Source organism: Bombus vosnesenskii, unplaced genomic scaffold, assembly GCF_011952255.1.
Source record: "Bombus vosnesenskii isolate JDL3184/JDL3185 unplaced genomic scaffold, Bvos_JDL3184-5_v1.1 scf7180000013352, whole genome shotgun sequence".
Taxonomy (NCBI): Eukaryota; Metazoa; Arthropoda; class Insecta; order Hymenoptera; family Apidae; genus Bombus; species Bombus vosnesenskii.
The window spans coordinates 4,375,867-4,436,814 of NW_022882988.1; the positions used below are offsets into that span (position 1 = coordinate 4,375,867).

At 40.6% G+C, this 60,948-nt stretch overlaps 4 protein-coding genes across 13 annotated transcripts; 2 read left to right on the forward strand and 2 right to left on the reverse strand.

Annotated features, from left to right (window-relative positions):
- Positions 1-4,612: 4,612 nt before the first annotated feature.
- Positions 4,613-42,016, forward strand: LOC117236898. Of its 2 annotated transcripts, XR_004493917.1 has the most exons (15): positions 4,613-4,949; positions 31,883-32,120; positions 32,752-32,860; positions 32,969-32,993; positions 33,088-33,268; positions 33,459-33,805; positions 34,588-34,654; positions 34,779-35,087; positions 35,355-35,463; positions 35,852-36,186; positions 37,062-37,178; positions 38,088-38,174; positions 40,527-41,150; positions 41,419-41,764; positions 41,833-42,016. XR_004493917.1 is itself a non-coding variant. In XM_033500298.1 (14 exons), exons 1-14 carry the CDS (start codon positions 4,912-4,914, stop codon positions 41,584-41,586), a joined length of 2,754 nt encoding a protein of 917 aa, XP_033356189.1. In that variant the 5' UTR covers positions 4,613-4,911; the 3' UTR covers positions 41,587-42,016. The 2 variants fall into 2 exon arrangements, 1 of the variants encoding a protein (XP_033356189.1); XM_033500298.1 differs by having other exon boundaries at positions 41,419-42,016.
- A 98-nt stretch (positions 42,017-42,114) lies between these two features.
- Positions 42,115-46,734, forward strand: LOC117236902. The gene is made up of 5 exons (XM_033500304.1): positions 42,115-42,858; positions 42,996-43,229; positions 43,305-44,261; positions 44,685-45,308; positions 45,400-46,734. Exons 1-5 carry the CDS (start codon positions 42,503-42,505, stop codon positions 46,061-46,063), a joined length of 2,835 nt encoding a protein of 944 aa, XP_033356195.1. The 5' UTR covers positions 42,115-42,502; the 3' UTR covers positions 46,064-46,734.
- Positions 46,735-47,151: 417 nt separating this feature from the next.
- On the reverse strand, positions 47,152-57,674 carry LOC117236897 (probable phospholipid-transporting ATPase IA). Of its 9 annotated transcripts, none has more exons than XM_033500295.1 (23): positions 57,444-57,674; positions 56,980-57,095; positions 55,976-56,139; positions 55,465-55,703; positions 55,283-55,381; positions 55,103-55,213; positions 54,768-55,015; positions 54,413-54,693; positions 54,045-54,339; positions 53,737-53,966; positions 53,283-53,659; positions 53,067-53,204; positions 52,846-52,998; positions 52,574-52,771; positions 52,398-52,497; positions 52,083-52,327; positions 51,858-51,983; positions 51,637-51,777; positions 51,432-51,550; positions 51,225-51,359; positions 51,053-51,157; positions 48,660-48,757; positions 47,955-48,100 (listed from the first exon to the last, which is right to left on the reverse strand). In XM_033500295.1, exons 3-23 carry the CDS (start codon positions 56,055-56,057, stop codon positions 47,955-47,957), a joined length of 3,666 nt encoding a protein of 1,221 aa, XP_033356186.1. In that variant the 5' UTR covers positions 56,058-56,139; positions 56,980-57,095; positions 57,444-57,674. The 9 variants fall into 9 exon arrangements, with proteins under 9 accessions (XP_033356188.1, XP_033356186.1, XP_033356184.1 ...); XM_033500293.1 differs by having other exon boundaries at positions 55,976-56,170; XM_033500290.1 differs by having other exon boundaries at positions 55,976-56,377.
- A 558-nt stretch (positions 57,675-58,232) lies between these two features.
- On the reverse strand, positions 58,233-60,014 carry LOC117236901. The gene is made up of 3 exons (XM_033500303.1): positions 59,995-60,014; positions 58,976-59,330; positions 58,233-58,327 (listed from the first exon to the last, which is right to left on the reverse strand). Exons 1-3 carry the CDS (start codon positions 59,995-59,997, stop codon positions 58,242-58,244), a joined length of 444 nt encoding a protein of 147 aa, XP_033356194.1. The 5' UTR covers positions 59,998-60,014; the 3' UTR covers positions 58,233-58,241.
- Positions 60,015-60,948: the final 934 nt, after the last annotated feature.

Below are 60,948 nucleotides of genomic sequence, written 5' to 3' on the forward strand. Positions count from 1 at the left end.
CGTTTTTTCTCTCTTACTTCCTACCTATCGATCTTTCCAATCTGTTGCACTGATTGGTCAAGAGCAGATCACTGTTTTACGAGAGAGGAGAAACATATCGTAAATCTCGCGAATTCCTCTTATCATCATAGTAGCGAAGCATAACCCATGACTCATCGCCCCAAAATCAAACAGATGAAATACCGAGCGTAACCACAAAGAACCCAGACCCTATCTAGACTCTCATATGTTCCACCCTTTTTCACATATTCAACCGTAGATTGAAACTTTTGCCGCGCGATTACTGCGCGAACAACTCGAGCAATCCGCAGAATCGCTGCGGTTAATCGCGCTGAAAATCCGAAAGAAGTCTCGCCCCGTCAGGTTTTCGGCTCGTTTCCCTTTTTTTTCTTCCGTTCGTTTTTCTAATTCAGGCTCGACTTTCACCGCGATTTTCCGTCCTCGTGTTATTCGCCTCTCGAGATTAGCGTGCTCATCGCGGCTCACATGCACACACGATAAGTTTTCACGCCATTTTGCCATTCTGGATGCACTGAACTCTGCAAGTATAAACGCGTGTCGCAATCCCACGCACGCGTGCGTGCACGATACACGCTGTTAACCATTCCCTGCGCCGAATAAGCCCATACGGCGTGAGCCATTCTCGCGCGTTGCCACAAAGGGTCCTCGGACAATGACGAATGAATCGCAACACACTACCGAGGGATAATACTACTCGTCTCGTGGTCCGATCTCGGTGAACAGCGCACCCACGTATACATAGACCAGGCTACTTCCCTCCATTCTTTTCTGGAGTTTCTTGCGCGCCGTCCCACGCTCTGACAATTGAAAATCGTCCACGACTGGAGGAACGATCGAAATCGAGACAAATGATTCGGCTGTGTCTCCTGACCTACGCTAATGTTGCGTATTTGTTTCGTTGCGAAAATTCCAAGGGCAGTAACTGTCTGGTAGTTGTTCCTGTTCCTCTTCAAGGGGTAAAGTAACGTTTGCGAAGTTCCAAAAACTAAGTACAGTCGTACATGAATTTCTAGATCAACCTTCAGAGATTTTTTTTAAAATGTTACAAGTAGTTGCTTCGACGATATGGTTGATTAGATCTTTATGACTACGGACTCGAAAGGGAATTCTTAGTTGCCAGTGATAACTTCTATACGTCAGTCACCTCAAAGATGCATCGATAAAGTAAAGAAGGAAGGATTTTTTAACGTTTTCCTTGAAATAGAATCGTGAGATTTATAAAAAAAGGAGGTAATCGATTTGATTTCTGAAAAGATCGCATATAAGCACAGATTTTGTTCGATACTTTCAATAAAAATTCGCTAACTAAAGATACGAAATATATTTAATGGAAGTAAACATATTAGCCTTGAAAAGCGTTTAATTAGTCGACGGGGAACACGGGCGAGCTGCGACATTTGCATGTCTGGGTAGCTTAAAAATTGAATTTCCTACGGCGCCTGGTCTTTCGTCGTTTCCGTTCCTTCTTTTTCTCTTTATTGACATACTTTCCGGCCTGCTGACTTGGACCGTCTTGTCGAGAGACGAGGCAACCTACGAGGGAAAAAGAGGGTCTACCCCGGCTGCCGGTGCATAGATACAGCACGAGAGTAGAGACGAGAGATATCTCTACGTATTGATTTCGTCTCGAGCATTAAATCCGAATAGGCCGGAACCGGTGGAGTGGTTCAGGTGAAACCGAGAACTCCGGTGCCACTTCAGCCGGCGAGGTGCTCGGTTGCAAATTAAATTGTAGTCGAACTCGGAAAGGCAACTGCGAGTAGGCCAATGCAATTGGCTTGAGACCGACCGTACTATTATGCAAGCTAATGTCATCGCGCGTTTGCGTCACGTAGCCATTGTAGGCGATACGACATTTTGCTGAACGCACCATACTAATAATAGCGAATCGTCGCGACGAACAATCTCTAGATCCTGTGCTTATTAAGCATCGGACGAAAAATCGAAATTTACGACTCGGCTTATGGTTATAATAGATGCGCGTTCTGACGAATGAAACACCCGAAGACCAAAGTGTATACACTCGCAAGGACTCGTATTAGGACATCGACTCGCCTCATGGAAAAACGTAATACGATCAAACTACATCGAAGAAAGAATTAATCGCTGAAAATGACGAGTTCACGCAAGATAGAAATTCAGAATACGTAGACGAAATTTATGGCAGCTCCCGATGAATCTTGATTTATAATCAATGAAATTTTCATTATAACGTAAACTAATAAAGATGTTTTATATGTTACAAGGTTTCGAACGAAATAAAGATGTCACAGGCTTTAATAAGCTCTCACCGATTTTTCTCACTGAGTTTTTATTTCTTGTAAATCGTTATCGTAAATGATATTTTCGTGGGAACACGGATCCGCTGTAACGAGTCACCGTTAAAACGAAAAATCGGAAATTTTCAATTAGATCGTGCGTAAAGCAAGTGGAAGGAAGGTAAAGCGTTCGGTTATAAAGAGCCAGATAAGAGAATCGTTCGAGCGGGTCGAATTAAACGGAGGAACTTAAATTACGTTAGCGATGATCATGCTTAATTCAGCGTGAGCGTGGACCGTCTCGGACACGCTTTATTTGGCGCGTCAATTAATCAACCGAGCCACGGGGGATGTTTTTGCGCGCACTCTTGGCAAATATTTGTGTTTCACCGTTACTCATCGCAAAAAATACAACGGCGCTAATTTACTCGGTCGAAACTGCGCTCGGTGTGTGCATCCGCGCAGCGCGCCACGCCATACCCGATCCGATGGCAATGCATTCTTGTTTCGAAGGTAGAAATCTCGCGGGTCGGAAAGTGGAGCAGCGGAACGAGGCGGCGCACGCGAGTCCTGATGCTTCCACCTAGGCACCTCCTGGGCTGGGGTCGCACAGGGAGTAACGAAAGAAGCGAAAGAAACCAAGGGGAGAAGAGTGGAATTATGTAAATAGGAAAGGGAAGGGTAGTAGTAATAACGAAAAGAATCCAAGAGAAGATTCTGTATCCGTGTGTTCGTGACCTATTCTTTTCGACTTCTTCGCTACGCGATAGGGGAAATAAAAAGGACGCTGAAAGGGTCGCTTGATGAATGAAACTAGAACGTATACATGTACACTGGATCGTGTGTAGTACGTTACATGCACTAGATCTAGGGTGGTTATACGGAGCAAGTAGAACGGATTCTCGATGGTAGGGAAACGCGATAGGATGTATTTTAATTTCGTCGAGATTTCCATGTGGAGTTTTTGGACCGAGAGCGAGCTTCTTGTGTTTGCGAGCGAGAGACGTCTAGCTGGTATTTTCGTGCAAAGATCGGTCGGACTGGAGTAATGTCGATGTTTGTTTCAGAAAGATAATGGCGAAGACGAATAAAAAAAAGGTGATGTACAGGAGAACCGATTCTTTAAGAAGCTGCATTTAAGCTTTACAGTTTCTCGTCGTTGTCTACGAAACGTTGTCCGGAGAAACGTTGTCCGCTTCGACGCATAAAGCTTTCCACGGCTATGGAACGCTATTATTTCTATCCGAACTGTACGCTCTGCCAGAGGATTTACGCTGTTCCGACGAGGAAAAAGTAGTCTTTTTTTTTTTAATTTGAGAGGGGTGGAACGAAGAGTCCGGCTACCGCGTGATTTATTATATCTTGGATAAACACGACGAATAAAGATCCATGTAAATACCTGGCGAGATCCATTTATCGATTCGACGACCGCGTGTACACGGCTGGCGAATCGCTCGCTCATGCACGAGGCGAGGTTTGTTCGTCGGATAAAAAGGCAAAGGAAAAGGGCGGATTGCTTTATAAGTGATTACACGATAGGCAATAGATAGGAAGGATGGCCGGTTGGAAAACGTATTTGCGTGGTTTCGCTATCCCGATGCTGTAACCACGGCAAGCGCCCACAAGAAAGTTATTAAAGTTCAACGCACGTGTTGAGTGTTCGAAAAAGGGAACACCGCGAATAATCGTTCGCTTCGATAAAACGACTTGCCCCCGTAACTTCTTCGCCGCGAACGGCCAAGATTCTCTATTATTGCATCACGGCGAACGATCTAGACGTTAAAGAGATCGAACCAACGATTCGAAGACTAACTAAATCATATTCGATATTTTTATAACGATCCTAGAACCTGCTACGAACCTTTTCAATTTGAAATTTAGAATTAAACGTTCGAACGTACAAGGTTGGAAATTTGAATTCGAATATTCGAAATGTGCCGATATAAGGTCCGACAATTATATATACAATTTGAAGTAGTAACGTTCGAACGAGACTGCGTATAAAACGAAACCGCAGCAGAGTCAGGTGTGTCCCGCGTGTTCGATGGGCGAAAACAATTGGACCAGAGGCTATCATGTGAACAGAACCTTAGGTTCCATGGCAGCACCTGGTTGTGAACGCGCCAGACCAGCCAGAGCCGGCCAGACGGTTTGTTCTGTCAATCCCCACCATCGTCGGTGCTACCGGGCTCCTCCACTGCACCACCGCCACCACCACCACCACCACCATCACCACCACCACCATCACCACCACCATCACCGCCGCCGACGCCTCCTGCACCGTCGCCAACCACCACCACCAGCATTGTCGGCCACTACCATGGAAACCGACGAATGCGCATTCTGACTTCAGTTCAGCCGACGGTTTCAACCTGCCAAGTCGTGCAGGTGTTGGCAAACGGTTGTTGCCATCCACGACCGATTTCATCCGCCGGTAATTCCCCCGGGGAAACGAGTTCGGCAGTACGTACAGAGTATTCGTTAAGAGCGCGATAATCGTCCCGGGGATCGTCCTGCAACGTGCCTTTTCTCCACGGAAATCACGCTATCAAACGGTTGCCACGGCGGGAAAACGGGCGTGTGTTAAAAAGCCGTGTTGCCGTAGAAGGGCTGCGATTTATGGAACCACCCCATGGATAGTAACATGTCGACTGCCGCCTTCATGCACCGGTATGGGAAACATTTAGATCGATAGCTAGTCGCGTCCCATGAGGAGGCTCGAAGCCTCTCGTGTGGCTCTCGTTCTCGCTTTCGTCGACACCGCCAATCGCCCCACTAGCCGACGTACACGGACCGAGAAATTTTTCCGTGAAAATGTTCGCGGTTCGATCGATCGGTTTGTTGCTATGCAGCGGGGGGACTGGCGGCGATACACGCGGACTTCGTCAAAGTGTCCTCGAGGTACGGAGGCAAGAAAGTCGGCGCGATCCGAGAGCCGGCATCTCGTCCGATCCACTCGTTCTCGAAGCTTATGATTTTACCCCGTTTTTGTTCGATGTTTGTTCACGGAACGTTACGGCGAATCGAAGAAACGCGCCCACTTCCTGTGCCTCCGCGAATCGATTTCACAGTATTCGAAAACTCTCTCGACGTGGAATCGAGCTTGTACCACGGTTGTACCATGGAAGAATCTGAGATCTCGGGTTCCACGTTTGCGAGATACGCGTATAATCTACGTTCGAGGGTGTAGCATAGAGGCGAGGAAAGAAAAAAAAGAAGAAACGCGATGGCATTTTCATCGAGCGATCGCTGTTTGCATAGGGCGTTGTGCCCGCCACTTCGCTCGTAATCGAATCTTTCAATTTCTACGCGACGAGAAAATTGCTAGTTTGTTTCGCGTATGTGATCGATAAGCTTCTACGAACCTCGGTTAGGTTCGCTTATTAGTGGTTTTATAAAAGCACTCGCAACCGTGAGATTTGTTGCCATAATGATGCGAATAACACCGAAACAATTATCGTATTATAATTACCTTTTAATATGATTCTCTGTTTCCTGTATATGATTTCTATTTCAACGACCACGTACGATTCTTCGACGCTTTTCGAATTGATTTATCGCAGAATCTATCACGCGACAATTTTTCCTTTCTAATAATAGCAATATCCTCAAATTCTTCCATTTTGCTATTTTATAATATTTTTCCCTGTCGATATTCCATGTACATCGATGTTTTACGATATCCATTTTAAAACGTTTCCAAGCGTGGCTGTTGGTATTCTATTAACCTGTATTTTCATGAGCGCGTCACCTGTTCGGTTTCCCCATGAACGACATGATGTCGAATCGGACCAGCCCGCTTTCCTTGAACCTGCGGATACCGCAGCCATTGACCGAGGCTTATTCCTCTGCTCCGTAACGAAAGGACCTAAGTGCGGTCATTCTCTATTCCTCTTCTTTCTCTCTCTTCCTAACCCCCCTCTGTTCTCCTCTTCTCGCTCCCTCTCCCCTTTTCTCTGTCTTTGTCCTTCGCTTTCGCGTGCTCGTCGTTAGCTATCTTCACCACTGGTGTCCCAGGTTCATTTGAATATCAGAATGACGCACCCGATTTACCGAAGGCCACAAAAACTGATCACAAATAGCAACGAAACGCGTATTTCGAGTTTATCGGCTACCCGCACTGCATATCGACACCTTTACCAACAACGAGATCGTATTTTACTTCGTTGTTTAGCGAGAATTTTAGTTTGGAATGTTAGTTTACTTTGGAGCGAACATTTGTGATATCGACGTTATGTATTGGTATTATTGGATTATCGTAATGCGATTGGAATTATATCGGAAATTTTGTTTCATTCGATGTATCTTTTAATTTGTTAACCGAGATAAGCGAACTCGTGCAATTCTTATCGATTCTTACCAATTATCAATTTCTTCGATATAATAATGACTTTACTCGAAGAATCTTCTTACGTGTTAGTTTTGTTAGAAATTAATTATAGTATCGTACTTACATCGGTAAGGATTACACAGCCGATTTAATTCCAATCGATTCGTCTCTATTAAACTTTAATCCCGTAATTACAGACGATGTTATCAAAATTCAAAAATCTTATCCGAATCTTATTCGTAAGAATGTCATCGTAACACGATCGTACTGTAAATTCTTTTTGACTCCAAGTGACTTTTAAAAATCCTGTGTTCTACGTAAACACGCGATACCACAGGCATCACGGGCGGAAGCAGACGATTCTGAGCTCGGAAATGAATATTCACCTCGAAGATATCATCTTTCCCGTATAATAAACAACAAATCCATAGAAGAACGCCCGTAGCAAAGCAACGTAACGATCCAACGTAATACGTAACACGGAATAGCGAGGCTACAGTGGTAACACACGATCTATGGATTAAACTTCCGAGCAGCAAGGGAACACGCCCTCTCGAGCCTTACACCGCGACTGCATACCTTGGTTGCCCTATGGCAAGGCGCCGAAACACGAGGAAGGCAACGTGAAAGAGCGCGGGATTACATAACGAGCGTAAGAGACATCGAAAATGCAGAGGATACGTAGTACGACGATATACCAGTACCAACGAGGAAGAACATTTTATCAATAGAGCATACGCGCATGAAACGCTCGTTTCTCGGTTCCGGCCTCTAAGCAGTCGCTTAGTCATTCCGCATTAATTCCAGCCGCGTTACCCTCCTGTCTTCGATCCCTCCACGGCTTATCCAAAGTGCATCCCCGCGTTGAAAAGGGACCTACGCTGTTCCGTCTTGTTTCGTGTCCTTGCCACACGGAAAAGCGAAACGTGGAATCGATACATCAACCAGAAGCTACGGCAAGCAGTATTTGCTCGTATCGATCCGATCACGACGATACTGATTCGCGATTTAAAAACAAAAAGAAAAACAAAAATCACCATCTTCCTAGATCACGTCGATCGCGTTACGATGATAATTCACGATACGCGTGAACAATGATATTTCTACCGACCAACAGTGTTTTTCTTTTATATCAAACACACATGTAGCGTACGTGCGTATTCTTTGTTTTGTATCTTCTTGTACCTGGCCTTTTTCTTCTTCCTTATCCTTCTTGGTTTTTGCGACGACGACACGTAACAGAGGCACTCTGCTTTAGGCGCGATCGAGAAGCACGATACGAGTCGGAGCGAGCGTTGGTATTTCAGTGGAAAAAGTAGATGCTCGATATGAGTGGCGCGAAGCACATATAGAAAACGGGATTACGAAGAATTTATCGACTTTCGTTCGCGCCTACCACGGATATCTCCGGTTGGCGATCGTGTGTCGCTACGAATTCTACGGTCGTAGACAGCTACCGCGAACGAGACGGCGTGCCACGTATTACTTGTACACCGAGGAAAGCGTACGATTGCTGTTAGGCATCCGTGGAAACAGTTATTTTTTGATTACAATAGACTTTAAAGTGAACGCTCGCACCGTTCCGTAGTTACGCGGAGGATTCGTAGCAACGAATCGCGCGTGAACTGCGCGCAACTAGCAGCGGTACGAAACTTTCGTAGCGTTCTATCCTATTGCCTATAATCGCGAAGCTGTTAAAAACTCATCAGAAACACGTTAAAATTTTACTCGTATAAAATGCCAAGGGTTATTGCCACACTTCGGACGAGAAGCGTTCGAAGTTAATAAAAAGAGAGCATAACGAAGTCAAAGATTCTAAGTAGTATTCATTCAAAGAAGAGAAGAAAACATTGTGTAACTGGAGCAACCGATGGAAAAAAAAGGGGAACAAGAATACAACTCGGTAACCGGTCGTCCTCTCTATTTTTCCAAGATAAGCGTGACACTCTTGACGAAAGAATAAGGCCATAGTCGTGCTCGTATTAGACCGGTGCGTTGCTCGCGTTGTTAGAAGTGCATTCACACGCGGCCATGCGACTCTAGCTCGCGCTCTCGCTCGGCGACGCGCTCGATAGCTGCGTACGGATAGCAAAAGGCGAAGCGTTGGCCGACCAGGCAGCTCAAACTCGTTGCAACCCGCGTTACGTTCCCCTACGTACCACGGTGACAAGGAGCCACGGACGAGTCCGGTAACGGCGAGCCGTGCAAAGTGAAACTCGCTAAAGGTTTCCTATAGGGTTACACGGCCATCCATGAGAGAGTGCCTCTGCCCTGCTTGCCTGCCCCTCTTATGCCGTACCGAAACGAGTTTTACTCGTTGGGCGATATCGGTTACCGGCAAGTCGAGCATTTATTACTTACATGGAACCCGGAAGACCGATCGATCGGAAGTGGCCCACACGAACTTGAACCGTGTCGCGTAACGCGGTTCCATGGAAAAATCTTGCCTCAAGATTTTCTAGTAGAACCGCATTTATTCGAACTGGTTGAGTCATAAGTGGTTCACGTAATTGGAGCTCATTGACTTTTCAAATTAGTTAGGATTTCTCGTTCGAATAATAGGAATTTACGGTTTACGGTAAATCGATTGGGTATTAAATAAAACTTAAATAAATGCAGTTCTATAGCGCGTGGGTAATTGAATATTTCGAATGTTTTAACACCAGTATTGCCAGATCTGCAGAAATAAAAGCAGATTTTTTATTCTGATTAATTTTACAAACGTGCAAGTGCTTTTAGTGAAATTGTTATCGACTTTTACGATTGATACCAATTTACAACATTTATAGTGTATTTCTACGTCAATGTGTATAGCATATCGCGTAGTATATTAAACGATTTTTCTTCTTAGAAACGAATATACGTATGCTTCGAGTACCACACGCTTTGTATCAAATATAGGGCATTGGACAATAAAATGGCATATTATTATATCGGAATATTCGTAAATAGAAAGGGAAGATTACGAATTCAGCTTTTAAGCAATAACGTGGACAAGATTTTCGTTCGTTCGTTTTAGGTATTTTCACGATTAGCTTAGGAAGGATCGACCCGTTTCATAAATGAGCGCGCGGTAAATATGAATGAAAAGATACTTCCATCTTTTTCAATAATGTTTACGCATTTATCCAGCAGAAAGATCGCTGAGTGATCACTCGGTTTAACGTCGTACCGAATCGAAACTCGTTCTACTAGTCGGTCGTTACGGAATACCGGTGAATCGGGCTGCTCGTTACTTACGTGGAACCCGGAAGATCGACTGGACGGAAGTGATGCATGTAACGTCGATTCTGTTTCTCATAAAACGGGTGACAGTAATTAATTGCGTGCTGCCCGATGTACCGATGTTTATACCGTCTATAGACTAGGTTTCCAATTTCATTGCAAATGACTTCGAGATTCAAAACTATCAATTTGATTGCTTAATCTCCGGTTAACACGCGCGGTTACATCGAAGAAATATCGTCATGAGCCATTTTATAGGGAAAATGATGTTCTCTCGAGACACTGGTCGTAAACTCACCAAGACTTAAGGAAATGTCGGAAACGAAGATAGTTAGAGTTTAAGTATTTAAAGATTTAAATATTTTCAGGTAAAAAAGAACGTTATAAAGAATTTGAAAATTCATTAATCAATCTTATAATTTTAGCCATCTATCGATCTTATCAAAACTGTCTTTTTATTTCGTTGTCGGATTAAATATGCATCTTTGCATCCCACTTAACATACTAAAATTGATTTTCTACTTGATTTATCTCTGGAATCTACCAGTTTCTTTTTCTATCTATCTTAGATACCAAGTGGCAAGGAAACCAGGAGATTAGCAAAAATGAACTCGTCACGTTTTTCTCGCGTGTTCTTCATTTTCTATCGCGAATGCTTTCGTTGCTTTCCATCGGGAGAAAAAGTCTGCATAATACGGTTAACATTCGCTCGATCGCAAAACATAAAACTCTCCATGGTCGAGCTCGACAGACCCGGAAGATCCACTGCGCTACAAAAACGTTCGGAGGCAGAGGATTTATTTTGTTTTACGGCTGTTCCGCAATATTGGCGGAAATATTTTAAAATAATATCTGAAATCCATTTGGTCCATGATTTGTATACTCACGAACGTACCAGGGGTCGACAAAATCGTAGCAATTTCTCCACGAAGAAATTCCACGATTTATGTAAACCGTGTAGCCGCGCTAACTTGGATACTTGGAGAGCACGTGGTCCCTATCCTTCGTCCCCTCTCTGTCGTTCTCTGTATGCTCTCATACGAGAGAGCATTCAGAGCACAATAGAGAGTCGGAGCTCGGGGAAACGATATCGGTTACGAGCATTTACCGTACGAACCCGGAAGATCGATCGAGAGGAAGTCATTCGCGAGCATAAAGCCCACTTACCCTCCTTTTACACAAGCGTTTTTACCACCACTTCTAGTTCCTCGGCCTCTGTGTATCCTATGGTCTATAGAAGTCACGGTGTTCGTTTTTAAGGAATTGATCAATCACGAGCCCGAACTGCGAGAGGTTTCAGCAGACGCAGCAGAAAATCGTTGTTCCTTCCCACAGAGTGGATATATAGTGGACGGTTGTTCCTATAAACGCGGTCGTGTTCGGTCTTATTAATTTAAAGTACATTGATAAGAAGCGTATCGATTATGAAAACATGCTGTATAATGAACAACGTGGAACATCTATAGACACAGGAGGATATAACAGCGCGATAAAATTTTATGAGCGTGCGCATGTCGATCGAACGGCGGATTATCGTTGTTACGAAGAATATTCGTTTCTTGCTTATCGCGAGATTGGCATTTATCGATGCTTTATAGAAATTTATTTCTTCATCCTCTTAGGAGACTGATTCCCCCTTTTCCGTGCGCACATAGATATTCTACTAGTTTCTACTAACTTTTCCAGCTTTCGAATATCTCTCTTCTTTTCACTTTTATTTTATGTCCTTAATCTTAACCTTATCTGATAGTAGTACTCCGACGATGTACGTAAGAAAATTATACTTGTGAGAATTTTTATGCTCTTTTCCAACAAAGCAAAAAATTATTCTACCATCCTTAAGACTCGCTGTCCACGAAACGTCGCTTCGTAAAAGCATAAGGGTGGCCCATTAGGTGTGACGACAGGTGTGAACGTTTACACCGATGTTCAGTCTACGAAGCGTACGGTAAGATATATTTTGTCTCATTATTAAAACGTCGAACGACGAGGAAGACGCTTTCATCTTATATCAGTACATTCGTGTGTGGCTGCAACGTACGCGTAAATGACGAAAATGTGTAGCGAGGAAAAAGGTTCGTTGCTGCCTCTTAAACAGATGCGTACTTACAGTTAGTATTCAATAACATAAAGTGATAAGAGAGATTACAAATGAAATGTTGCAATGAATTATACAAAGGTACGTCCTATTTGCTTGCACTTATCACTCATTAGCTCAGAGGAAAAGAAGATATCTTCCATAGGCGTCACAATTCCTATTTACATTGTTCATTCTTACCCCTTTCGACGAACAAACCGTGCTTTCCGCGATTAAACCGATCCTCGATGCAATTACTCGCAGCAGCATCCACGGCTACGGAAACGTCTACGGATGACGATGTGTTCGCGATATCAAGCCGCGAAATACCCGAACGCTTCCGCGGTAAGTGCTCTTTGACACGGATTAACATTCATCGATTCAAGTGCCTCGGTGTGTTTCGAGGCGTACGACGACAAAGGGAGGAGTACAGGATTATGCGGCGGGTTACAGTCATTATGCCAGGGCCGTGTATACGATACACGGCAATAACAGTGCATCAAGCATAGCGTCATGCATTGGGGAAGACGATAATGAGAGAGGCGCGTTACACTCGGGACTTCATGTTTCTCTTTGCTTCAACGATCCTACCAACTTTTTGTGTTCATCGAACGTCTTTGAAAATTTAAGATCGTCTTATATTTCTCATCTTCTCTCGATCGAAGAATTTTTTAATTACTATGGGAATTATTCCGGAGTGCTTCGAACGTTATAGATATTCTTATAATTTTCGTCTCAAATAACACGCGTAGTTAATACGGAGAAGGGACGGCTACGAAAATCGTTGTTAGAATGACTAGGTGCAAATTATAGCGCATGTTGAGCGTTGCAAAATCCTAATAGGGTTTTTCAGTACGAGCCTCCGTTTTTAAGATATTTGCGATTAAAGTTTTGCAAGTGTTCAGTAGTTCAATTACATAAAACATATCGCTAAGGGGGAATTGCGTAAGTGTTTCAGTAATATTCAACTGAAAAGGAGAGTGTAAGGTTGCCTCCTCGTGTCTTTGATTTAGTTGAAACTTTTACATTGGCTTCGTTATGCTGTTTACGAGAAATACGCGATTATAGAGTTACATATTCAGTATTTTTCGAAGTAGTCGTAATTAAAGCATTGCTACGTTAAAATTGTAAATTGGGTTTTATAATTGTAACTTATACGTTCGAAGCTTCATCTTTTATTAGGATATCTCATTCGATAAAATGTAAGAAGAAACGTGCTCCTATTATTGATAAGAAATTAATCTTACCTCAAAAAAATTCGATCTTGAAAGCATCAATAGTTAAACACAATGTTAACCTTTGACCCGATACGTTTCCTGCTACACTGTCCGCGTAGTAATTTCCATTCAAGCCACGTGTGTACGCTTCGAATAGTGGCACACTGTACACTCTAGATACGTATATTTTACACGACTTACGCTCATTTATATTCTCAAGATATTCGTTCATATTAGATCATTCGAAGAACCTGGAAAGAAATTTAATTAAAAAGAAAATAAAATACATATCGATTCTTTCAACTAACAGCACAATTTAAACTTAACAGAGAGAGAAAAGAGTATTGTTTATTTGGCAAAATATTGGTAATAAAATAATCTTCCGATTCTAGCAAAATATCACAGAATATTTCAATTGTAAAAATCTTTATTTTCCAATATTTTTGACTCATTTATTTGCAATATCAGCTTTCTTACTTGTTACTCTAATTGCACCAGTGATGGTAGACGAGATGCGAAACGTGTAAAAGGAATACGAGGCGCGATTCAACGTGAGCAGGTGAAGAGAGTATCGTGATTTCTACGAGATACGCGTACATTCTCAGGAATATATATTCCTTCTACGAAAAGGAGAGGAAAAAGATAGACAGATCCGCTGTATTTAACGCGCCGAACATCGCCGAGCAAATTCAGGCCAGAGAAAAGAATAAAGGAAGAATAACGTCCTACTTGCATCGTTTTCGGAGAAAAACTTGAGCGTGTGATAGTCCCGGCACATCAGATGCAACAACGATGTTGAGCCACGAAGTTGTACGGATCGACAGAAAAAGAATGAGCTCTTTAATAACTCCCTTCTCTGTAATGATTCTCGGTATTAATGCTCGATATTACAAGCTTCAAATTGCTGGATAGCTACTCGAGTACACTTACCTGACGTACGTAATCGTCGTTTAAAAGCTCGATTTGCCATTCATCCGTGATATTTGTTACTAACGGTCGTGTTAATGCTCGTTTGCGCGAATCTAACAGAATTTCACGAGCAACTGGTTATCCACGATAACCACGTATTTACATATCGCGCTAATTAAATGTAAACATATCTGTATGATGTATAATGGATAGGTAGCTGGGAAAAGCACATGGTTAATGCGTGTCTAATAATTCGCTGGATAAATCAACATCATAGCGGTAAAAGACGTATGAAAGCTATAGAACGGGCTAAAGCTACAGAATCCAGCGACTCGTAGTAGCTCGATGATTCAGCCACGATGGAATTCCTTTTCCTTACCAACGAAAACGAAAACGTTCAACCAGTAGAATCAACAATCGAGCAACATTCGTGACGCGGGAGAAAATTTCCTCCCCCTATCTTGTGGTAGCTTAAAAAATATCTTTCTGCTGGTATTGCGGCGTGCATAAGGAACCAGAGAAAGAGAGAGAGAAAGAGACAGAACGATCGGTAGATTAGCGCGATGCAATTTAATGCAACATCGTGGCTGGCCTCGGTGCAACCACGTATCGGTGGCACTAAACAAACGAACAAGAAGGCCTGGTTGCAGTTCGTAAGTCATTATTAACCCACGTATAATTATACAGTGCCGAGGCGAGCTTCCAACCAGGCCTAGGAAAAGAAGCCACTATACCGCGGAAAGGTATTTAAATTGGCTTAGTATAGAGATACGTCGTCCTTTAAGAACTCGCCGCGCGATTATCTCGGGTTGTACTCTTGATGCGGCTGTACCATGGATACGCGACCGTTGGTACCGGTATGCGCGTCCCAAGACATCGGCCTGTCCGATCGAGCATTCCTTTCGACATTCGGAACCTCGGATGCTGGACAAGGTCTATCTGTATATCCAGATACGAGCAAAATTTTCATCGAGTGCTCTTCGACGAACAAGAGATGACACTGCTCGGTTATTTCATTATTTGCGACCAGAGAGAAATCGTTAGGTTAAATCTACACACTCCCGACCAAATATCTTTGGAGCTTTAACTTTACTGAAATTTTGATATTCGGTGATTGATGTACATTAAGAATTTTAGATTACATGATTTTTTAAACGAAGTCGATAACAAATATATTACGCTTTGAAGATAACAGAGTAATTGCGTTAAGATTTTTTGGGGGGCATGGGGTTCGTACATATATATTCTCGTTCATAAATATTAGGATACTTATCAACAAATAGATTAAATTTATGATTATTGTATCAATTTTGCCAATTATTCAAATTTTAATAATTTCTAATTAGTTATTTTTCCATAACTCGTGCAATAACAGTCTTCACCAGCTTTTATTGCATAGTGTTGTTTCTGTTCCTTTTCCTGATAATTGATCGATGTATTTCGCACGAAATCAGCAGGAACTCGAAGCTATGAAAAATAAAAATTACGACGTGTAATTCGTTTCAAGTTGTATATCATTAGATTCTATCAAAATTATAAATCGTCAACGATTTCGTTTTCTCTTAACGGTCCACGCCAACGCAGCGTACTAATTAATGATTTTCGACTGAATCTGAAATCTCTGAGGCGAAAGGTCTATCCGAATAAGATCAGTGTTAAAATTTATGATAACTCCGATGGCAAACCTCTCGCGTGTTTCAATTTCCGCGTTTTTTTTTAATTAACCACGGCGATAACATAACAGTTAAGCCGATCGTTCATTAACTTCGCCGGATTACTACAGAATTCTAAACCTAACTGCGTTCAGACGTTTTTCCTTGCTAAAGGCATAAGGTAAACGCGTAAATACTCGAAAGGTACAGCAACGTAAATTTTATCGTCAGCAATTACGACACAGCTCTCGCTTTTGCCCGCGTACGGATGACAATAATGGCTCGCGTATATTTCAACGTGGACGAGGGACGCCGCTCTTTCGACAGAACCGACGAAAGTCCTAGTGAAAGTTATAGTTTACAGTCGCAAATTACAAAGGCCACGCGAACCAACGGTACAATTTCACTTTTATTTACCGGCGCCACGGTGACCGGATCCATGGAAAAACCGAGCCAATTTTCCAACGGCGATTCTCGAAAGTGGTTAACAGTAGATGCGTTTCAAGGAAACGTTGAAGAAGGAGACTGACTCTGAAAGTCTAACGCAGGCAAACAGCGCAATATCGTTGCAATTTCGCAGCGGTACTGCGCTGCGTAATTCGATAGTTTTACCTTGTCAATAACAGAATTCTACGACAGTGTTCATCGCGTTATTGATAGAAATATAAATCTTTCCAAATCACAGGGATCTTAAATTCAATGCAAGTGATGTAGTTTTAGTGCGAAAAATATGAAAGTGTCGAATTGTATAGCATCGCCACTACGAAATCGCAACCAGGACGCGACGTTATGTCTACACCAAGCCTAAGTCGGATTACGACCATCGATATCTCAAGCGAAGTTGGATTCGTAGAATCCTGTGATTTTATACAGATTCCTTCGAATAAGTTGATCCCGGCTTATCATAAGTGAATACTGTTCCAAGGACGAATTTCCTGTCTAACCACTGTAGGGTTGAATGTTAGGATTGGTTTTATGATCAGACGCTTTTCCTTTGGAAATTATACGAGTTTGATTTATACAGATTCCTCATTATAGAAGCGTCCTTTCTGTAACCAAAGAATTTGTTACATCGACGATGAAGTCAGATTTATGATTCGCTTGCGTTATACGATTGTAGGTGAAATAGAGGGAAATCATCAATTTTTCTAGAGGAACTTACGATCTGCATAGTTCGCGGAAATAGATCCACATCTGTTGATAACGCGTTTTTGTGTAGAGAAATCGCTGGAGTGGATTTTGCAAGTGGCTTTCTCCTGTTAATTGCCAACTTCGTCGTTTAGAATTTCTATGTAATTCCATAGATATAATATTAAATTCCATAGATATAATTTAAATATTTCTCTATATACATATGTAATCAAATAAAACACATTATTGACCAGTTGACTAATTAATCGTTCGATTTAGAAAAAAATCACTTAAACATCGCGAAAATATAATTTGCAGATCATTTTCATAACAACTAAATGATTGATTACGAAGATTAATTATTATGTAAAAGAAATAATATTTGAATTCTTTATACTTGAAGGGAGATTGAACTACAAGCATACGTTTGAAATTGATATTTCCTATTCGTAATTAGATATTCGACAACACTCGTGCTCTGCTTTCGCAGCAAAACGCACGTGTCAACACAATTCTGGGATTTTCTCGTTGTCAATCCCGTAACCTACACTTTTCTGCCGCGAGATTTTTCCGACAGCCGTGTCGCGACTTACGAAACCGAGCATTGTGTCAGCCTTTTAACGTTAACGCGAACGAAACGGTAATAGGAGCACGAAACATGCATGATAAACGTTGAATGTGATTAATCGCGGATCAGTCGTCCGCCAGACGATTACACGTCGTGTCTAGCGCGTGTCGCGTCGTCTGAATCGCACAGTTCAATGCTTCCCAATATCAAGAATTCCGAGAGCGACTCTCAAGGCTCAGACATCGAGGTCGATCACCCCATTTGTTTACAATTACCCGGCTTACCTACTCAAGGCTGAACCACTTAGGCGAGGGAAGTGGCACGACAAAAAACTACAACGAACGAACGCTGTTCTCTTTGCTTTTTAACCTGTGTATGCGTTTAAATGGAGTTTCTCGTGCGTAAACGTCAAACGATATAAAAAAGAAGTCTTCGTTCTGTTTGAGAAACGTCTAATAAAGAATCTATAAATCATCGTTCGTTGCGAGAGAGAATTTGTGCAATTTGTTTTGCGTGAATAGAACGCTCGATAGAGGACCATTAAGCCAAGCGATAAATATTGCGAATATTTTCACGTTGCAAAACAAGTGCCAGGAGCCACGTGTAACGTAACATCCATTCGCGTGAAAAGTTTACGCGTGACTTTCCCAGGATAATATACGCAATTTTTGCTATATAACATGTTCCTTGAATTATAAGTATTATAGGAATATACGTTCTGCCTTGTTACCTGGCCACCGCTATCCCCATCGTTTCCTTGAAATGCCTAGGGCGAAACGGCGTTGTAGTAATAGTAAAGTAATAGAACGTATGCATGTATATTCATTGACAGCCAAAGTTCATGTAATTTGAGTTCACTCACCCTCCGCACTACCTATGATTTTTCGCTTATATAATAGAGAAGTTCAGATAAATTGATTCATCTTTAATAGCGAGTCATTTAATCGAGCACTAGCTAAACTTTCATTTCGATAAATGGAAATTGGGTAGATGGAATTTCGTTATATGTATACGTACAGTGCGAAAGCATCTACACACCACTGCATTATAGCGTTTACATGCTAATTAATTAGGTTCAACTACATTAAGTTTATAGTAATAGTACTTTCGTATGACTACAAAAAACATTTGATACTATGAAAATTTAATATAGAACCTGATAAAAAACGCTTCATTGGAAAATAATATACAGATATAGTATTTACAAATACTTTTTCTAGCCATTGTATTAGCCATTCATAGTATTCTAGCCATTCAACTGTTTCTACAATATATTATATAATATATATAACCTAGCGACTTTGAAATCTCGATATCTCGAATTGCACATTGGCTAGCATCGTGTAAGTCAATCCTTCTATACAATTCTATATTAACGTCAAATTTTTAATGTAAATCCTCCCTGACTAACTCGTTACATGTGTATCCAGTCGCCAGTTATCAAGACAGTACAGTACATTTGATATCCAACTCATCTTTTAATGCTACTTTTACACCGATTTTCTGGCTGATACCGTAAATAGTAATCTGTCACGTTTCGAAACTTTATCACCTAACCGTGGAACATTTCGTGCCACTTTAGCACGTCTGTTGTTACTTGAATCACATCTTTTTTCATGCACTGCATTTCAACGAAATGTGCACGATTTGCCCGGTTCGTGTCAGCGATACGGTCACAAGCACACATAACCTGTACGCGGCGAACGTAACGAAACACCGCGTAACACGATCGAAGAAACACGAACGCGTGTGCAAGGAAATTCCAAAGATCGCGTCGTCCTTGTACGCGTTTCAATGTCAATCGGGACATGGAAACTCGAGACACGTTCGCGATCGTTATCGCTTCGTTGCCACACAAGCTGGGATTCTCACGTAATCGAATGTTTGGAAATTGTTCCCGCAACCACCGAATCGGAGGACCGCGAAAGTCAATTGACTATTGCGTTTGGATATGTCTTACGGTACGAGTTGCATCACCGCGCGTGCGCGGGAAGAATGATACAAATTTTGAAATACGCGTACACGACACGTTTGATCCTCGTTTCTTCTGTGTTTTATTATTAAACTAAGGGTGTCTATCTGTCACTGTAAGTTACAGTGTTTAGTAGGCGAAACAAATCTCCGTTCAATTGTAGCACCCTCGATTGTATATGTATAATATTTCTAATGATCTTAAGACGAGTAGTTAATGAGAGTAGAAAAAACTTCGAAGGAAAACACAAAGAGTAAAAAGTAAGGAAACATTCTTGTAACGAGAATTCAAGACATTCTCGCGTTGGTCCACTTTCCCGCGGAAATACAAAGGGGATAAAGAAGCGCCACGCAATCGGAAACGAACTGAATAAGAAGAAAAGGCAGCATGTCCTTCGTGACTAGATTGCAGCTGTAGTAACACTGGGCGTTAAATAGCGCGCAAAACGTTGGAAATGCCGTGGCACCGAGCTCGGCATTCGGAAACTCAGGTGCGTGAGAAAACTCACGTTGCTTTACCGAGTTAACCGAGAGAATATATTGGCGGGAGATATGACTGGATGAAAGAAGAAGAAGAAGGTTGCATAATTAGGGATTGCGATGCCGGTTACGTGGTGGCTAACCTCTCGTGGAAGTGAAGCAAATACGCGGTCAGCCCCTCCTTTTCTATCGTCCTTTCTATACGCGTCTTTTTCTCCCTCCGCCTCGTATATTATACATACGTCTGTATCAGAAATTCCCAAGCGAATGCCACGGTATTTCTATGTTTCACTCTTCACTGGCGAGATTGAAAAGCGCGCCATACTAGCGTACAATGAAGCTATCGATAACTTTCGATAGCTTTCGTCTCTATCGGCTATTTTTTATTCCGCCTTCGTTAAAACGCACCGCAGGCAATTTCGCTATTTTCCTTAAGTCGTGTTTAGAGAAAACAGCTTCATTCGCGACCCGCACGGGTCAATTGACGGAATAATCGTCTTGAGACGGAAGACAGTACGATTCAAATCCTCGAGTTCAACTACCTGATCGTTAACTTTACTTTCTATATTTACAGAGAAACAGGATTCGTCTTGTAGTATTGAAACTTCTGCTGTTTCTTAGCGTTCAAATTTCGAATGTCGTATTGACACAGGATGTTTGGAAGCGGGTTTAAGCGGGTAGCCATTCCTCAAATATTAGGCCGAGGGAAGGATTCACGGAGTTAAGGTTTCAACTTAGAGGCGCCGTAGAGAGAAAGACAAAGAGGCAGAGAGATTATTCTAACTCGTACAAACGAGAGGATACTTCGCAAACGTGTGCGAACGTACGTGCATTACGTGCTAACAGATACTTCGATATTTACCCGTAGGTTGAAGCAACAACGCGAACGCGCGCACTTGTGTCATGGGAAAGGTCATTTAAAAATGTTAGCTCTCTCGGCAGGTTAGCACAAGGCAACATTAGCAGAATAGAATTGTCGTTACCTCATATAAACGAGACAGATCGGCGGTTATTTCATCGGTGAGTTAATCTCGAGGGTGATAAGGCTCGATGAGACGCTTTCACGTTACCTCATCATCGAGGATGAGTAAAATCGTTCCAAATATGTAGAAAGCCGGTAGGCCGTAGGTCAAGTCTCTTTCTGAAAACTCTCTCATGGATCTCTTTGTTTTCGTTTGAGGAAAAATGGGGTAATATTATTGCAATTAGTTAAAGACCTTTGGTAATTAAACAGAACGAACGGGAAAAGGAGGTCGACGGTCACACGGTCCGTCGTATCTGTCAAAGTAGATTGCAGACGTTTTCGTAGCAATCAACTCCGGTAAAGGTTGGCTCACACCTTTCCCGATGCTAATTGTTTATGATCCACAAGTGTAAACAGTCGTGTTCTCCTTTATACGAGAAAGCTTGTTTCAGTCGCGCGATTTTTACGTGTCAATGACATCGTGTACTACCATTGAAAGTCAGCCGCGTCTGTAGCGTCTGATACGTTTCAACGATACCCGTTCTAATCGAGCGTCAAAGCAGAACGTTAAAGGAGAACCACGCGATCGATTAATCGGAACAAACGATCCGTCGTTTAATGAATTACAAACTCGAACACGAACCACTCTACCTTACCAAGGCGAGACGTTATGTCACGAAACGAGGTTGCTGATCTTGAGAACGGGCCAGGAGGCTTAGGCGACGCTGAATTCTCGCGATCTCGCGTTGCATATTACACCCGACGATTATAACAGACAGGAATCATTGCACGTGACGCGTGGCGTTACATAACCAGACCGGGCTATGCGTATATTAGCTGAAAAGGCTTACGTGTACACATTCTAGCCCGAAGAGCTTGGATTAACGAATTGACGCCTGAAACTTTCCTTTCCTTATAAGACAAACCGGAGAAAACGGAGTCGGCGGTGCTTAAATTAAGGTCCCTTCTCGCCATTAGACGTAAAAGGAGACTCTAGTTCCCGTTTAGTTCTATAACATCCCGTGCAGGATTACTCCCAGTCGGTTATTCAATCCGTTGGCAAATATTTTCTATCTCCATATCTATGACGTTGATTTAACACTAGAACTACTGACCTGTATTGTGTTATCTAAACATATTTTACATAAACATAGTTGCGATTGAAGTCGTATGACAGGGAATATAAATTTTTGTATATGTTTAGTAATCGCAAAGAAGACAAAAGATCTGAAAAATAATATTATTTCAGGGCGATAGGACGAACCTAGCGTTAAATAAGACACCGATATTGACTCAACGTGTCACTATTTTTATTTTTTGACGAAGATCCATCATCTATGGATCTTACCTACAAATGTCGCTCTAGGATCATATTAGAGCGTTGAAAATTATAGTCCATCCTGACACAGATTCCATGCATAACTGTAGTTCCAAACAATTAATTTCTGGTGGCCACTTCTCCGGCCGCAGCGAATGCATCGTGCGCATCAGAGCAGCACGAATAATATATCCAACAAAATAAAAGAACCCCGGTTAGACCGGAATTCGCCGATACAAATATAGATATAACAAGACTCGGCTATAACAACGAATTAAAACGATGTTTTCGATGCTCGTTAAAATCGGGCAAAACCCGATAGGTTTAGACTTTCTCCAGGAAAAAAAACTCGTCGTGGTTCGGTGAAAATACCGATAGAAACAATCGTCTGATAGCAAAACGAGAAACAAACACGGATAACGATAGAAAGCGTTATGGCGGGGAGTGGATTTGCGGTTTTGCGGAAAACCTTGCGAGCTAGTCCGCGGAATAAATCGGCTGTAATTTTGTGATCTGTCGGTGAAACTCTGTACACGAATCTTTGTGTCCGTCACGGACAATTCAATGAAATCACTCTGATAGCCGGAAAACGGTCCAACTACGTTTATTTCACCTTCGTTCGTCCAGTAATTTGCCAATCTGTGATGGGACGCGACGTTTCCAATGGTTCGCGTCGATTTAGAAAGCGCCGTAAACTCGATGGTCGACTGCGAGCAAAATGACTGCAATTAACGCGACTGGGCTTCGCATCGATCGTGCCACGTATCTCTCTAGCGCTTAAAATCCAACGAAACCAATTGGAGGACAGGAATTTTTTGTTTGCTCGTCTAATTTATCGGAGTTGCTCGAACGAGAAACATCGATAGAAAATCATTCGATTTCCAATGGATACGTTTAATGCTCGTCCAATGATAAACGATATTATCATCGTTAAGTTGGAAAGTCGAATGTGTACGTTCCACCTGTATTCTGTCGTCTCGGATTATCGCGTAGCATATGCTTTAAGAAAGCGTAGGTAGGCCGTATTTAAACGAAAGTGACCGTATGCTTGACGGTAATACAAATTACGATCGAGATTGTATTCTAGTAAATCGAAGGTTTCTACGAGTCGTCACGATCATCGATTAAAAGATCATCGGTTGATCGATGTGTCGGAGAAAGTTGTTCGTGGAACAAAATCAAAGTTAATCGACAGCTTGGATTGATTTGATAAAGATAATGGAAGTCACGGCTACGTTCTACTCCAATTAGGTGAACGGTGCAAGGTCGATAACCAGTGGCTAAACATCGAACTTTGTTGCCGCTAATGGGTGTCACTGACCCGCTGACACACTCTTCCAAGTGCACGCGCGTTTCTTGCTGGCTCGCGTGTTTCTCCGCGGATACTTTTATAGTAGACCAGCGTATGTCAACGACCGTGCGTCTGTCGATCCGTACTCCGATAGCTGGTGCTGCAAAAAGGGAAAAACTCAAAGCCAAGAAGAATCGGGTTGAAGGATTTATTGGCCCCCTGGTCCCATCGATCAGGCGAGACCGAGGTCGATTTTATCTGTATTTATGCTCGATACGTATGACCGTTCCTGATATAATAAAAATAAATACGTGGGTGTCCAGTTCGGCCATCCGAGATTTATGGCTTTTGACAAGGATATCTCTCTTACCGGTCATCTATCTTCCGCGGTAGTCAAAACAGAATGCACGAGGTTCTACTTTCACAGGGAACCAGGCGAGTCTCGTCGCGTAATCGCCATTCTGACACCGAGGATTCTTGCGTTTAATTATTCGCCGCGTAATAAAAATAAAAATTAACGAACAGATACGATCACGGTACGTCGTAACGCGTTACTTTCCATCGCGTGAAAGCGAATCTTCTGTTTCATAAGTCGAAAAAAAAAAGCGAATGGATACCGACACGGAAGAATCAATGTTCGCGTTACAACGTGACTGATTCTATTCGTAAGAACGGATCAACCGCGGAGTACATCGCTCAAACAGGAAAGTTAACGAGAAACGCGTGGAAAAAGCGGCAATTTTTGTCGGGTCACGAGTTACATTTCAGATTCGTTTCCTAACAAGCAAAGGGAAATCGTTCGATCCTGCCCGCATTTTAATTGAAACATATACGGGTTTTCACTCGATTATTTCACGCTGCTCGAAAAAGAGCCGAGAATTTTGCAAACATTGCCTCATCGTTGCCTTTCCTTCGCAATCCGTTCGACCTCGTACACGCTTCGAACGCGTAAATTCTTTTGCCCGATGAAAAATGTCGTTCCCGGAACGCGGAACGAGACAACAAAAGTAACTCTGTTAACGAGCCACGAGTTGCACCCTTTGAAAAGTTACTCGAACCGCGCGGATACGCTTTTCGCATAACAAGCACAAATTGCTGAACAACGAAGAAGCTCGAAGCTAACGAGGAAATATTTGCCTCGCTCCGGAATACATTTGCATTTTATGAAGTTTCGAGGAGTCGGAGAGACGAGGCGCCGTTCAGACTCGACCTGTGAAAATTATCAACCGACCTAGCCTAGGTATTCCCGTTAGACACGCAGCAAGAGATAATTTACCATTCTATCGGCATTGTGCCGCATTAAACGCCATAATCGGGTGCCTAGAGACGAACTGAAAACTTTACGGCTGTCAGATGATCACCGTTACCGTTCACCGCAAACATGGCAACGAGCATTGTGTTTCTCTTCGTCCGTATCTTTCGACGTTTACTCCTTTCCCCTTGCAGCTACGAGGACGAGCACAACGACGACGACGACGACGACGAAAAGAAACACTTAACGAGGCCCGTAAATCGTTCGCGTTCCAAAAGAATAGCGGAAACAAAGCGCGATCCGTAACATTCCTCTTTCACTTACCGCAGAGAGAGTCTCCAGGTTCTTTGATCGATACGTCGCATCATTTATCATGATTGAACATTGGACGTGTTTGAAACGGTCGATCATGGCGTCGATCCTTTTTCATCTTGCATTCCTCTCTTTCTTTTTATTTAATGTGAAAGATAAACGTCGATAACAATGAATAAATCATGCTCCTCCTTATCCAGACTATGAACTCGATTAAATCGTTCGTTAAAGGTGGATGTTAAGTTTCGTTCAGACTGTGCCTGTTCTCTCCGATCGTTAAAGTCACCGATAGGAACAATGATCCAGTGAACTTTAAAGAGATCGGCCCTCCATCGTACTTTTCCGCGTAGCCGTTCTTTTCCCCGACCGGTGCGAAGGGCATATCCAATAAATGAGAATATCGGAAATATCTCAAGGCCAGTACCGGCCGTTCAATATAGAGTTAATTGCAAATAGAAGAACGCGGAGGGAACTTGATTACAGTAATTCCGTTCTTTGATCACCGATATCCGGTTTATCGACTTCGCCAACCGTCTGAGGCGCTATATAATTTTTCACTCACCTCGAGGACGATTAGCAAAAAGGACGGATAGAGAAATCGTTCTGAAGATGTTAGAACAGCTGTATAATCGAAACTCTTTGATATCGATACAACGTGGTAATGTTAAGCCATTACATACTAAATACCGAGTCGTGTTTCAGCGCACCATCCAGAATGCTAATTACCAGCTAATGAATTTGGAAAATCTGAAATAAAAGTAACGGATATTAATGATTTTATGCGATATCTTCTTATTGAACCGCATTACCACGTCGGGTATCGACTTCTAAATAAATGATTCTGAACATTGCAGAACAAAACTACGTTTGCAACGCAGGTGCGGTACGTAATTGGTTAATACCGATCGTTTTCTCGTGAAAATCGAATAAAATGGAAAAGCACGATTCGTCGAGAAAGTCACAGAATACCTTTAGCATTATGTGAGGGGAAAACGATTAATCGTCTCGCTATATCCAAGGCGTAATATACTAGAATCAAAGCTGAAAATAGCGCGAGTAGATCAATGACCGCGAACGGGAGGATAGATCGATCAAAGGCGCGGATTCTCGAGATCGAATGGAACGAGATCGGTGGCGCGTGAAGGGAAGAAACATGAAACACGCCCGATTCCGAAGCGTTGCCCTTTTCCTCTCTCTGTTGGTCTATCTGTGCTCGTTGCACACGATCTCGATTCGTGTTCCTCGAGGCTCTCCGGCTCGAGCGTAGTTAAAGCGGCAATTCGGCCGTAACGAAAATGAATTTTACTCTGCTCGAAATTGTGACGCGACGCGTGATCCACGATAACAGAGCCAGTTGTGCTTGAGACAGCATAAACGAGCGCAATTTCGCGTCGTGTACACTTAACGATATCAATTACGTTGTTCCCTGGACGACGCACGGATGCCGACGACGTGCGATCAACGAATACAATGCGATAACTTTGAAATTTGTTGTTCACAGTTCCTTCGCGATTTATTACGGCGATTCTCGCAGTTTCTTAGCAAAGCGAAACTTTATAGATCGCAAGAAACGAACGTTTTTTTACGGCCAAGATAAAAGGTAAATAGGTTTTAAATATACATACAGGCAGCTTGTTGCCCGAGCGTGTACATCAAGCGTAGCAATACGGTAAAATAAGATGGATAATTTATTCCCTCGATTAATTTTGCTTTAACATGATGTTCGTCTGCTACTCTTTTCAAAGTTTCTCGAACGCGCCCCACACCGTGACGAAACAGGAACCAGAAAAACCTGTAATCGCGACTTTTCTGAAATACAAGTTCGCCTGATCTTGCCATTAATCGCGGTATACGCCGTTCATTGCACGGCTGCATGGATTCCTACATGAACGGGCTACGAACGTATTCACCAAGAGCGAGCTCGGAGGAAAATTCTTGTAATCGAGGTAGCCCATTGCGCTACGCGAAACGTCAATTAGGAAACCAGTTGGTTTCCTCGTTATTACCGGGAATCGGTTAATCGTTATTATTCCGTCCCTCCAGCAACGTTTATCTCGTTCTTTACGTAATAGGCCACTTCATTCACAAAACCGTTTCGCGAGTCAACGAAAGATTCGTTTGAAAACACCGATATCGGCTTTCATTGTCAGTTTACGAGCAATTCCACGTTACACAGAACTTTTGTACGACGACTCTACGATACTTTAATACTCCGTCGATCGATTCAGCTTCGTAGAAGCAACTGTTACAACTGTTTCTTTTCGTTGCCAATGGAAAATTCGCAGTATCGAAAGAATTTACCGTTCCTCCGGGTCGTAAATATTAATCGTATTACCTTCGTAGCTTGGTCGGATTAAAATTAATATTTCAACCTGACCCGAACGTTTCTGCGGCTCGATGTTTACGATCGACCTGCGACTTGGAGGCACAGTTTTTCACGATCTCCTTGAAACACAGATAAAATGGAAAGTATCGCGTGGCTGTGGACGCTCGGTCGTGACCCAACGTCTTCTACGAGCGATCTAACAGGAGGCGAGGAACGAGACACGAGAGGACAAGAATACTCGTCAGGGCGTGTCTTTTCCGTGTTCTCTGCAACTTCCATCGACTTTCTCTACATTGTTTGCGCGCTGGACGTTCCGGGCATCCCTTCGAACCGCGTGCACGAACCAATACGAAAGCACGAGCTGGCGCAATTATGCGAGAAACTCGTGTCACGAATCGGAAGAAAAAAGACGAGCGAAAATGTACTGAACGCGAGTCAATAATTGCGCGCATCGTCCGATCGATTGCGCGCGCCACGTTCTCGCCGGAGGTACACAATAAAGAGAACAATAAAGTCTGCTCGGGCTTGGGAAGGGCATCATGAACATACTCGTGTCTTTCTTCTTCTTTTCTCTTCTTCTCTTTTTTTTTCCTTTCGAACCTCGCGCGCATATCGCCGTAGCTTTCTCCGTGCCGAACGACGAACTTAACCCAGAATCGACGGACCCTTCGCGCGTTTCATAATTATCATAAAGCGTGAATAGAATCCCGAGCCGATAATTCGAGGGTCCTGTTATCTCGCTACGTGCACACATGCACGAACGATCGGTATTCAAGCGAGCGTCTGTCGAGCATTGTAATGGTACCGATGATACAGCTGCTCGATACGAGTGACTCGTCGAATCATAATCCGGAAAATCGGACTTTTTACAACGATAACTTACGTCAAGCGAATCGCGAAGATTTCTCGAATATCGAAACTTCGTACGAGGTTGCCACACGAGGTTGTTAGCGTAACACCGTGGCTTATTAAGAAACGAAATAATTTCGTGGAAAGGCTTAACGTTAATTATTATTGTACAACGTTCTCTGCTTTCCCTCCAAAAATAGTTAAACACGTTAACCAGCCTGAGGAACTTCTTCCTCGTTTTTCGTCCTTTCGTTACTCGTTAGCTCGTCGCGAAGGGAACTGATTGGCATAAAATATGAACCGAATGCGGGATTCGACGCGAAGTAGACGCGCGGTAATGGCCGTGCACGAGAGCTCTCTTTGACGAGCTGCTACGCTCAGACGGTAGCAGCTACCAGTATTAGCGTTGGAAGGTGTGGAGGAAAGTTCGTGACAGTCGTAACACTTTCGTGGCTGGATCGTTAAGTAGCGATATCGACGACAATAACGGTATGCCCGAGTATATCGATGGCCTGGCCTCTTGTCGCGGGAACCTCCTTGAGAATCTACGCGCGTCCATTGTCCTCGAGATTACATAAGAGATTACGTTCCTCGCGGTCTTGAAACTTTTCAACGACCTCTACTCGGTTTCTAGATCGCTCGCGGGATGCTCGTTATCGCGTCATCGACGCGTCTTATCGATATCGGACCATGAAAGGATTAATGAAACCATTGTTAACAATGTACTAACTCCGTAGATAGAATCTCGACAGCTTTGAGCTTTTCTTTTCCCTATCATCTCACCTTCTCCACTCCACGTTGCATTTCCATGCATATAAATCACTGGTTACGGTTATCGGAGCAGCACTTTTTGTGTCCGCACGATCCTTTTCAGGTCGGCTTAACATTTGTGCCGTCTTGGCCGGACGATAGAAATACGGAGCAGTCGAACAAAAGCAGCAAGGGTTGAAGGGATCGTCAGGTGAACGCATTTTGGAGAGATGCTCAGAAACGAGGGCATAGAGGCGCGTTTACCGAGCTGTCGAGAAGTGGAGGCAAGCATCGGAGGGAGTTGTTGAAAACCTACGGCAGCGTGACTGTTTTCCGACGCGTTTGAAAGAGCGGGTCTTTAATAAAAGCAACTACGACTTCCTTAAGAACGTCGCGAGGAACACGTTAAAAATGCGTTAACAGCTTGTAACGAGTACCTACCTTTCGTGTCAGTGATCCCACCGGCCGAGAAATCTCGTGGATCTTAGTAGGTGTCGTCGACAGGTATTTCACCTTGCCGCCCCAGGGGGTAGAGCTCCTATTCTTTGTAGTACTTTTCCCTTATCTAGCGGATCGCCGATCAGATCGGAGACTGGTCTTTCAAGATCGAACTCGACGCGATATCACGCCGAGTCGCCAACGTTTCGTTGCTTCGGTATATATATGCACGTCCCTTATTACCGTCCAATAAGGAAATTTGTAATTTTCCGATAATTGCGAACGCAAGGTGCACCCATTGCCGAGGCAAAATGGTAATCACGTCGTAAATAGTCGCATGTAAATTGACTGGGATAGGAAGCCTTCGTCGGTTTGCGTTTTGTGTAGAGCGTAGTCTGCCCGAAATGATATCCTCTAAAAAGAGGAAAGCAAAAGCCCTGCAGGTTCGTAGGAAAGTGCAGACGATGGAATTCTCTTTCGCCTTCGGTAACGTTCACGAAGAGCAAAAAGGAAGGGAGCAAGAACGAGTACAAGGTGGAATAAAGATAGAAGAGAAAGAAGACGAGCTCTCCAGCTAGTCGGAGTAGTTTTAAACTAGTGTCTCGTTCTTTCTAATGACTGTCATTTACCTGGTGTCATTCTCGTGTTCCACTGCATCCGACAACCTACGACGTCCCTTCATACTGCACGTAATCTTTTCAATGTCCGAGACAAGACGGATTCCCGGCGTCATTAGGGAGCATAAAGTGTCTTTCTTTCCTTGTTTCATCCGCCTGCCCCACCCTGCGCGTCTCCTTTCTATCTTTCGTCTTTTTCGTCGTCTGCGGTGGAATTTGCTTCGACTCCTCCGCTTCGTCGTTCCTTCCTCGACGATTGCGCAGGCCAATAGTGCGCCAGGTGTGGTCATTAATTTCGCAGGAGACTGTGGAAAAAGACCGCGAGATCCGAACAAAGATTGTTTCGAGTCGGACTGCGCGGCTCTCCGACCGCCGACTGAAACGAGCATTTTTGCAGGACAATTATTCGCGAAGGTGAGCCGCGTCGTTGACACAGAATTGCTGTAATTCCTCTTTCCAGATCGTGCACAAATTTTCCGGCCGTTTTGCCGTCCGTCCCCAAGCAGGAAAACGTTCGTCCGCGATTTTAATTCTTCTTCCTGCGAATCTTGCTAGATGTTACGAAATATTTCATATCTCTGTAACGCATACGGTAACCCAAATGCAGCTTCTAAAACCGCACATTATACAATTATACGTATTTGTGAAAAATACAATCCCTCTATATCGAACCGCTATGAATATAGAACGGTTTTCAAACTTTTATTCCGAGCGATAAGCACAAACTGAACGAAGACTTAATTTCATTCTCAAATTTTAAAGTTAAACTTATCCGCCACATTTTAAGATTCTTCTTGAATAATTGCGAATTTCCCGGAGATATATAGGAACGTACAAACACGTAGGATATTCTATTACCGGTGGTAATTACCTGGGTAGCAGTAAAATCCAGAGGAGACGGAAATCAATGGAAAGCGTTTAAACCACTGCCATCCTCACCATCCCCGTAAGCTATTCCAGACGCGCGTCGCGACTACCACAGATATGCAACCAATACCCGCTATATTATATTCGATGGTGCACATGTCTATTCCGTAGACACCAAATATATTCGACGTTTTCTTTTTGGATTTTTTAACGGTATACAAAGGCGCGCTAGTAGATCGATAATAACGAAACGCATAAATTATTTTACTTCGCGAAATAAATACGGGAGAATACCCTTAACGGATGACTAGAGTAAAACGATGCCCTTTATACATATAATTCAGTCTCAATGACTAACTGTTCCTTCTGTCACACCACTCCCATTGTATCCTCGGGCCAAGAAACGTTTCTGTCCGTGATGTGTCGCGTTTCCGACTGCGTTTCGTGACTGCGAACGTATATGCAAATTCGTACTTTTACGAATACAACCAAAGAAACGGTACAAAAGGAAGAATATGAAAGCAAGTATTATACCAAATACACGTTATATAGTGCGCTCTATTACGTTTTTGTATCTTGAAATTTTACATCCGCACTATACTGGTGACGTATCGACATATCTCAACATCGCTAAATACGACTAAGATTTTTTACTGAGTTGCGAATAGTCGCCGGTTATTAGCGAGAGGGACTCTGGTCTCGTGTGATTTCGCCGAGCGTGGAACGCATAGGAATAATACCGAGAAAGTAATGTTGCTCGCTTTACGTAACGAAAAAGACGAGACTCGTTAACGCGGTTAAATCCAGGATAAAATTATATCGCGAGTAAAGCGTACTCGTGAATTCATTCGGCTAAATGAATCGCGCTCCACTTTCCGTCCGAGCTGCTGATACGATTCACCGAACAATACGTGTAATGACGGTGACTCGTAATTCGATTCGTGCCACCGAATCCACTTTCTTTTTCCAGCATTTTGTACTTCGTTAATTATCGTGCGATTAAATCCAATGCCAAATAACATCGATCGGACGAGATTGAGTTTTAATTGGTTTTCGCAGGTCGGGTGGTGCATCCGGCACGGGTAGTGCTGGGATGGTACCATCGACCGGTGGAGGTCCTGGAAATCCAACAGGAGGCGGCAGGATGGCCGTCATCGGTGTGACTAGGAACGTCAGGCTGAGACGGCGTGGAGCGTCTGGATTTGGCTTTTCTCTTCGTGGTGGCAGAGAGTACGCAGCCGGATTTTACGTGAGCGACGTGCAACCTGGCAGCGAAGCTCACAGAAATGGATTAAGGGTAATGAAGTCACAAATTGTAGTTACATTTCTGTAATTGCTATCGGTACACCGAAGATATTTGTGTAAATTCAAATTTTTATGCACGTAATTGAAGCACGATCCATTAAATATTATAATGATTACTATATCTTGATTGTTTTACTTATTTCTGCATATTATGTGCATTGTTGGGATTTACGGTGTTTCATAAATGCGCAAACATCCACATGCACCTACCGTGCCGGCCAAAAATTTGAGATCCGTTTCCTGGTTGTACTTACATTTTGTCCCTCGCTAATTTCATTAATCGTTTAAGTCGAAGTTTATTAATTTTTAACCGTTTAATTCATCGATTGTTAAATATCCATTGGAAATTAACGTTGCCGATATCGATAGTTGTAAATTTCCTTTACAACGACAAATTTTTTATTGAAGGTTACTTCGAGATAAACTTTTCTATTTTTTTTCTTTTTTTTAATTCTCCGGGGGAAACACGTAGCGATTTCAAACTTTTGCCTGGTGGTATAGCTATTCGTATAACATTCGTCAAGAGATACGAATCGATTCCGTAATTACGAAACTACGGTTTCTGCTCTATTTCGTTAACCGTGTATTCTACTTTTCGTTTCACTTTGTTTTTTTACTTTCAGGTCGGTGATCAGATCATAAGGGTGAACGGGTATCCGGTTGAGGACGCAGTCCATCAGGAAGTGGCACTTCTGGCAAAAAACCAGCAAGTGCTCGTTCTCAAGATTCGAAGTAATTACTCGCATTCTTTTCCTCTTTTTTCTTTTTTTTTTTTAATTCTCTCAACTCCAGAATACACGCGAACAACTTATACTGATTGCTCGTATTTTATTGTTTCAGGCGTGGGAATGATACCTGTGAAAGAGTAAGTACCGATCGCTCATTAAAAATTCTGCAAGGCTCTGGCGTTAGTCCGCGGAGTGTTTCCTCGTTATAAAAGTACTTTATGATTCGCAAAGCAACCCGAACGATCCGGTCACCTGGCACATGGTGCAGCAGCAACAGCAGCAGCTACAGTACAACGAAACTGGTTTGGGTGCCGTTCCGAGCACCGAAGTCAGGATTCGAATTCTCGTCGGCGAGAAGGGTCGCCTCGGGTGTGGTGTTTGCAGAGGCATCGTGCCAGGCCTCACAGTTCAGGTTAATTATACATAGTTTCTCGCTGACATTTGATAGTAATTTCGTAACTCTCCAGTGTTTAATTTCAATTACTTTCAATTTCCACTTAAATGGCGATAGTAAAATTGATCTTGTTCGGTCAAATTACCGTGGATACGGAATAGCACGATATAACAGAGGATCGAGAATTAATTGAATAAAATTCATTTAGGGCACCAGAGACGATGGACCAGCCAGAGCAGCGGGCTTGAAAGCCGGCGACATTATAATTTGGTGCAACGGCCAGCGTCTCACTGATCTTCCGTTCGAAAGAGCTATCGAGGTAATGAGAAGCTCCGCCGTTCTCGACCTCATAGTGCAACGACCCACGCCGAATCACCTTTACGACTGCCCTGAACCATTATGGACCCGTGGCTCGAGCGGTTACGATTCTGAAACGTCGAGTATGGCTGCAGCCAGCCCACAGCCGCAGAATCCTTCTTACTCGCCGCAGCATCATCACGACCCTAGAATGCATCATCGATACCCTCGCGATGACGTTTGCAACCGAAATGGAAGGTTAGTAAGACGAAGAGCAAATGGTATTTATGAAAAACTCGAACACTCAAAAGTCTATATGATATGGAAAAATATACGAAATATGTAAAGTAAAGCGATCCTCTCGTTAGCATTTAGAAAGCAAAAGAAATCTCTATGTAGATTTCGTTCCTGCAATGCAAACATCTATGGTCTACTTATGTCATTTTATTTCTCTAACGTTAGGTAATTGATTGCGTAGATTACAAAACCAAAACAAATAGGCAGAGTAATATATACAGAATCAGAAATTTGTTTCACTTTCCCGTCTAATCAAGATAAATACCTTGCAATGGTAAAGAAGTGTCTGTAATTAGTTACGTGCATAACTCTGATGTAACGTTTAAACGACCATATTGTAACACGATTATTATGCCATAGCCTGAACCGTTGTACGTAATTACGATTAACAAGGACCAGCTAAACTGTTCTTTGCCATAGAATCGGGCTAGATACAGTAGCTCGCGCAGTTTATGGCATTGGATAAGTCTCTCTCTCTCTCTCTCTTTCGTTACCGGCCGTTATCATGTGGCATCGACGAATTTGCACCAAGGAGAAAGTCGGTCTATTAATAGGACAGTCGATGATAACGATCGTAGCACCGGGGAACAGGACGAATTCCTGACCGCCTCATAAACGTTCATCCTGTTCTTAACCCTCGTTCCTTTACGTCTTGCTTCCTCACGATGTTGTATAATTGGAATTAGAAAGTAGTATCGTTTGATGCAAAAATTACTGGTAACACGTGACCGTGAATATTGCAGGATTTGTTGCCCGCTTGCCCTGTCCACCAGCAGCTGCAGCTCCGCGGAATGGGCTCACGTGGATCAGGTACGAATTCTTATTCAAAAAATGGATCGTAATTTTTATGAAAAATTTAAAAATGCTGAAGAGCGATACTCGTTCGATTGAAAAATAGAGAGACGCTAAGCGACGGTAATTGATTGGTTCGCAGGCTCAGGAATGGTCTCGAAGACCAAATAACACCACGGTGATCCGTATCAATCAGAGCCAGAACCAAAACCACAGGTTCGTAGGTGCACCAGGTCGTCCGAACTCGCGTGGTAATTACGAAGATGATATCGATAACGAGCCTCTGTACGATCCTGTGGCACCAAGAATCGATTACGAAGTCCACGATTTCGACGCTAATCCGAGAGACGAAGCGAATCGTCGTTTGGCTTATCGAAGGGACAATATGCGGCAACAGGACGTCATTTACGATGGCCCGGCCGATGATATGCCTCCCTATCATGGATCCAAAGTGAGTTACTCTTGTGTTAATAGGTATTGTTCTTCTAATATCTAGCGCTCGCTCTTTGATAATTAACGAGTATTCGATCAGCGCTTTCTACCTCCGAGTCTTCTCATAATCATCGCGATTATCTTGATCGAATTAACGTAATGATCAGTGTATAGTAGCCTAGAGCCATCGACGCGGCTTAATTAAAAAGAGAAACGATCGTAGAGGTACGGTGATTGTACGTTCGAACGTTGGACTGAGAGGACTCTTGTTAAACTTTTGTCACAGGAAAATGGCACACAGGACGGAGATAGGAAAACGATAACGACCGTGGAGATCCACCAAACTGTATGCCCACCAGCACCGCCGCCACCTCTTCCTTATAAATGGTCCGGAGGTACGTTAAAATAATTCGAGAAAATACACGTAAGATCTATCGATACGACACATACGGCAAATCGTCATTTTTTTCTATCGTTAGAAAATTCCTGAAGCAAAAGTGTCATTGATACACGCGGTTTCTCGTTTCGATCTCGTACCGAAGATACTTTTAAAACGTTAAAAGCCTTTTTCTTGCTTGAAACAAAGGCGAGATTGTGACATGAAAAAGTCAAGAATCGCAGTAGCGTCAAACGCTGACACTTTCTAAATAAGAAACAGCGTTCTAAATTATTAAGATCCTTTCGTAATACCTCGCAATACTTCGGACTTTAACAACACGTGTTAAAGTCAACTTCTAAAACGCGTATCATAAAGTAACGTGAAATGCGTTTCTATCCTTACAGACACGAAGCCAATGAACGCGAAGGGTATGCAAATGGGTAGCACAATGTCTATGGGCAGTACAGGCTCGACGGAAACGGAGTCGAGCCTCGAGTCTTCCTGCAGCAAGGACTCCGCTTCGACTTCTTCGTCCTTATCGACGTCCTCCTGCGAGCCACCGTCGACAGTTTCGTTCGGCTCGATCACTGCCACCTCGACCGGGACCAATAAAACCAATGACACCGCGGCCACCGCGGCCACCGCAACGCCCCGCAATTGCGCCACAAGGACATCGCCGATAGCCTGCACCGATCTAAGCACTGCCATCACTCAGGAATTGCAGAGGCGGGCGCAGCAGGTAGGAGAGCCGCGACTTTTCCTCTTCGCGAAACCTATACACCGCTTGGATCGCATTACCTGCTTGTTTATGCGCATTACCGGGCGTGTTACCGGAATTTGGATTTTTATATCGACCGATTCTCCGTGGAGATTCTTTGGATTTTTCTCGCCTTCGGAGTCTTTGTGGCGAGAGTGGCGCCTATCTGGCGCGGCAATATTTTTGTTGTTTCAATTGGAATTTAGATCACCGTTCAATGCCGGTATTATTTTATAAACGTGGCATTTTTCTTGCGACCGATGACTCATATTGCACATGCGATCTTATCGGATCGAAGATTAAAATAATTATGTCAAACAGGTAACAATAAACAATAAAGAAGTCTGATTATTTCACGATTATAAATTTCGATATAAAGTAAGTAAATAATTCATGCTTAGTAAATAATTTACTTTTGTCGTATAGCAACAAAAATTGTAATAATCAACAAGCTATATTATATGGAAATTTATACTTGTGCCTCTATTTTAGTATGGGTAATTTTCTTTTACACTTTGCGATATCTCGTGCGTCATCTGCAAAGATAATTGTTTTCTTCCCAATAGATAAGATTTTGGTTCTTTCAACGTGTCTCCATGGTGGCGATAATAGTAACATTAGTAAGGTTTCATTCGTCATAAGGGACGTTCTGTTCCTTGGACAACCGAGTTACGCATGTAGATTCCTTATCGTCGACAAATCGCTTATCACTCGTTCCGTCTAACTCGATCGAGACTTTCTCACAGTGTGACTAATTCTGCATCGATCAAATATTGCGTCACGAAATATTGATTACCGATGGTATATTTATAGGCGATCGTGATATGTGAGCGTATTTAATGCATCGTCTCTTTCAGAGGAACATGAACAACGCCGCGAAAATGGAAGCAGGAAAGGAGAAAACTGCGGAGCCGCGGAAGCCACAAAACCCGGAAGCTCTGAGGGCGCAAGAACAGAAAGTTACGCACGATAAGGTAGTCGATATTTGTGATCTTACACAAACTGCGATAAGAGCAACGTTCCGTTAATCTTTGTTTGATTTTTCTTAAATCTACATGTCGTAGCATGATATAACATAAACGTCGAAATTGGTTCAAGTGTACGATCCAAGACAATAGGATTCCGATGAATTCAACGATCTTTTACCGCGCGACATTTGAACTTTAACTAGACTTCGTCGAATTGCAGGATACCAGTGCATTCATAACGTCGCTGTACTCGTAAGTTGAGCATTCGTATCACGCGTTCACTTGCCTCGTACGAGAGCCTGATTCTCGTATCGCGAACACCCACACGATTCCTCCCGTGACATCCTAACTCTTGTCAGTTACACTTAACGGGCGAAAAGTTCATTCACTGGCTACGTCGTAAAACGTTGAAATTGAAATTACGACCGGTTGATCTCTCGTTCGATGGGTGAACGATCTAATCTCGTAAAAATCTAATCGGTGTTAGATCGGCGATGAAAACGAAACGATTCGACCAAGGATTGTTTTTCTCGATAGATAAAGGAGAAACGCTCGTTAATAGGTGCAGAAGAAATAAAAGGAGCGATTAATACGCCGTGCAGATACTGAAAAGCGTTTGTACGTCGATAACGAGTAGAGAGCCAGCCTAATTAAAAATTACAGCGCGATGTTGCAAACGATCGAACTTTCGTAGATGAGCGTTCGAACGACGATTCACAGACGCGCAGCTCGCTCGTACGCGTTTCGCGAGTTCAGTTTGCGACCGAACGCGCATTGAGCGCGCCGTAAATTTTACCGTGTGACCTCTTTGTTCTCGATCGATTAAGTTCGGTGCTTAATCCTCGGTCAGAGGAATAATATTAATAATAAAGGAACAGTAAAGACGCGATAACACACGTATTAAATTGTTTACAGCTAATGGAGGAGTTCAAGCGTGCCCATCGAAAGATGTTCAACAGCGCTCAGCAAAAAGTTCATTTCTCCGATCAGGCGCCGGAGCAGGTAAGAAAATGATAAGCTTATCTTTGCGGTACATGAACGATCTACTTGTATACTTGAATACGTGATTTTCCTTGATTTATCTAATAACCTCGTGATATTTGCGTGAACGTGACTGTTTTGTTTCTTTTATTGCGATAATTAGAATATATCTTATAGCAACATCTACTATACCTTAGTTACATACTTTTTCGAACGATTTCGTTTCTGATATTATTAATTGAATGGCAAAGGAAGATTTAAGATAATTAAGTGACCGGTGTAAAAGAAGTAAAAGTAGAAGAAAAATTGTATAGATGGAGAAATTTCTTTTTTATTAAAGTTTCTATTATAATCGTACGCGTAATGCACGCCGTTCAAGTACAACGTTTAGTACTTTCACCGTTTCCTTTCTTCGACGAGGAAGACGTTACAGCTTCTGATTACACGAAAAGACTTCAAGTCTAGAATAAAATTTCTCGGTTGCGATCGCGAACTAATCAAAGGAAGGGGGAGCAGGGAGGACGATACTCCTCGTACGTATCGCACGATGGAAAGAGCGGAACTAAGGATATACACGTATGCGGTTAATTAAAAATCCTATTAGCCACTCTTGGAAATGAATTCGCGATGGAAATGTATGTATCTCGGCGATATACTTGTAATACGCTGCTTGGCAACCGAGCGTGGAAATTAAATATTGATACAAAAAGAAGGCGGTAACCGGGGGAAGTTTGGAGAAAAATACGCGAAACAAAGCAAATAACGTGGTTTCGGGGCATATTCTTCCAATTCTCGAGGCGATACGCTATACCGTGCTCTCTTGCGTCGTTTTTAATTACACAACCTTCTTCCCGAAGATCTGCCAAAGTAAATAGATAACGAGTCTCAAGATTACGAAGACTTCGCAGCCAGTCATTGTCTGCACGAGTCTCGAAACACACTGAACGTGTGTGCAGCGCAATACGCTCAGCTGCACCTGAATTTATGTACAAGCTGCGTTTATTAACTGTTATACACTCGCGTATCGTTCGAACTGACGACCGGCGGCGATATAGAGACCGATCTTCCTCTCTTACAGTCACGTAAGTCTCACCGTTCTGTTCTCAGTCCGGCTGAATCTGCCGCGCGATACGAACACTGGATCCGTACTAGTCGTTTCGCGGCCGGGCAATACTAAATCACGCCCTTAATTGAATCGCGGTTAGCTAATTAAGCCTGACAACTGATTACGATACGATAGAAGTATTCGTGCGGGGGAAGCAGCTAGTGCTTTCTAAATCGGCTTTGTTCGCTGCAACGATTCCGCTAATTAACGATCTACTAATCGACCGATCATCGATTGTCCTCTACAACAATTTCGCCGTAGAAAGACTCGAGTGAATTGTTACTACCTCGCGACGTTTCTGCGCTTCCTAGAAACGCGTGAATTATCGTAGAATCGATGACTCATTACATAATCGACTTATCGGCGGGTGATCGGTGCTGTTAAACGGACGTTCGACGGTAGCGGAACAGTCGATCGTTGGTTGCCGGCTCGTTCGAACACAAGTGGACGCGATCGTTTGTCGCAAGGATTTTTCCTTATGTTGGTCGACGTTGCACGTTGATTTCCTTCGAATTGCAACGTGTAAAATAATAGAGCTTACATAAGAGCGCGAGTTACGCTCGTGACTGTTTTCAACCGACTCGAATCGTGGCGTGCGATTGGTTTCAAGGTGGCCACTGCGAAACACCGCGAAATGCGGTTCGCTTGTGATTAACGAAAAAGCGGTGCCGCACTTGGCGTTACGCCGCAGTTGGTAATTCGCGTAGACGCGCGTAATTCGCGAAAAGTACCGACGACGACGACAACGAAGATTAGTTCTCGTCGCGACCTCGAGTTCCACGACCGTGTGCGAGTGCTCTTCGAAAGGCTGTTCGTTAACGAGTCGGAAGTGATTTACAAAAAGACGGTTGAAATTGAACCGTTATGCGCCGCTGCCACGGCTGTTGCTACTAGCGAAGGAAAGTTAATCGAAGGAAAAATGCTAGGCTTTTGAAACCGAAGACATGAACGGTTTGCTGAGCAACGGTGAACGGAGGAGTCGCGTGTTGGTTACTATTACGCCTTACAATGTTAGTTATCAAGTTTATCTGACCGATTAGCATTGAATCTACATTTTTGAACGAAGAATCGTCTAGAATACCTAAAGTGGAAAAAATTAAATATATACGTTCATAATCTTAACTAAATTCCGAAACAACCTTCGGTAGATTGAATAGATTAAAACATAATATCTATAAAATTAAATATGTATCGTTCGACTTCTTTTTGCGCTGTATAAATTCCTAAATTTGTCGTTGCTTATCTTAATCTCATTAAACTGTCACCAGGAGCAAGAAAAAAGGGTATTGAACACGTCGACAGTGCCGACAAACAATATACCGCCGGCACCTCCAGCACCACCAGCACCTCCAGCACCTCCGGCGCCTGTAGCGCCTGTAGCGCCTCCAGCACCACCGGCTCCACCCCCGCTTCCTCTTCTTTCGAAGACCAAAAGCGCCGAGGATTCCGTGGAGATGCAAAGTATAGAGTCATTTAAGTTGAAAGAGGCTCCAAACCCAGTGATTCCAAAGCCACCGCCAACTTACTTCCCCATACAAAATAATTCTACGGTCACGTCGAACGGAAGTCCTCGACACGGTACCGGAAACAAGCCACAAGTGAATGGAAAGGAAACGTCGCCGAGTCCCGTGCCGGAAATGACAAAAGCAGCCGTATCTCCGGCAGCTGCAAACGCACCGAACTTGAAACCAGCCCCTGGAAAAGTCGCCATTAGGATAGGCGCCTACGAAGGGGAAGCTAAACAACCGTCTAAGCTCGACTTCCTGTCGCAGCAGTCTCGATCAGATAGAAACGGCACGGATGAATTGGCGAATGGGCCAGTGGTGTCGAGATTGCAGAACGAATTGGCTGCAACGTTACAAAGATCGAACTTAAGAAGAAAGACTGACGGGGTGAGTGGAATTTTTGTTTTATCAATTTCGAAAGGTAAACGAAGGTCGAAACATGTAAAATGTCATTATGTCGTTTGGCTGATAAGCGCGATGCTTAGTGTAGGTAGTCAATTAAGTCGCCAGCCACGAAACAACAGACGATAAAGGTACAAATTACGTTAATTGCACGTTTGACGTTAACAGATGTGATTACAAAGCGACGAAGAACACGTTAAAGAAACGTGAAGTGGAACAAACTTCGTAAAAACAATTGTTCGTTTTGTTTCAGGAGGCACAGCCAAGTATTAAGCCAATCCCTGAAAACACAGTGGTGTCCAACAACGAGATAACGAACTCGGAACCGGGAAAGTTGCCACAGAGCAACGTCGAGAAGCTCGCGTCCGCTCTCAACAACAAAGTCACCATCAAAGTGAACCCCGAACATAATAATCGATAAAGAGTTAGCTTCCGTTCATAAGAGAAAAAAAGCAAAAAAAAAAAGAAAAAAAAAGAAAAAAGTCGAAACGAACCGTTTTAGGAGTCCACCATGTACCTCTGCCACTTTGTACATTTTTGCACGCTCTTTGAACTTACATCGACTTTTTATTCTAGATGAAAGAGCGCTCCCCCTATTGGTGAGCTTCTTTTTTACGTCTTTTACCTGTATGTCTTTTTTTATATGTTATTTATTATCGTATTATAGCGTCTAAGGAATAAGAAACGGCTAAAGTACCCTTAATTAACCGAAATGACAGGCGCCGCGACACCTTTTACCACGTAGGCCCGAGTCTTTAAACAGAGTTCCCTCCGTCGCCGACTAATGTACAGGTCGTGAGACTCGATGGAGTCGTCGAACTGAAAAATAAAGACGATAATACCTAATGGAACTAGATCGTTTCTACATTTTTTCCCCCTAGTAAAATAATCCTATTACTATATAAAAATGATAAAAACAGTAAAACCTCGATTGTCCAGACATTGGTCAGAGAAAGACACGATCATTCGCAAAAAGGAATACAAAAACATGCCTGTTTCACTATGCAAATAGAATGTAATTGGTTCAAATATTCATTAGTTCAGATAACCAAGGTTTTATTGTGGCTGAACGTTGATAATCTTCCGATTACTCCACTTTTATACAACTTCAAGCTTCCGATTCTATTGGTCTATCGGAATTTGGCACAATTACAAACTCCCCCTGACAGAAATTACGTCGTGATAACAGATTCGTTCAGAAGTGATTAACCTCTTGTGAACGAAGTCGTACTAATCGGACATCCTTTCAAGAAAACGTAAAGGCCGTGCTGAATCTCGTAGATGACTCGTTTAAACGATTCTACCTTTGGCGTTCTTTTAAAAAAAAATTCGGCTCTATGCAACCAGCATGTAAAACCAGATCTCGTCATCGAACGAGAAACTTGGAGCAAGAACAGAACAGAATTCAAAAGTTATTGGCTTCCGAGTACTCTGATTTCTCCGACGTCATCCTCGTGGAATCTCCGTTTGCCGAAACCACCAGAAACGGTCATGGAATTCGACAAGTTTCACTTGGTCTCACGCCATCCAAGTTAATCGTGGCTGCTGACGTGTTCAAAGGAAACTCGCGGTTTTTCTGTCCGCGCACCCTCGATCCTACCATCGAGAGCTTCGAACTGATTTCTCTATATCCTCTACGATGCGTTAGTCTGAGCGTGTTCAACAGGAGACATCGAAAAACCCTGAAGGCAAGGTAGAAATTTACTGAAAAATAAAAAGTCATGAAATAGAGATGCTCGATACAAATGAACTGCTTTCACAACTTTCTCTACTTTTCCTAACGAGATGATACTTATTAAATAGCGCTTTGACCGCTACTAATATCATTAGATTCATCGATGGAAGAGTAAGCTATTACGAACTCGGCGGTATACAAGGAAGAAACATTTTCTGGAAGAAATGGTGCGAGCAAGTCGAAAGTTTGCTGGCAAACAAGACAAACGGAAGCTCGTTATCGGAAACGACCGCTGCAAGTTCAGCGAGCAGCTCGACTTTATACATCCTTTCTTCGGAGATCGAGCTTCGCAATGATCTCAGAAAAGATGGAAGAAGAGCAGTGTGCAGGTGATTCTTTCGTTACTTGATGTTTATCCATTTGTAAGAAATCTTCATTGTAATACATTCTATAATTGGATACAGAATATGGACTCACTATGGAGGCGCCGGTGATTATACACCTGCAACCTGGCGTCATAAGGACTTATACCTCGGACCATCCTACAGCGAGCTGGTAGACGGTCAGTACACTCCTGTTCCTATAAGATTCGCCGGCGCCAGTTTGGAAGACATTAAGGCCGAATTAAAAGATTTTTCTCCGAGCAAGATCGAGAAAGGGTCTCGTAGCTGGCCTACGTGTCGTTGCTTCGCAGAGAGACGCAAGAACGATGGTCTTTGCGACGTACTGTTTGTCAGAGATCACAATCGCAAATATTACAATAAGACCAAATTCTACGCGACCTGTCAGACTTGTCCTCGTAATTTGCAAGCCAAGATCTTCGAAGACAAAGTCAGGCAGAAACGGAACGTTTGGTACAACGAAGCGTTCGCGAAAGAAGAAGAGTCGAGGAGTCAGAAGAAATGTCTCGCGCGAAGGATATCTCGATTTGGTTTTGGAGTTCCAGAGAAGTGTCATTCAGGGTTGGTTCTGGGTCCAATCCAAACGGATCCCGAGTGCTTCCCTTTGCAATTCACCGTGCAAAATATTTACGTCCTCATGGAGAATGCTGTGAAGGTGTGGGAGGGCAAAGAAAGAGGTGAAAGAGGCGAGTCCTTGAAACATTGCAAACATTTTAGGAGATACGGTCTCTGTACTGCACCCCATTTTCTTTACGCCCTTGGTCCCTGGTCGGTACAACCTGGAGAACGTACTACTCTTCAAGGTCGACGATCTTTCAGTCTGGTCACTATTCGTCGACAGCCCGTCGAGTCGGAACTGAAACTTCCTGTATCTCGTCGACAATTGGCAGCTAGTATTTCGTATACCGAACTTCAGTCTGGTAGATTTGGGTCGATCGGGACTACTGCGAAGGGACGAGTTGTGTTATTTTGGACACCAGAATACTGGTACCGACCCAGACCTGCTTCCGACGCTTACAGGTAGTAACTAAAGAAAATATTGAATTAGAAAATCCATCTTATCAACACGCTTACCGCGAGGTCTATATCCGATGCCTCTGCGCTCACGCGGTTCGTATTATTTTAAATTAAAATGGATAATAAGATACATAATGAATTTTGTACTATTATTAGAGACCACGAATTTTTATGCATTTATGCAAAAATACATAAAATGTGCAAAGTAGAGTACTCGTCGTGGTATTTGATAGGCGAAACAAATTTTGTGCTTAAGTTCCACTTCCTTGATCATATCTATAAAGATATAAATTTTCATAAATATCCACAGTCATGTGTATTTTATGTATTCATCGTACGACAATTAGCGACGTCACGGGACGAAAAGCCTTTTATCGGTCACCGGTGATCGTCATCGCGTTGAACGTGTTAATTGTATTGCGACAGGGAGCTGAGACTGCACTTGAACCATCTGAGAAATTTTCGCCAGGAGAAGGAACGGCCGACCAGGAGGAAGTTGTTTAGGAGAAGAAAAAAGTGTCAGTGCGAAGATGATTCTACCATTGCTCCTGAGGAAAAACCCAGTTTCCTAGAACGAATTTTCTCTGGAAATGGATACAAGAGAAGGCAGAAATTCGAAAACCAGGAAAATAATACTACTGTTCAATTAAGAAGATTATTGAGAATGGACTTTAGAATAACAATTTGGGATATAAACAGCGACATTTTGGCGACGCAGCTAACGCTCATAGATCGCGACCTCTTCGTCCGAATTCCCGCCGAGGAGATCGAGATCTTGGTCTTTCAAAGGAGCTCCAGGAACGCGCCTAATTTAGCAGCGTGGATAGCATTCAGTCATCGCGTTTCTTGTCTAATTGGCAGTGAAATTTTGGGCGTGAGAAAATTACCCATGAGAAGTAGAATTGTCGCGAGACTCGTGAACGCTGCCAAAAAGTGCCTCGCTATGGGGAATTTTCACTCGTGCAGATCGATTTTGGCGGGATTGCAGTCGCCTCCGATTTTCAGATTGCGAACTACATGGGATTACTTACGTATTCATCATGCGAATAGGTACATACACGCCAACATCGTGTACCTAAATAATTATGTTACTTTGTTACAAACACTTCTGTCTGTTCAATTAAATGTTCTGATGATTTAGATACGAAGTTATGGAAAGACTTTGCAAGATTTACAAGAACCCGTGTGCTTTATCATACCGACGATCTTGGGCTAAAGTTGAAAAGAATCGACCTTGCATGCCGCACGTGGGTGACCTTTTGCTGAGACTTCTGCAATTAAATAATGCGAAATGCCATCAACAAGACAATAGTATTATCCATACGAATGATAGAATAAACCCCTCAAAGGATTTAGCTGCAAGGTCTAACAGAAATAAGGATGTATTATTGGAAAGTAATCCGGACCTGAAACAAAAGCAAGGCTGTAGCAAGAATTTCCTCAATTCCGTTTTAAACAGGATAAAATATAAAAGGAATCAAAATACGATTTACGAGGAAAAGACAGATTTAACGTGGACGACGAGGCAACAGGATTTAGCGTGGAAATATTTCTATCGTTGGTACAACGCTGTTTTAAAGAGTAAAATTCGTATCACAGAGCAGAAGAGATTAAGGGATATGGATCCAAGGATGAAACGCGTGATCGAAGTTGCGACTTGGTTGTCGGATTGTCAGAAACGAGCTCAAGGATACGAATATCCGGTGCATTCGTTCACGAAGGAATTTTTATTGAAGAATCGATATAGGGAGGATCGGGAAAACTTCTTTATTAGTTTAAAATTGGAACCGGCAATGATAACTTGAACAAAAAAGATTAAAACGTCTAGCAGTTTATTGTCAATAATAAAAAGGGAAGACGAATAAGAAAAGGAGTTTTTCAGTGAATTAATATCACTCGAGTACTCATTTAATCTGAGTCGAGGTAGAATTGTAAATACGTTAAAAAAAAAAAGGTTACATAAAATTTTTATAGACGGTAGTAATTGTTAAGTCTTCCATATGAGTGGTCGAAGATTTCAGTGCAATTTAAGTACTCCTCGGACAATTCATCGGCATGATTAATCTCGTCATCATCAATCAGGGGTATGGTGTATGCTATAATACAAAGATGGATTAAATAAAAAGAATAAGAGAAAGAAGAAGAACGAGAAAGTAAATCAAAACGTAAAAGAATTGTAGGAATTAACTAAATTTACATATATAGATATAGAGAGAGAGAAAGAGAGAGAAAGAGAGAGAGAGAGAGAGAGAGAAAGAGAGAGAGAAATATATACATTTTATATACATAGCTTACTGATACAATATATCTACATGTGCTTTGTACTTACATATTTATATTATACTATCGTTTTAATAAAAATTTCAAATCCACTTATACATACATATAGTCGAACCAATTATTCAAATGTTTCTCTAACAATTGTCATAAGTTTGAAAAATTGAACAATTGCAACAATATAAACAATATTTCTGAATTATGTTCTTTTTATTCTGAATATAATCATATATATGTATATTGTATCCTGAATATAATGTACACAAAATTGTTGCTATATATGTGCACATATCGTTTCTTTAATAATAAGTTTAATAATAAATTTCTATTTATCAGTCGTAAACATAAAAAAAAAGTATTTATAATGGCCGGAAGAGTAAATCTCTGAATGGAAACACACTCACATCAAATTTTTTTGACTAGATAACAACGCAACTATCGTATATATAATCGCAAAATATGTATATTAAAATTGATTTAACAACAAACAAAAAAAACGAATTGAATGAACGAATAACGTGGAATCCAGTGGGAACAATGTTCTTTTAACATCTAAATCACGACAATCGACAGAACGCTAGTTAGTCCTTTTACACGATAAACGTTTCGAAGGATAATTCCTCGAATACTTTCTTATTCATATACTTTTTGTTTTGACAGTACATATTTAGAATATACGTTTTGCTTATGTTCGCAATCGAAATTCAAACTCTCTGTATCGCCTTACGTATCGCCAGTCGCATAAACAAATCTTTCTTTCTATATACAATAATTATTCGTTTCTTAAATTCATCAAATTCCACGAAAAAACTACGTTCCCGTTGAACTACGAAAACGGAATATACATTCAGAGTGCGTAATGGTTCTCTTAAGATTTAGATCTAGCGTAAAATGAGTTTAGAAATGCACCGCATTTAAATGCACAAGACAAAAACGATGATTATAAGAAGTACGAGATCTTACAAGACGAGATTTGAGGTATATAATAGATATAGTAAATCTCAGAGGGTATCAAAAACAATTACGTAGGGCGTAGGACACCGATAGGGTTTCTCTTTGTCTTTCTTTCTTTCTTAATCGTACACAATCTTAATAATTTAAGAAAACAGGGGATACATCTTTTTAGAATTATCGTTTGATAGTCTTTCTAATACTATTAGTTACAAGGCCCGTCATCAAAAATCGTAACATCTCCCTTTTGCAAGGAAAGAACAAGCGAAATGTCGAATCAGTTGTGAAACACAATAGACGGGCGTTACGTAGGGCTTGGCGAGTACCAAATTCCCAGAAAAACTCCATTTTTCTTCACTTTCTTCTTTTTTCTTTTCTTTTTTTTTTTTTCATTTTTGATTTCGTTAATCGAAAAAAGTACCTATAGAATATACATCTGTGTGGTTTCTCTAGCTAGAAGAATTAAGATCACATGCCGCCAGGTTTCGGAAGATTTGTATCGTAAGCTCTGATTACGTCCGTCTGTGTCACCGAGCCTCCTTCCTCTTGAGAGAATGCAAATCCATCTGCATCGCGCAGCATGTGCAACAACAAAGATCGTAGCCTATTAATCTCTGTTATTACAACATTAAATTAATTAACACACATGCACTATCTACAGGAAAATGTTAGACTTATTTATAATCGATGTTAGTTTACAGTCTTGCAGGATAAGTTCTATCGTCTTTTTACGATTTTAGAGAGATTCTTAAACTACAAGTTAAGACATCGTTACGTAAGACAACGAGAGTACTCGAGACAAGTACGAGTTACTCTAACAATTAAAGGTTAGTGAAAGTACAAGTTTTGTCAGAATAATGTTGTTAGTGCAGCTTGTAGCTTAATAATAACACAGCGCATATACATTGTTAAAACGTATCTAGGTGCAAATATTGTGGAAGATTGCTTATTTCGAAAAAAAATTTTTTTATATTAAATAGGCAAAAGTCGTGAATAACAAAGCGTGTGCTCTTAAGTAAATATATTTGTTAGTAACGAGTAAAGAAAATACTACAAACGGCGAGCTTAGAAGACAAAGAATTTGTACAAAAGGACCATCGTTCTGACTGTCCTTGTTTTTCTTTTATTTCTGCTTTTCTTGATTGCAGGTCGTCGTTAGATAAAACAACTTACGTGATAGTTCCACATCGGTATTAACTCTGGAGGCGGCGTTTGATCGCCTGGTGAAAACACTTTTTACGTTTTTCAATAGCCGTGCCGTCTCCGTCAATCTGGAAAGCCGTGCATTCAAAATTGTTTTAGAAACACTCGTTTATCTATTGGTCGTCCTCATCCTTACACTTCAAATTCTTTCCCCACAATAATGATATGTCTCGCGTGTAGCCTTCTCTTCACCGGCTACCTAATAGTTACTTATCTAAACTGATTCATGCGGTGCTAGAAATACTATTAGATCTTTCTGTTCATAATTCTTCTAATCGATGCTCTATTATTTTTAAGAATTCTGTTTAAATATTCCTTGATGCTTTTTATTACAACTTGGATACAAATCGTATCCTTTGTAATATTATATTAATAAAAATTAATTTTAATATATTAATGGAAAAGTTCATACTAATTAATACACATATTAACACATATATATACCCTTAGGAATTTGAAAATTCGAATAAACACTGTAAATGAAGCTAATTGAAATAGTAATAAAATAAAAAAGTATTTACTAAGATCGTGATTTGTATCTATATATTCTACTAATTTCCATCCAACTAATTTCCAATATGATCTATTTCAATTTCTATCCTTACATGTTTCGATACAGAAAGAATGTTAAAGTTGTATTAAAAATGTGACTGTGATACACGTGCTAATATTATTCATACCGCGGTGCCCTTGCAAGTGAACCGTTGAACGATCATGCAGTTTGGTTAATCAGCAGTGCTTTCGCCTGAAAGTGTAGAATTACAGGAACACTACGAGTTACATACATACTACTGGGGGTACTTACACCTCGCGAGCTCGGCGATGGCATGCACAGGCCTTCACGGGATACCGCGAATAAAACATACCAGAAAACCGCATTAACAAACAGAGTACTTGCTTCATACCGATGGGTTTTTTCAAGTGATTTGCCAAACTAGATTACTACCAGAATTAGTTTACTTTCGAAACAACCACTTGCCCGTATTACTTACAATATCTTTTATTGCATATTATTTTAATGCGACTTTATTCTTGCGAACCCAACTAGTATCCAAGTGCTAAACGATTGAAAATAAAATAAAAAGAAATAAATAACTAAAGTTTCTCTACGTTCGTATGCTACGATACTTCGAAAAAGCTTTGGTCTTCGATGCTACTATATACGCGTACGAAGTATAATCACCAATCTATACTGTAAATCGCTCGAAATAAATTCGAAAAATTGTAATATTAATACAGAATAAAGTATGAAATTAAATACAGATGAAGATGACAATTAACCATACGAGCAAACAGAGATACAATTAATGAAATGCTTTAGCTTTCTTTTCGCTCCTATACCATATTGCATAAGTATACAGAATGATTCTATTTCTACTAGGTAGAAAGTAAAGAAAACATTATCAATCTTATTTATATGCAGATATGTAATAGACTTTATACTACATTTGTATTAAAGAACAAATTCATAGTAAGTAGTCTCTAGTACGTATAATGTTTAATACAATAAAAAAAAAAGTAAACACGTACAGTATTAGACGGTAGACGATACTAGGTAGGAATAGGTAAGGTGTATAAAAAATATGAGGATGCTTACTGATCTTACAGTGGACGGGAATTTGTAGAAAATCTTTAGGAACATGGAATACGGAATGGTGCACTTGAAACATGCCCTGTATGATGAATGAACCACAGATCACGCGCTGCGCGTGCAATCGGGAAGACTTTGATCTTATTTCGCCTTCGTGGCGACCAAATCGAGGTCCAACATCGAATTAACCATCGCCTCCTCGAATATGACTTCGATCTCCTGTTGCAATTTTCATTTTTCTACTCAATTGAGACAATTGAATGTTAAAAATATAATTGTTATAAAGAAATCCTAATATAGTAAAACATCGGAAAGTTGTTCGGCCCTTGGAAAAAAAAAGTACTATTATGAAAACAAATTGTAAACACCATTTGTAACAAGATTAATACTGTATACCGCTATATGCATGCATCTCTAAGTGATTTGTTAGTTCTGAAAGTTATATAGGAATTGTCATCGTATAAAAATGAATGTTATTCTAGTGTGAACGTGGTTTGTTAAAATGTTACATTCAATAAGCCATGCATATTGAACATTAATAAGTAATTTTGTTTTTGTTACTCTACCAATTTTTCATGCAAGGTACATATACTGCTATGTATCTAAATGTATGTGAATTTTTAACCCCATACGAAAAAATATTATTGATAAGTTACCAAAATGAATTACTAAAAGCATATGCCTTTGTTTCGTGACGTTTTTTCAATTCTGAGTCGCTATAATAATTCTGAATTTCTATAATGTACATTAAAAAGATATAAAAATAACTTACGAGCTTCTGTAGTCATGACTGTTGAATATATCCCCGGGGTCTGATTTTCGAATCTCATTTTCTCTAGCTGCCGCAGTTACGGACTTCCAAATTGTATTCTTTACTCTGTAACAGGACATACTTCAAATACGTGTAATTAACATATTGTGATAATTATTGGATATATACTTACGCCTTAACTGTTACATCCACAAGTAGCACCGCTGCTGGTATAAGTACCAAACCCAGCCAGAATACAGGTGAAGAAAACAGCATTCTATCGTTGCCCAACATCACTGCACCCACGTTTAAAACAGGCCAAAAATTACTGTAATTGAATTAATAAATGACTTCACCATTTTTTGATGTAAATAAAATACAGATATATTGCGTAACTTACCTATATATAAGAATAAACAAAAACCAGAGCATAATAGATCCCCATGTTGCCAAATGAGTGACCCACGTCCAAGAATTTATTATTAACCCTGCTTTTCCACATACTGTTACAACTACATACTATAAAAAAATAAAATATATTCTTTTTATAAAGAACTGATTTCATTTTGATAGCACAATAAAACAATTATTAAATTGAAACATACAGTGTATACAAAATTTCCTAAAACAATGTATCCACCATCTCGGCCGTTTGCCCATATCACACCTTCTTTTAGAGCCAGCAGTGATAACCAATAAAGAAGAGATGAATGTATTAAAGCATTTGCAATCCACATCCAAAATACCTATGTAAGCAATGTCGAAATTGTACAAAATTGTTAACATAATGTCAAATATGACTAATACTATACAAAGAATACAATACCTTAAAATTAAACGACGATTCTCCAGTATTTTTTGTAGCATATAATCCTGGATGAGATAAATGAGTTTCCGCGGAACATACTTTATCAAACAGACCCATAGCTAGTGGAGGAGCTGCTGTAAATACCTAATGTAAATAGTGTACCTTGTATATTGTAACATGTAATATACAATAATTATATATTCTAGTAATTATATGATAGCACAATATGAGCCTATAACTTACAACATTGTAAAGACCAATTGACCATCGCTCAAAAAGGATTTGTCCGGACCAGCCGGAGTAAATGGCAAACCACAGTTCGATAACATACAGACAAATATTTTTGTAGAATGAGTACAATATTAATTTACACATTCTACTGTAATTCCATGAACCATGAACAAATAACAAACGTTTTAAAAAACGAAATTGCGCAATAGAATAATCAGAAGCACAAGCTGCTTGAAGACCTTCAACCCCGGAAATTCCTAGAAATGATAAAAATTAGTAATATACATCTTTCTTGTTTGTCACGAAGTCAACGAATAGGTAACTTACCAACGCCGATATGTGCTTTCTGGATCATAGCTACATCATTTGCGCCATCTCCAATAGCAAGTGTTACAACCTTTTTGTTACTTGTTATCAAATCAACTACCTGAAAAACTTTATTACGTTATTACTGTTGTTAAGAAATATCAAATAAAAATAAAATAAGTTCACAACATGGTCACCTCGGCTTTCTGCATTGGCGAAACTCTGCAACAAATAACAACTTTGCAAGATGAACATAAATCTAGAAAATCCATTCTAATATCACAGGATAATGCAAAATCTAAGGTATTTCCATCTATAATAAGAGCTACATCATTTTGACACTTTAGATCGATTCCAAAATCAAGACACCGCTGTATTATAACTTCCCTTGTTTTCTGTAATTAGATATTGATTTTAAAACTCTTTTCTAAGAAAATTAGAAAATATAGTGCTCTCAATCTTTTCTTACATCTAAAGATGATTCATTAATTATATATAATGGCATCCCATGTGTAATCAATTTACAAGAATAGCCAATATTTATGGCAGTTTCTTGTTTATCTCCAGTTAATACCCATACATTAATATCAGCTTGTAAAAGAGCTTGTATTGTTTCTGGTACCTACGACATTATGAATTCCCATCATTCATTTCTGGAAACATATATCGGAAAACAAACTACACACATACCTGATCTTGTAATTGATCTTCAATAGCAGTTGCCCCTAATAATCTTAATTTTGTTTCAATAAGGTTCGCAGCATTTTCGATCATACTTTCACGATTTCCTAAACTAATTGTCGCATTATGATAAGTTTCACGCCACCACTATTAAAAAACGGTTGATGTCACAATTTTATTCAAAATGAACAAGATGTAATTGAATTAACAATAAATGGTACTCACCTGGTAGAAATTATCAGGTATATCTGCAACGGCAAAACAAAGCGTTCTTAGACCTTCGGATGCAAATGCCTCCAAATGTTCCAAAGTTACGTCTCGGAAATCGTCCAAACTACTCTGTTCAAGGTCATTATTATCTAAGGGAGCTGGACATAATCTTTCGTAAATAACGGAATCAGCTCCTTTACAAAAAAGTTTGATTTTCCCGTCTGGTGTTTTGACAATTACGGACATCCTTTTTCTAGCAGAAGTAAATTCTATTACATTTAATATTTCATAACGAAGTCTTTCACCCAGAGCTATTATTTCCACATAAGCGGGCGTTCTAGTATCGAATACGTAATTAAATTTACGAGCTCCATCTACTAACGCTCTTTCATCTATTTAGATAATCGTGTATAAAATTAAACTATGAATAGCGTTTAAGGATATAGATACATTAATATAAATACATTACCTGGAGATGCAGCATGATAAATTACAGTTTCATCAATTTTTTCAGGAATAACAGTATGACACACTGAGAGCATAATCATAAATTCATGTACCACTTTTTCATGGTTTGCAGCCTTTTTATCAACAGGGCGAGAAGAATCTTGTACTGATCTTCCTTCAACAATATCTCTAATTAGCTCACTATTAATACTAGTAGCGACTTCATTGCCATTTATATTTGGATTTGGCAAACTGTAAACAAATTTTTTTTTACTTAAAAACAAGTAAATAAGATAAAAGATAATAAATGAAATTACTTAAAACGCTTACTCATATAATTTGCCACCAACTGAACATCGTTTAAACTCCATTACATTTCTCGTAAGAGTTCCAGTTTTATCAGTAAAGACATAATTAACTATACCAAGTTCTTCATTAAGATTGCTTGTACGTGCCATTGCTGGTGTATCTGTTTCTGCATGGTACATTTCGATATCCATATTAATGAATGTGGCTTGAATAAATCTCACTACTTCCAACGTGACTTGCAACGAAATGGGTATTAAATTGTTAAATAAAATCATAAATGTTAAGAGATTAAAAGCAAAATTTTTAGTCATTTCCTCTGAAATAAATAAACAATTATTTAGTTTTGTGATCAGCTTTGAGAAAGTTGAGAAAATAAGCCAATTTCTCACCTTGTAAACCTAAATACCACAATCCATAACTATTAGCTCTGGTCCAAAGAACATTAAATATTGCAGATAATAGACACAACAAAAGAAGTATAAAGAATAACATGAGTATTTGTGTATTGGTCAGTCGATCCAAGGTAGACCTTTTTAAGGGTGCAGTTGTAGTATTGTTTTGCATAAGTTTTGTATCATGGCCTGTGTAAATTACTACACCAAACACCCACCGTGTGTTTCTTAGCATTGCACCACGAGGCAATACTTGATCAGGTCCCAAAGCTACAGGTCTAAAAAGTAAAATATACATTTCTTACATACAACTTCACAACACCTCTCAAATTTTTGTAAGAAACAACCATACTGTTTATTTGTTTCTCGCAATACTCCATTAAACTCATACAATTGTCTGTTTGGTGGTTCACATTGAATATTTGCACGAAAATTCATTAATTCAACAGTATCTAAGAGACTGGCAGTGTCAGGATGGGCCTGTCGTATCTTCAAATTTGTTTCTCCATCCAAATTGGCAGTCTCTATGAAAGACATACCCTGTGGCTCCGATGATGATAATAAAATCAAATCAGCAGGGAAGAACTTGTTGTTGTGAACCTATGCATATTAAAGAAAGCGATTCTAGCAGGAATATATTAATTATAAATCATTACCACATCCAGCTTGAGAAAAATAGGATGCAACCTTAACCACATCACCAACGGCAATATTTCTCCATTGTATCCATTGCCAGTGGCCATCCCTCAAAACCTCCACTTCACGCATATTTATTTCATCATCTGCTCTGTGCCTTTTCTGTAAGTAACGATATTATAATGTTTTATATTGGATAATAAAAATTAATTTATGATTAGGGATACTTACAATATCTTCGACTATCTCCTTTAATGCAGATACACTAAGAATAAAAATTAATGGAACCAAAGTTGTGTATCGACCTGTAGGTGATACATCCGGTATTTGCTAAAATTAAAAACAAGATAATGTGTAATAAAAAGTACCATATAAACGTTTGTTTACGTACGTAAGATTTGTTTAATGATTACCTGCATGAGGGCGATGAATAGGAAGAAGCAATTACTATATCGACGAAATTGTTCGAAAAGAAACATAGGTATAAACGAAAGGAGTGAGTACTTCGCGGTACTAATGCGATTGTTGTTGTATTTCGCTGGCTGCTGGGGAGCATTTATGAAAACCACCCTTTCTTCACTGCTATCATGTTGATACGAAGACCGTTGATCGTCACCTTGGGATGCACCATTTTCCGCCCTTATGGGACCAACTACGATAAAATATATATCATTTTATATTACTATGTTTTCTCTTATCGAAACATTTGCTTCAAAACTATAATAAACTAAATAAGTTACGATCGTTACATATGAAAGAATTAATCAGTAATACGATATTACTTAATAATACATATTATGCTATTTATTAATTCGTTTTTTTCGTTTTATAACATAACTTTGAAGGTATTTCTTATCTAACTATAATGATCGCGTGTTTGATTGCAATCAACTACTTATATTTTTTCTGAATATGTTGACTTACGATTTTGAGCATACAAATAAAGATGAAACCGGGATCTGAGTTCGTTGAACCATTGTATTACTTTCGTACGAGCTATTTCCATGTTACTGGTTGTTAAATGAAATGTCTTTCACATCACTTCTCTTTGCCACACCGATCCATATTTATCGCGCGACAAGACAACACTATTACAAACACAATCTAATGTCTTTGATGCTGTATTAATGATATAATATCAAACGATTTAAAATCAGTAACGTTTCACATCTCTTTTCGTTCAATTATATCGAAAAATAAATGATAATACACGAATTCAGACGTGTCTAGATACGAGAGCAAACTCAGTGATTTCACTATGTTATTTAAGAAGAAAATGACGTAGTTCGGGACTCTATTATCATCTTGGAGGTTATAGCTGCATATCTAAAAAGGAATTCCGTAAGAAACTCTTTTATCGCGGTCAATAAGAAGCTACATTGCCTAAGAAGAATTCATTTCAATGTTACTAACATTTTAATGATCATTAAATCTCCAACTTAACTCGTGTATGTTGATAATTTTTTAAAAATTCTATACGTATAACTATATGTACTTATATTATCTATATATACTATAAAATTGTGAAACAAAATGTTAATGATTTGTAAAATTATAGTTCGTAAAAAAATAATACAAAATCATCGTATTACTAACAAATATTTACTATATTTTACTGAATTTTATATTACTGAATTTATATTATTGAATTTTAAACAACTTTGCATATAAAATATATACATTTTTCGAATCTATTTTATAATTTAAATAAAATTTGTCAAAATCTCATTTCAAGGACAGCCGGTTATACCAATACTGTGAACGTCTTGATATGAGTATTATCACTTGTGTATATACATTGTGAATACCGAATATACACATATTAGCCGTATCTGCTGCATCTAGATCGTATTACGCAAAACAAAAACTGTATAGTATCAAACTCGATACGTGGGTGTTAAATGATTATTCTTTGATAGTGTACATACATTATTCCACGACACGCGTGCACGCAAAATATTTGAGCTCGTATATCCCATAGTTTCTCAACACCCATCATGTAATAATTACTTCCGGCGAAATATTATCCATTCGTACGTCATCACTACCAAAACAGTTGTGTAACAAGTAGTTGAATGTGATTAAAGTTGCAAATGAAAAAAGACAGCTTATTGCGAGGCTACTAAATTGAATACAATCGATGACAATGGAGGAATAAGAAACATCAATAGGCACTGAATTTAAAGAATACAAATTAAACGTGTTCTCTGTGATTATATTATTCGTTACTGATTAGAAAATAACGATCAAAACTGATATACGATTTTGACATTTTATTCAGCCGACATGGAACTTGCTTAATCCATGAAAGAAAACAATATAGATAGCCAACATTCTGTGAAGATCTACGCACGTCTTCCTATAATAAAACTTCCTATGAAATGGAACGTACACCTGTCGAACACCTTTCTGCTCGAAATAACGATCGGTTAAACAAACTACATATCTGCGTCATCGTGGCGGAAGAAGCTTCGCGCCTGTCGCCACACCCCTACCGATACAACGGAAATACGAATGTACGTGCAACGCGATCCTACGAATTAATCCACATTTAACTGTTCTCTAAAACCCGCAGTACTTCTTGCAAAAATTCTCGAGTCGCGAGTTCGCGTAACCATGTCACGCCTGCAAATTTGCTCGGGAGACACTGATTCTAGTTCGTAGGTGGCACTGGTCATCAGCGACTTCTTTACCAAGGTATGTATATCCGGCCCATTAGATTGCCAATAGTTAGGTAATTTATACGTGCAATTTATGTTACTAGTACGACTTCATTTACGATCATCAACATTTAATTGTATTCTTATTCATACTAAAATTAAAAAATAAATAACGATGGATAAAAAATACTACTAGAACTAAAGGAAACAAATAGGATGATTTTCAATATGAAAATAATATAATAGATGAATACGTTGATACTTTGAACGTATAAGATCGAAAATGTTGGCTTAAAACGTTGGATATTTAGATGGCTTAGAGACACAGGCTCTCAAGTGGTTTAGTACACTACTGACAAGGGGGTGTCCACAAAATGTGACAGCCCTGTACACGTGTTACCCTGAAAACGCATGCGCTTGCTACCGGCAACAAGTTGGCATCAGCACCGAGCTTCACTCCACCAGTATTTTCCATGAATACGTAGGCATGTACGTACGGTAAAGTTGCGTCAATATACAACGCTCCGAGACTATAGGCCAAGGACATTTCCGCTGGGGTGGACTGAAGGTAGCTCCGCGCTACTGATGTTATACTTTATTGGACAATCCGTTCGCGCTATTTTAATGGAACAATATTACGATATAAAATACAAAGGGAACGGGAAACTCTTATTAGATTTTTCACTTTTTATAATATTTCAGAATGTATTTCGAATTAAACGATAGGAACGACAAGAATTATTCAGCGTGAATATTCTACAATATGTAGGATCTAAACACCGAATAAATTCTACTTCAAAAACTTAAAATTTAATTTCGCTACCAAATATTTACTGCCATTCAATACTAGAGATTTGAACTTGCGGCTAGAAATCCTATCAACATATATCCTTTTGGCATGTATCTTTACGACCACAAAGAACAATACGACTTTGTGGCTAGCTATCATATTACGAGCTTATTTATAGCGTATTTATATTCATAGTATTGTGAATAACTAGACTCTGGATATTTTTTGTAAAGTCATTTTTTTATCACGATTAAAAGAATAGAATCTGAATAGAGCTGTGTTTCATCTATTAAATGCCATAACGTCTGCTCTACTTTTGATATTTTGTATATTTCTTCGTCTTACATATATTCTGCAGATGTTCGTACTTTTAAATTTTCCATAAATGCATAAACTAGATCCGCAGTCTACTAATAACAGAAAATCTTTCCAGTCGCCAATTGCAGGAAATAACAGCCTGTGGACATGTTTTACCTTCGGAACTTCTTTCGTGCACTCCAGCTTCCTGCAGTTCGATGTGTTCACGTGTCCTTCGGCTCTCAATCCCAGTCGTCAGGGAATCTATACGTAGGCCAATATTGTCGACGTTATCGATGTTGCCGAGATCGATGGGACTACCGATGATATATGGGCCGGATTGTTGCTGGGCACCATCGTTGGTTTGACCGCTCACGGATGAGGAACTGTTACGAACACCGCTGTTTTGTGGGGGTGTAGCGTCCATATGAGGTATAGAAGAAAGATCCGGAGGTGTAAATGGACGTAACAAGCCAGGACTGGGAACCTGGGGGCTCCCCCTGGCAGTTGGTTGCATTGAACGCAGCGGGGCCTAAATCAGATCGAATTTATTAATGTAGCTAATGTTGGCTATCTTTAGTATTTAGCTTAAGGAGAAAAGTGTGTTAGACATTTAGATGACTCGTCTATCGAAACAGTTATTAAGTCAGTAGGAGAATCGGGATTCGAATTTTTATGGTATGATTTTATGCTTTATTTAAATTTTGATTTTTATCTAACCGAGTATATTGTAGAATTTGTGAATCAACAAACGCCAACCATATTTTCAATATGATAAGTATTATCTATATATATATTAAATTATCTCAGATCAAATTATCATGATTCGTATCCCGATTCGATAATGCATTTTCTTGTCTTTGGTATGTAATAATAAGGCGGACAGATACTTAAAGCTACACAAACATATCTATTTTGAAAATAAAACGAGGCGTAGGTGAAGATTACGATCAAGCGGTAAAATACGATCGTCTTTCGACGAACACAATTTGCGATGATGTAATGCCGATGTTAAGAATATACAATGTAAAGACATACATATTGTAGAGATACATATTGTAATAATTCGTCTAAATAAGAATACATGTACGAACAACATAAAATAATTCAGAACGTAACAAGAACTAAGTTTGATCATTGTTTGGAAGTACTTTGTGGATGTTGTAAAAATGGTAAGTCTGTGGATTCAACGATACCATTAAAAACAAAGGCAAATATTGATGTTCTGGGTGTGCACGAGGCACAGTTCACGACACGAGCACTTTGCGACAATTTACGGTTATACGATGATAATTCATCGCGTTTGTATGGGTTACATACGTGGTTACAATGTGAATCTATTAGAGCTCGATGTAAAAACTCACTAGAAGAAACGAACATCACATCGGACGAAGACAGACAGGCAGTAGATATATTGCAAGAATACTTCTACTTAGTTATACAATGAAACCAGATAACACGAAGAGGAATGTTCGTAGAAGTTTGCGTTGAATTTGTGCTTACACGAATCCTTACTGTTGGTCACGTATCGTTTTCAATGACACGATTATTCTCTAAATCAATTCATACACCCGATGTATTATTTATGAAGAGCTTTTTAGCAGAAGGTCCAGACATTAGCGTGCAGTTATGTACTCACGATTTTCAATCGAGTAGGCCAAGGCGGATTTCTGGCGGCTGTCCTTCGACCCGTTTTATGGTTTTCGGCCGTCGAAACTTTGATTATATTTTATCAGGCTCCTACTGACGTAGGCTTACAAAAATAATTTATTTTTCTTTATCTTCATTGGAACGAATATAACCAGAAATGGTATTGACAACTTATCGGTATTATTCGTTTCTTATCTACTTTAGCAAGGCACTTCGATGCCACACTACGAACGTACTAACGCGATATGCGCTTCTAGCAGCAAAGAAAAATTATAACATGGGATTCTTCGTCGTCCGTGTAACGAATCTCTATGTCAGAGTTTCAGTTTCGTCACGCTTGCTTGTTCAACGTCGGGATTCAAGATTCAGTAGTAAACGTGGTTCTCTGGCCAGACGAGTTGTACAACAGGTATCGCAATTCTCCTGCGACAGAGTAGAATATTCGAAACAGCTCTAAGAACAAATTCACGACGGAAATAGATCCAGCTTGTGCTCATACC

Bases quoted from the DNA above. Each gene is read 5' to 3' on its own strand.
- LOC117236898 (XM_033500298.1), top strand. From the start codon at position 4,912: ATGGATAGTAACATGTCGACTGCCGCCTTCATGCACCG. The intron at 32,994-33,087 runs GTAAGTACCGAT...TGATTCGCAAAG, and splicing joins GGAATGATACCTGTGAAAGA to CAACCCGAACGATCCGGTCA. The intron at 33,806-34,587 runs GTTAGTAAGACG...TGAATATTGCAG, and splicing joins GTTTGCAACCGAAATGGAAG to GATTTGTTGCCCGCTTGCCC.
- LOC117236902 (XM_033500304.1), top strand. From the start codon at position 42,503: ATGCAACCAGCATGTAAAACCAGATCTCGTCATCGAACGAGAAACTTG. The intron at 42,859-42,995 runs GTAGAAATTTAC...TAATATCATTAG, and splicing joins CGAAAAACCCTGAAGGCAAG to ATTCATCGATGGAAGAGTAA. The intron at 43,230-43,304 runs GTGATTCTTTCG...AATTGGATACAG, and splicing joins GGAAGAAGAGCAGTGTGCAG to AATATGGACTCACTATGGAG.
- LOC117236897 (XM_033500296.1), bottom strand. From the start codon at position 56,057: ATGGAAATAGCTCGTACGAAAGTAATACAATGGTTCAACGAACTCAGA. The intron at 55,382-55,464 runs GTAATCATTAAA...TTTTAATTTTAG, and splicing joins TATTCATCGCCCTCATGCAG to CAAATACCGGATGTATCACC. The intron at 48,101-48,659 runs GTAAGTTGTTTT...TTGTAATAACAG, and splicing joins TACCGATGTGGAACTATCAC to AGATTAATAGGCTACGATCT.
- LOC117236901 (XM_033500303.1), bottom strand. The intron at 58,328-58,975 runs GTAAAACATGTC...CCATTAAAATAG, and splicing joins GCACGAAAGAAGTTCCGAAG to CGCGAACGGATTGTCCAATA.